The sequence below is a fragment of the Salvelinus alpinus genome, chromosome 26 (genome assembly GCF_045679555.1).
Source record: "Salvelinus alpinus chromosome 26, SLU_Salpinus.1, whole genome shotgun sequence".
In the NCBI taxonomy this organism is placed as follows: Eukaryota; Metazoa; Chordata; class Actinopteri; order Salmoniformes; family Salmonidae; genus Salvelinus; species Salvelinus alpinus.
The window spans coordinates 2,169,775-2,241,863 of NC_092111.1; the positions used below are offsets into that span (position 1 = coordinate 2,169,775).

At 43.8% G+C, this 72,089-nt stretch overlaps 2 protein-coding genes and 1 non-coding gene across 5 annotated transcripts; 2 read left to right on the forward strand and 1 right to left on the reverse strand.

Moving 5' to 3' along the window:
• Positions 1-516: 516 nt before the first annotated feature.
• hcn3 (hyperpolarization activated cyclic nucleotide-gated potassium channel 3) lies at positions 517-19,898 on the forward strand. Its single transcript, XM_071367242.1, has 8 exons — positions 517-1,043; positions 12,766-12,970; positions 13,978-14,202; positions 14,809-14,970; positions 15,210-15,428; positions 15,781-15,927; positions 17,625-17,865; positions 18,227-19,898. The coding sequence occupies exons 1-8, from the start codon at positions 517-519 to the stop codon at positions 18,427-18,429; spliced, it is 1,929 nt and encodes a 642-aa protein (XP_071223343.1). The 3' UTR covers positions 18,430-19,898.
• A 5,362-nt stretch (positions 19,899-25,260) lies between these two features.
• Positions 25,261-25,337, reverse strand: trnaa-ugc (transfer RNA alanine (anticodon UGC)). Its single transcript has one exon. It is a non-coding gene; the product is annotated as a tRNA-Ala (tRNA).
• A 3,309-nt stretch (positions 25,338-28,646) lies between these two features.
• ndufv1 (NADH:ubiquinone oxidoreductase core subunit V1) lies at positions 28,647-40,124 on the forward strand. Of its 3 annotated transcripts, XM_071367245.1 has the most exons (12): positions 28,723-28,776; positions 29,198-29,234; positions 29,491-29,609; positions 29,722-29,804; positions 30,018-30,188; positions 30,418-30,601; positions 31,054-31,243; positions 31,455-31,667; positions 32,008-32,174; positions 32,429-32,510; positions 32,647-32,792; positions 39,867-40,124. In XM_071367245.1, the coding sequence occupies exons 3-12, from the start codon at positions 29,499-29,501 to the stop codon at positions 39,942-39,944; spliced, it is 1,425 nt and encodes a 474-aa protein (XP_071223346.1). In that variant the 5' UTR covers positions 28,723-28,776; positions 29,198-29,234; positions 29,491-29,498; the 3' UTR covers positions 39,945-40,124. The 3 variants fall into 3 exon arrangements, with proteins under 3 accessions (XP_071223345.1, XP_071223346.1, XP_071223344.1); XM_071367244.1 differs by lacking the exon at positions 29,198-29,234 and having other exon boundaries at positions 28,647-28,776; XM_071367243.1 differs by lacking the exon at positions 29,198-29,234 and having other exon boundaries at positions 28,753-28,808.
• Positions 40,125-72,089: the final 31,965 nt, after the last annotated feature.

A 72,089-nucleotide genomic window follows, 5' to 3' on the forward strand; every position in this document is an offset into this window, starting at 1 on the left:
GAAGAACCGTCGCATGCACTGAACAAGGGCTATTTATTTTAATTGTTATACTAGTTGTAATAGAAGAACTAAAGAGAAAGTACTTATTAAGCAAAGTTGCAACTTTTCTTTGATGAACTAGCCTACCTATTTTATCAATGTCGGGATAATTGGAGGAATTATCTGTGGACATTTAGGCTACCAACTGGAGGACACTACGCGCAAGAAAAGGTTGCCATATTATAAGGTTGTTAATCAAATGCATATTGTTGATTCGAAGTTTTCTTTTGAACAGTAATCAGGTCAAATGTATGCATCAGGCTATATTTATGTTGGTTTTAGCGTGCATTCGCGCATTTCGACGGGCTGCAGAATAGGCTGACCAGAATAAGCATAGGCCGATTTTTACTGTCGTTGTTTTGTTCCTTGAAGCAAGTTCTGAAAAACTAATTTCAGTTTTTTATATTGGAAGAAAAAGAGACTGTGCTCATCCTCTGTCATTCAGGGGCTGATGAAGGTAACCTACATGGTGTAAAGATGGATACTAGTCCTACAAGAAGTATTGATGGACAGACAGGTGTGGGGGAGAGCCCTGCCCGCAATGGGGAGTCAAGACACCGAGGCAGCACCAGGGGCAGCTTCCGCGCCTTTGCCACATGGAGCTCATCCTCCCAGTCATTCCAAAAGGAAGATCTAGGGAGCAATGTTAGTAAGAGACTTAATTCCATTGTCAACTCCCAATACAATGACCATCACAGCACCACAGCAGATCCCAAGGGCCAACTGTGGGTGTCAGCAGAACCTGACACAACCACCACCAATACCGCCACTACCACATTCTCCAAAGGAGCCGAAGTCATCACTTCTACTCAGGCCTCAGAGACGGAGGAGAATGACCATGTGGACCAGTCCACCTACTTTCAGAGGCAGTTTGGGGCGCTGCTCCAGCCAGGGGTCAACAAGTTCTCCCTGCGCATGTTTGGTAGTCACAAGGGCGTGGCAGCGGAGCAGGCCAGGGTCAAATCCTTTGGAGTGTGGATCATCCACCCCTACAGTGACTTCAGGTAACTCAGAGAAGTGGGAGTGGAACAGGGATACATAGAGAGCACAGAGGATTGGAAAAATAAAAAGAAGCCTAGACTGAGTGGCAAGACCAATGGGGGAGGCCAAACAGATTTTTCAATGACTCAGATTAATAATCCAGTTCAGATTACAACCATCCATGATGCAATTTTGGTTCAGAGTAGATAGAACCATCCATGATAACATGCTATTTCTTGTCCATAACTTCTAAACATATCATAGCAACTAACAAATGCTTTATTAATGCCTATCACAAACTAGTTACATCAAGGGCAGTGTCCTGGACAGAGATTACACCTAGTCCTGGAGTCAAAAGCAAGAAAATGCTTTTTAGTCTAGAAAAAGCAAGATCAATGGAGAATCTCCATTGAAAAAGCTTTTTAGTCCAGGAGTAGGCTTGACTTCTGTACTGGAAACCGTCCCCAAGTGTACAGTAAGTAGACGGATGTTAGAGGGTAAAAACCTGCTATGATTTATTTTTCAAGGGCAGCCTGCACTGTCGATAAGAAGATAAAGGGATTTGATTAGTGATACAGTATATTGAATGAGATCATCTGGATTAGAGCAGAACCCTGCGTACCTTTGCGTCTCGCCCTGTCTGTAAACCTAACCCTAAAGGAAATGTTAAAATCCCATGCATGTACTAATCCAAACTCCCACAAAAGTTGCAATCAATTCAAGAATCGTATCGTTTTCAATTGGAGCGTGTTCAGCTTTTAAGATTTTTACCCAAATACTTTTCATGGAACATATAGTAAAGCCAGTCAATGGCTGTGGCAGTGGCTTTAATGCCTATATATACACATCAGACATTTTCCACACATACTCAACACTATATAGGTCAATGCCAGACAGTGAGTTTAAATCCATGCTAAGGGATTATTGCCAACAAGAAGAAACCCCATAATTCCAATCTTGCCCTGTATTATGTCATAAATACTGAGACAGATGAGAGGAAGATTACTGTAGGTCTGCCCTCAGCCCTCTTCAACCTCATGTTCAACCTTCACTTTAACGGGGGTGGGTTTTGAAAATATACATCTATACATCCAATTGATTGCTTTACCAATGTTATCAATCTAAAAAGGAAATACTGTTCTGAAACTTGAATGCACACATGTGCTCACATACATTTATAGAGTAAGTAATAAGTAATAAGGGCAAGTGAGAATATACTCTCTTGTTGTGGATTTACAGTACAATTATACTGCCATTACTCGAGTACAGGTTAAAAACTCAGAGGAAGGGAGGCCGGGGGAAAGTAAGCCGGTAAGGTCTGGTATGGTACGGTGTGGAGTTACGGCAAAATAAAAAATAAATTGTGTCCGTACAGGGTAACGTACCGGTAAGACATGAGCCTATTACAATAATTAAAACAAAGATGTCAAGAAAACTATTAGGCTATTACACTATAATTTATCATTACCGCCTGTCAGCCGCATGAACACTTTTTCCAAAGTAACTTCAGTTAAGAAAACTATATTTTATTTAAGGGTAGCTTTAGTGTAGATCAACTTCTTCCAGTGTGAAGTAATTGGTAGCTTGTTAAACTATATTTTCAGAGCAGCTTCCCCAACACTGCTATTAAGCCAATAAAAAAACGTTGTACACAAACAAGCGTGTGCACACATATGAGGTCCCATACCAGTAAGAAATTAAATCCACTTTCACCACTGCTTACATCCCAAATAGCACTCTATTCTGGCACTCTATTACCTTTATAGTGCACTTCTTTTGACCCGAGCTCAAAGGGCCCTTGTCAGAAGTAGTGCACTATAGGGTGCCATTGGACGCAGGCATTCAGTGACAAAGAGATCCACTGAGTGACTGAGACCACTTTGGACATAGCAATTACACCCAAACCAAGTACACATTGGAAACCTAGACATGAGACAATGAGAGCTTATGTGACGACATGCGGTCATCTCCGTACGTACTGTACAAGTCTTGGAGTGTTCCTAGCTTTAGTGTACTAACTAGTGCATTATTAAACCAATTTATATTGTACTGTAGCAGACCCTCCTCTGTTTCTCTTCATAGAAGTTTGCTGAGGATGCTGTAGGCCTACTTGGTGTGATGTACATTTTTAATGAATGGCTTTCCTTTTACAGCAGGGACTGTCTGTGTAAGGGCTCAATAGCACTCAGAAACCACTCATTGGACATCTATCACTGTTCTGAGTGGATGGGCTTGCTTGGCCTTTATCTTTGTGACACTATTATGTCAAGGGGTACTCCTGTCACTTGAGTTCAAATTTCACTCAATATACATTTAAATTTAGTGGTAACAAGTGTCTGACAGTTAAGAGAGCATTTAGAACAGGGAAAATGCTGATGTCATACAATAGATATGGGTCTTTCTATAAATAATGGGTCCAATGGGTGAAATTATTATTACATTCTAAAATATGTGAGAATAATGTGGACTTGCCTGACTAAATCAATTGGATTCATTTTTCTGTAGCCTATGTATATATTTTTTATTTTATTTAACCTTGATCTTACTAGGCAAGTCGGTTAAGAACAAATTCTTATTTACATTAACAGTTTACCGGGTAACGGGCAGAACGCCAGATTTTTACCTTGTCAGCTCGGGGATTTCATTCAGCAACCTTTCGGTTACTGGCCCAATGCTCTAACCGCAAGCTACCAAAAAAACAGGTTCCTTTTGTAATGGAAGGATTTTTTATGGAAAGCCAAGTTGAAGCCAGCATTGGATGTTGTTGTCCTCGTAATAACCGCACATGGTTTTACCGCAACAGAGTAGCGCAACACCACTCAATTGAAGTGGCGGGAAAAAAACGAAAATGGCCAGGCACATGGCTACACTAATTACAAGGCCTTTTCAAATACCACATTGAGGAAATGTATGATTTTCAGGCAGGCCTCTGCCGGTACTTGGATTTCTGAAGTCAAAAAAATATAGTTCAAGTAACGTTAGACTACTTCAAGCCCCTTGTTTAAACAAGCCTATTGTTTAAAATGGCAGGTTAACTTACTCTGTAGGGGTAAAACCATTTCATTACTATATCATATTTTGAAGAAGCCCACTAGGCTTGGTAATTTGTTGTCAATATAATTAATAGGGATAGTGTAGGATTTTGCGCAATACACAATTGCGCACACACTGCACAGTATGACTCGGTGTCCAATCCGAGGCACAAAAACATTACTTTGATGCTTTTGCTGTTAAATCTAATTAATCATACTGTAAATCTAGCAGACAACAACAGATGATCAGCATCAATTCGCTAGGGATATTAGATCCAACCTGGATCCAGGCACAACTGTCTTCACCGGTGTAACGAATGAGACACCAAAATATTCTGGACATTCCTCCTGAACAACTTTTTTTTCCTGCACTTGGGCTTTTGTTGCATCGTATGCGCTATGACTATGACAACAGCCAGGGCCGGCGTTATGGGCGGGCCTTACACGGAACCTAAACCGGCTGCGCTCGTGCGCCATCGTGCATACATTTATTTTGTCCCCCCACACCAAATGCGATCACGACATGCAGGTTAAAATATCATAACAAACTCTGAACCAATTATATTAATTTGGGGACAGGTCGAAAAGCATTAAACATTTATGGCAATTTAGCTAGTTAGCTTGCACTTGCTAGCTAATTAGCAAATTTAGCTAGCTTGCTGATGCTAGCTAATTTGTCCTGGGATATAAACATTAAGTTGTTATTTTACCTGAAATGCACAAGGTCCTCTACTCCACCAATTAATCCACACATAAAACAGTCAACTGAATCGTTTCTAGTCATCTCTCTTCCTTCCAGGCTTTTTCTTCTCTTGACTTTATATTGCAATTGGCAACTTTCATAAATTAGGTGCATTACCGAGGAGATGGCACGTGGGTACCTGCTTCTATAAACCAATGAGGAGATGGGAAAGGCAGGACTTGCAGAAATAAATCTGATTTCTATTTTAGCCCTTGGCAACGCAGACGCTCCTTGGCTCACGCGAGTAGTGTGGGTGCAATAATTGAATAACAGATTTCTAAATTTATTTTGCGACGCCAGCGGTGTGGTTAGCCTGTTAGGGGGCCTGGCCGCTCTACCGTACCACCTTGCCCATCCAGAAAACATTGAAATAATAATAATTTAGTTGACCTAGACGCGCGCCTTTCAGAATAGAGAAAGACGCATCAATTTCAGTTAAAGCATCGGAGCGATCGAAACAGCGCCCCTCTGTATCAGTATGTGTATGTATCTGATGCTGTTTGGACCAAAAGAGTATGCCATGTCATACTATTTCTGTCCAGACAGTATCAGTTACATGGGCTACATATTAGAGGGGCGCTGTTTCGCTCGCTCGGATGCTTTCTCCGGTGATATAGTTTTAGCAGAGTGGAAGAGGCGAAGCGAGAGGGCTCACTCTCGCCTAAATCTGTCCAGTATAAACCCAATGCGTTTCTATGGGAATAATATTCAGAACCAAGCTTGTCGCTTGCAGTCCCCCGCTTTTGGGACAAATATCCCATTGTTAGGGCGGAGACATGAGCATCTCGTCATTATATATTGATCTCTGGTTGCAACCTCTTGCGAATTGGAAAGGAAAGTTGGCGGGTGCACAGTGCACTGTTAGGATGCTGGATTGCCCTAAAGTAAATAGATGTTTTGCCAAAATTATATAATTACTTCTGTCTAAATAAAATCATTCAAAATACTTCCCCAGGGAGCATGACTTAGCCTCAGAGGATCATTCGCCTCACATTTTTTTTGCTGTAGATTGTTTCAAATCACAAGTGTGTTTGGGAAGCCCGAAATGTGGGCAGTGCACGTGACAATAGGCCTAGCTGATTGAGTAGCGGCTGTCAGTGAAACGCATCTAAAATATGTCTTGAGTATAATCAAAAATGTTGCTTCAAGAAGCGGAGGGGACTGTGGCGAAGATGGTGCGCCTCCAGAATGCAAGCATACAGTACTGTATGTAGGAAAGTGCCCAGTTGGCAATGTATTATACCTCATTGTTTTAGTTCACCACTCATTTTTTCTTCCCCTCAAACAAGTCAACAAAGTCTTTTTTTTTTTAACATCCATTGGGAATGATAGTTCCTCAGTATTTGAAAAATCACTCCCTGCCTCGATAATAACCTGTCAGGACCCGGTGTGAGAAACAGTCACTGATAGTCGGCAGAACCCAGAAGATGAGGCAGACACAGCACTACTAGAGACGGTGGTTTAATCAAGGTAAAAGATCTTCAGGCAAAAAATATAAATCCACAACGTCAAAAGTAAAGCCAAGAGAAAAAAATGAATATCCTCCAAAATACAATGAAAATCCACAAAGTGGTAAGAACAGCGGGGAAAAAACAAACCTCAAATGACTAATCAAAAATAAACAAGAACAAAACCAGAGTACCTCAGGAAAATCAAACTAGAGAAATATATGTTCACAGCATGGCTGGGGCTGGGTGCTAACATACAAACACAGAGCAAAGAACTGAGGAACACTAAGGGTTTAAATACCTACAAGGAAATAAGGCACAGGTGCAAACAATAGAACAAGGGAAAAAACAAAAGGTTCAAAAAGGCGCAATGGGGGCATCTAGTGACCAAAACCTGAATAGTCCTGGCCAAAACCTGACAGAATCCCCCTCCTAGGAACGGCTCCTGACGTTCCTACCAGCCTTCTCAGGGTGGAGGGCCCTGAACTGACGAATGAGGTCAGGGTCCAGTATGTCTTTGGCAGGAACCCAGGAGCGCTCCTCGGGACCGTAGCCTTCCCAAACCACCAGATACTGCCAGGACCGCTGCACCCGGCGGGAATCCAGTATCCGATGGACGGTATAAGCCGACTGGCCTCCGATGACACGTGGCGGAGGGGGAGGTCTGCCTGCAGGGATAAGGGGAGAAAAAACAGGTTTTAATAAAGAAATGTGAAACGTGGGATTAATCTTAAGGGATCTGGGTAAGTGCAGGCGAAAAGTAACGGGGTTCACACTCCTGGCAACCTTAAAGGGACCGATGAATTTCTGGGACAGCTTGCGAGACTCCACCCGTAGCGGTAAATTCTTAGTTGAGAGCAATACTCTCTGGCCGAGGCGCAGGGTAGGCCCGGGACGGCGACGTCTGTTGGCTTGTCGTTGGTACCGCTGTGAGGAACGCAGAAGATTAAGACGGGCCTTCTTCCACGTAAGCCGACAGCGTCTGATGAACCTCAAGGCTGAAGGCACTCTGACTTCTGCCTCCTGGTCCGGGAACAATAGAGGAGCATAGCCAAACTGACACTCGTGCGGGGACATACCAGTGGAGGAGGAGCACAAGGTGTTGTGCGCGTACTCGGCCCAAACCATGAAGGACGACCATGGGGACGGGTTGTTAGAGACCATACATCTGAGGGTGGTTTCCAGCTCTTGATTCATCCTCTCGGTTTGGCCGTTGGACTCCGGATGGTACCCTGAAGATAGACTGGCAGTGGCCCCTATGAGTTGGCAGAAGGCCTTCCAAAACCTTGAGGCGAACTGGGGACCTCTGTCAGAAACCATATCTTGCGGAATGCCGAAGACTCGGAACACATGGTTAATCACCAACTCAGCCGTTTCCTTGGCAGAAGGTAATTTAGTCAAGGGGACGAACCTGGCCGCCTTAGAAAACCTGTCGATGATGACTAGGATAGTAGTATTACCATGGGACGGAGGAAGGCCAGTAATAAAGTCCAATGAGATATGGGACCAGGGTCGGTGGGGAATAGATATAGGGTGAAGGAGTCCTTGAGGGCGGAGGTGAGAAGATTTTCCCTGGCAGCACACGGGACAGGCCTTGACGAAAGTGGCAACGTCTTCCTTTATGGTGGGCCACCAGAACTTTCGCTGGATGAACTCCAAGGTGCGACCTACGCCCGGGTGACAGGTGAGGCGAGAGGAGTGCCCCCACAGAAGGACCTGGGTCCTCGCTGCCTTGGGAACAAACAACCGATTGGCAGGACCTCCTTTAGGACCCGGTTCGATGGCTTGAGCTCGTTTCACGGTATCCTCAACTTGCCACGTGATCGGAGCCACGATCTTAGCGGCAGGAAGGACAGGCATGTCAGTATCTTCTCGAATGGCAGGAGCGTAGACTCGTGACAAGGCGTCCGGTTTGAGATTCTTCGACCCGGGTCTATAGGTGAGAATAAACTGGAATCGATTGAAGAAAAGAGACCATCGAGCTTGTCTGGAGTTCAACCGCTTCGCCTGTTGGATATACTCCAGATTTTTGTGGTCCGTAAGCACTTGAAACGGTTGAGAAGCCCCCTCGAGCCAGTGTCTCCATTCCTTCAATGACATCTTAACCGCTAGGAGTTCACGATCCCCCACAACGTAGTTCCTCTCGGCCGGGGTAAGCCGGTGAGAGAAGAAGGCGCAAGGGTGAAGCCTCTTGTCTTCACCCCTCTGAGACAGGACAGCTCCAACACCAACCTCTGATGCGTCTACCTCCACCACAAAAGGTTCATCCGCCGTCAGTAGTGTCAGGATGGGAGCAGAGAGGATGCGCTGCTTGAGTCCTTGTAAGGCCGTCTCAGCTTCTTCTCCCCACAGAAACGTTGCGTTGCCACCCTTGGTTAAAGCTGAGAGAGGGGCTGCCACCAAGCTGAAGTTCTTGATGAACTTGCGGTAAAAGTTAGTGAAGCCCAGGAAACGCTGAACTTCCTTAACGGACTTGGGGGTGGGCCAATCCGCTACCGCCCCTACCTTCCTGGGGTCCATCTGGACTCGACCGGGTTCCACTACAAATCCCAGGAATTGTACTCGGGAGGAATGGAATTCAAATTTTTCCTTAACGTACAAATGGCTGTCTAGGAGGCGTTTGAGTACTTGTCTGACATGCTTAGTGTGTTCTTGAAGGGAGCTCGAAAAGATGAGGATGTCATCCAAGTAAACAAACACGAAGATGTTAAGCATATCCCTAAGCACATCGTTTATGAGCGCTTGGAACACAGCCGGGGCGTTGGTCAGGCCGAAGGGCATCACCAAGTATTCGTAGTGACCAGTAGGCGTGTTGAAAGCGGTCTTCCACTCGTCACCGGGTCTGATCCGCACAAGATGGTATGCGTTCCGCAGGTCAAGCTTAGTGAAGACAACTGCTTCCTGGAGCAGCTCAAAGGCTGTGGCCATAAGGGGTAGCGGTTACGGACGGTTATGGCATTGAGTCCCCGGTAGTCGATGCAAGGACGTAATCCACCGTCTTTTTTGGCCACAAAGAAAAACCCTGCTCCCGCCGGCGAGGTGGATGGACGCATGAGGCCTGCTGCCAGAGCGTCCTTGATGTAGGTATCCATAGCAGCTCGTTCGGGAGGAGATAGGGAAAAGATCCGACCCCTGGGGGGGCAGGTGCCCGGAAACAGGTTGATGGGGCAATCGTAAGGTCTATGGGGTGGTAGTCTGGTGGCCCTCTGTTTGCTAAATACCGGTTTGAGGTCATGGTAACACTCGGGAACTCGGGACAGGTCGATGGATTCTAGAGACTCGGGAGGGGAACTCGGGGAACTCGGGAAGATACAAGTGGCTTGGCACGTAGGACCCCACTGCTTGATAGTGCCCACAGACCAGTCGATGTGAGGGTTATGGCTGTGAAGCCAGGGGTATCCAAGGACGAGAGGGAACTCGGAACAGGAGATCAGATGAAAGTTCATCACTTCCTGGTGTTGGGAAACTGAAAGTCGCAAGGGGGTAGTGACACGAGTGACAAGTCCAGATCCCAAAGGGCTTCCATCCAACGTAGTAACCCTTATGGTGTCACTTAGAGGTTCAGAGGGAACGCCATTCTCCTTCGCCCAGACACCATCCATGAAGTTACCTGCGGCTCCAGAGTCTACCAAGGCTTGAAGGGGAAGCTCGTGGTTGTCCCAGGAAAGGGTAACTGGAATGAGCAGGCGGGAGTTGGATGGATGGGAGGAGGTTATGTTTCCCGTTACAGTCCTCCCAGGCCTGCACGGGAGAGTGCGTTTCCCTGGAGCCCGGGACACGTGGAGCGGAAATGGCCCGGTTTGCCGCAATATAGACAGCATCGCTCCCTCATCCGGCGGTCTCTCTCAGCCTGGGAGATGCGTCCAACCTGCATGGGTTCCGGTGGAGCCAGCGAGGATAAAGGTGGAGACTCGGAGCTGGGACCGATAGGAGCTAGGGTGAGAGGTCTACGGTTGAGTTCTCTCTCTCTCAGACGCTGGTCTATGCGCGAGGCCAACTTGATCAGGGACTCGAGGTTGTCCGGTGGTTCCCGAGTGGCCAGTTCATCTTGGATGGTGTCGGAAAGACCCTTCAAAAAGCACACTGTGAGCGCCTCGTCGTTCCAGCCACTCGCTGCTGCCACCGTGCGGAACTGGATGGCATAGTCCGTCACGCTGCGCCGGCCTTGGCGGAGAGTCAGGAGCTGTTTGGCTGAGTCAGGGCCTCTGGTAGGACCTTGAAACACTCGCTTGAATTCTTCAGCAAAGGTAGAGTAGCTGGCACAGCAAGGACTTTGGGCATCCCACACAGCAGTAGCCCAGGCTAGGGCTTTTTCCGACAGCAGGGTGATGATATATGCTATCTTGGACCGGTCGGTGGGAAACGACGAGGGTTGCAGCTCGAAGGAGAGCCCCTTACAAACACTCGGATCACCTGAGAACCGTTGGGGAGGTGGCAGACGAGGTTCAGCCAGGGGGTTAACTGCCACGGGCACTTGAATCTGATGTACTGGGGCAGAAGCGGTTGCCGGGGAAAGTCGATCAGAAATCTGCTTTATGGAAGTCAGCATCTCCGACAGAAGTTGAGAATGTCTAGCCATTAAGGCCTCTTGCTGAACCAGAGCAGCTTCGTGACGTTGGACAGTCCCCTCGTGGTGAGACAGCATGGAAAAAGAATCCTGGGTACTGGCTGCCTCTGGGTTCATTTTAATGGCTCTGTGTTTCTGTCAGGACCCGGTGTGAGAAACAGTCACTGATAGTCGGCAGAACCCAGAAGATGAGGCAGACACAGCAGTACTAGAGACGGTGGTTTAATCAAGGTAAAAGATCTTCAGGCAAAAAATATAAATCCACAACTTCAAAAGTAAAGCCAAGAGAAAAAAATGAATATCCTCCAAAATACAATGAAAACCACAAAGTGGTAAGAACAGCAGGGAAAAAACAAACCTCAAATGACTAATCAAAAATAAACAAGAACAAAACCAGAGTACCTCAGGAAAATCAAACTAGAGAAATATATGTTCACAGCATGGCTGGGGCTGGGGCTGGGTGCTAACATACAAACACAGAGCAAAGAACTGAGGAACACTAAGGGTTTAAATACCTACAAGGAAATAAGGCACAGGTGCAAACAATAGAACAAGGGAAAAAACAAAAGGTTCAAAAAGGCGCAATGGGGGCATCTAGTGACCAAAACCTGAATAGTCCTGGCCAAAACCTGACATAACCAAGCCTCGATGTGAACAGTACAGGCCTAATGGTAAGGGGCGCATAATTGAGACATGAGCCAACTGAAGGTGAGGCTTCTACCCCACCAAGCTCTCCAGCTCGTGGCCCTAATCCTACCCCTCTCAGAGCCAATACTGTGCAAGCCACGGGACAGGCTTACTCTGTAAGCAAGAGACTGTGTTAACGTGTCCTCTATTTATATATATATTTTTTAAAGGAAGATGACAACTGAAGTAAAAAGAAAATGTCATGCTTTTTCAATTGCTATGACTTGACTGTTAAGAACTTAATATTATGCCGTTATGTTTGCACTTTCTATTGAAAAGGATTATGTTACGGAGTCTGGTTGATAGGTAATCGACTAGCAGATCACACTGTATCAATTTGTCCATATGGCAGAGGCTAGTGCTATAACCATAGTTGGAATTTTAACTTTTGGATTTTTATCATTTTACTTCAGATGTGTATGAGTAACCACGTGACAATGATTTTGAGAAACGAAAAGATTATTATTGAAATTAAACTGTTAAACATATATAAATATTCAGAACTGGCACGCAGAGCGGTAGAAATGGTAGGATAAATTGTAAGCTTCCGCAAACTTGAAACTCATGAGTTGCCTATGGTCTTTACTATTACACCCATTTAAAAAATGCGTGCAAGCGCACACATAGGAGGTCCCGTGAAAAAATGGGCCCGTCTATGGAAATCAAATGAATGCCTGTCCAACTGATTTTTGGGGGATTTGTGTGCCAATGAAAACTGTTTAACCCCATAACTGGCCGTCATTGTAAATAACAATTTGTTCTTACCTGACTTGCCTAGTTAAGGTTAAAGGTTAAGTAAAAAACAAACAAAAAAACAAAACAACGTATGGAGTTATGAAATGTTATGTAGTTACACTGCATTTCTGAGACCTCTATGCAAAAATACTGTCCAACAACTAGATCCAGGATTCTTATAGGGTTCAAGTTAGATGTGTGATTTCACTGATTAATGCTTAATATATGATACAACAACAATTTACATTGCCATAAATGCATTGACAGAACAGTAATGTTTTATGACACAGCTGTAACAAGTTGCTCGGTGTAGTAAAGCCTCTCTGGTACCCACGTTTATAGAAAGAGCCATAGTCTATTTCACTATTCTGGATCCTGAAGTTTGACAGTAACTTTACATACTGTGGAAACACAATACTTTTATTTGATGTGGAAATACAAGATTTCTGTAACAATGGACTTCTCTCTCAGCCTGTTCCCAGATCTGTTTGTGCTCTTGCCAACTCCCTGACCTCAACCCCCCGTCCTATCCAGGTTCTATTGGGACATTGTGATGCTACTCCTGATGATGTGCAACCTGGTAATCCTCCCCTGGGGCATCACCTTCTTTGAAGACCAGAAAACTTTGCCCTGGATCTCTTTCAACGTCATCTCTGACACCTGCTTCCTGGTCGACCTGGTCCTCAACTTCCGCACGGGCGTCCTAGAGGGAGACGACCAGATCATCCTGGACCCCAAGGTTACATTTCACTCATTTTGAAGACAGCTGGAAACAAAGGGGGATATTGGCAAATGGAAGAATAGTAAGAAGGGTGGACACAGCTATTTCAAATCAAATTTTATTGGTCACATGCTGAGAATACAACAGGTGTAGATTTTACTTTGAAATGCTTACTTATGAGCCCATTCCCAACAATGCAGAGTTAAAAAGTAAGACAAATAATTGCTAAATAAAAAATGAAATAGTAACACAATAAAAACAAGAAAGAGGCTTTATACAAGGAGTACCAGTGCCGAGTCAATGTGCAGGCTTAAAAGGTAGTTGATATAATACAGTATGTACATGTGAGTAAGGATAAAAGTGGCTAGGCAATCAGGATATATCATGTAAATTGTCCAGGTAGCCATGTTACTAACTGTTCATTAGTCTTAAGGCTTGAGGGTGGGTAGAAGCTGTTCAGGTGCCTTTTGGTCCCAGACTTGGCACTCCGGTACCACTTGCTGTGCGGTAGCAGAGAGAACAGTCTATGACTTGGGTGGCTGGAGTCTTTGACAATTGTTAGGGCCTTCCTCTGACACTGCCTGGTATATAGGTCTGGATGGTAAGGAGTTCGGCCCCAGTGATGTACTGGGCCATATGCACTACCCTCTTTAGCTCCTTACAGTCAGATGCCGAGCAGTTGCCATAACAAGCGGTGATGCAGCCAGTCAAGATGCTCTCAATGGTGCAGCTGAATCCCAGTCTCCGGTGGGGAGTATATGTGACTGGGCGGGAGTGTTATTGCTAGTGACAGGCTTTGCTTCATTAGCCTCTCAAGTCCACTGTTATTTTACTACTAATATCTATTTACACCTTGTCTAGAAATTATTATTATATATGTTTTATTTTTTATTATTCATTTTGTAGCTAGGTGAAACCCTTTGCACTGATGCATTATATTGTATGAAATGTGCTTAACAAATACAGTTTGAGTCAGTGATTTAATGAAGGTCAAATCAATCAGTCAATCAATAATTTAATCATAGGTGATCCGTATGCGTTACCTGAAGACTTGGTTCGTAGTGGACTTCATCTCCTCCATCCCAATGGACTACATCTTCCTGATAGTGGACCTGGAGGCCCAGATGGAGGCTTCGGATGTGTACCGCACGGCCCGTGCTCTCCGTATCGTCCGCTTCACCAAGATCCTCAGCCTGCTGCGTCTCCTGAGACTGTCCCGCTTCATCCGCTACATCCATCAGTGGGAGGAGGTGAGGGAGAGGGGGAAGGACAGAGTTTTATTGTGGACTGTGAGCATATTTCATGTAGGATAAGGCTATATACTTAAACGTTGTGTACTTACACACTCACATTGTATCACTCTGTCAAAGATTCACTCATACTCATACTGTCTAGAAATTGATCCAATAGCCATACCTCTCTATTAGCATGAATACAGTGAGCTCCAAAAGTATTGGGACAGTGACACCTATTTGTTCATTACGCTCTGTACTCCAGCACCTGGAGTTGAAATTATTTAACTTAAGGGTATTTTCATTCATATCAGGTGAAATTACAGCACTTGTTGTACATAGTCCCTCCATTTTAGGGGAGAAAAGGTATTGTATAAAATACACCAAAAAATGTCACTGTCCCAATACTTTTGGAGCTCACTGTATACCACATAATTATTTCTGTGTCCCAAATGGCACCCTGTTCCCTGTAAAATGCACTACCTTTGACCAGAGCCCTATGGGACCTGATCAAAAGTATTGCACTATTAAGGGAGTAGGGTGCCATTTTGGAGACAACCATTGTAAGTCCTTGCCAGTGTTGACATTCCTCTCTATAACTCGATAACAAATTCTCCCTCTCAGATATTCCACATGACCTATGACCTGGCTAGTGCTGTTGTGCGTATAGTAAACCTGATTGGTATGATGCTACTGCTGTGCCATTGGGACGGCTGCATGCAATTCATGGTGCCCATGTTGCAGGATTTCCCACCAGATTGCTGGGTTACCAAGAACAACATGGTGGTGAGTGAGGACTGGAAGGTGGCGAATTCCCATTGTGGTTTATAACAATAAATAATCATAATACATTTTATTTTAATCACTTTTCAAAACACACAAAGTTACTTTACATAGTCAGAAAGATAATCAGCCAGGTAAGAAAGCAATCAAATTATCCTGCACAATGAATACATCCTATTCAATATGACACCCCTTTGCTACCTCAGCCTAGCCTCCTCACCCCTTGTTTCTCTCTTTCATAGAATTCCACATGGCATTTACAGTACTCATATGCCCTGTTCATGGCGATGAGTCACATGTTGTGTATAGGATATGGTGCCCAGGCTCCCGAGGGCATGACGGACGTATGGCTGACTATCATGAGTATGATTGTGGGCGCCACCTGCTATGCCATGTTTCTGGGCCATGCCGCCAACCTGGTTCAGTCCATAGACGCCTCCCGACGACAGTATCAGGATAAGGTACCCAAGCTCTTTGTCACACATGAGCAGAGTCCTTTTACAAATAGATGAGAGAAATATACTCTAGTACATTGATGTTCTTTCTTCAACACAGTACAGTGCTACATAAATCTACATTTTACATCAAATATGTACAGTCTGCTGCCCTCTTTTTTTAATATATGTCTTTATTTAACCTTTATTTAACTAGGCAAGTCAGTTAAGAACAAATTCTTATTTACAATGACGGCCTCTTAGCCAGATCTCCCTTGTAAAAGAGGTCTTCTGACCCCAACAGGACTTACTGGATAAGGTTAAAACAAATTAAACAGACCCACTCACAATGTTCTCTGTCTGGAACCCATGTTTTCAGTATAAGCAGGTGGAGCAGTACATGTCATTCCATAAGCTGCCGGCGGACGTGAGGCAGAGGATCCATGAGTACTATGAGATTCGCTTCCAGGGCAAGATGTTTGACGAAGACAGTATTCTGGGAGAACTCAGCGACCCGCTCAAGGAGGTCTCTTCCATTACACCTCAATCTCTTCTCTGTCTCTCTGTCTCTTTCACTCTCTCTCTGTCTATACCCTTACATACTTGCCATTTCCCCTTTCAAAACAGTTGGAGCAAACATACACTAACGGACAAAAGTTTTAAAACACTTACTCATTCAAGGGTTTTTCTTTATTTTTACTATTTTCTACATTGTAGAAAAATAGGAAAGACATCAAAACTATTAAATAACACATATGGAATCATGAAATTACCAAAAAAGTGTTAAACAAATCAAAATATTTTTTTGATTTTAGATTCTTCAAAATAGCCACCCTTTGCCTTGATGACAGCTTTGCACACACTGGGCATTCTCTCAACCAGCTTCACCTGGAATGCTTTTACAACAGTCTTGAAGGAGTTCCCACATATGCTGAGCACTTGTTAGCTGCTTTTCCTTCACTCTGCGGTCCAACTCATCCCAAACCATGTCAATTTGTTTGAGGTCGGGGGATTGTAGAGGCTAGGTCATCTGATGCAGCACTCCATCACTCTCCTTCTTGGTCAAATAGCCCTTACACAGCCTGGAGGTGTGTTGGGTCATTGTCCTGTTGAATAACAAATGATAGTCCCACTAAGCCTCAACCAGATGGGATGGCATATCGCTGCAGAATGCTGTGGTAGCCATGCTGGTTAAGTGTGCCTTGAATTCTAAATAATTCACAGACAGTGTCACCAGCAAAGCACCCCCACACCGTAGCACCTCCTCCTCCATGCTTTTACGGTGGGAATTACACATGCCAAGATCATCCGTTCACCCACATCGCATCTCTTAAAGACATGGCGGTTGGAACCAAAAATCTCAAATTTGGACTCCAGACCAAAGGACAGATTTCCACCGGTCTAATGTCCATTGCTCGTGTTTCTTGGCCCAAGCAAGTCTCTTCTTATTATTGGTGTCCTTTAGTGGTGGTTTCTCTGCAACAATTCAACCATGAAGGCCTGATTCATGCAGTCTCCTCTGAACAGTTGATGTTGAGATATGTCTGTTACTTGGGCTGCAATTCCTGACGTTGATAACTCTAATGAACTTATCCTCTACAGCAGAGGTAACTCTGGGTCTTCCATTCCTGTGGCGGTCCTCATGAGAGCCAGTTTCATCATAGCGCTTGATGGTTTTTGCGACAGCACTTGAAGAAACTTTCAAGTTCTTGACATTTTCCGTATTGACTGATGACTAATGTCTTAAAGTAATGATGGTCTGTCGTTTCTCTTTGCTTATTTGAGCTGTTCTTGACAAATTAACTTTTAAGAAGGCTAATTGAAATCCATTCCAGGGACTACCTTATGAATGTGGTTGAGAGAATGCAAAGAGTGTGCAAAGCTGTCATCAAGGCAAAGGGTGGCTATTTGAAATATAAAATATATTTTGATTTGTTTAACACTTTTTTGGTTACTACATGATTCCATATGTGTTATTTCATAGTTTGATGTCTTCACTATTATTCTACAATGTAGAAAATAGTAAAAATAAAGAAAAACCTTTGAATGAGTAGGTGTTCTAAAACTTTTGACCGGTAGTGTAGAAAGACAAAGAAAACTATTTATATTTGCCCAAGATGTGGTCTATCACTGTTTCACTGTCACAGACCATCTACAGTACTCCTGTACTGTACAGACATTCTGTTCTTAATGATTCCTATCTTCTCTTCTTTTCTCCATTAGGAAATTGTGAGCTTCAACTGCCGTGGGTTGGTAGCCAACATGCCGCTGTTTGCCAATACAGACCCTCATTTTGTAACAGTGATTCTGACCAAGCTGCGCTTTGAGGTCTTTCAGCCTAATGACTTCATCATACGGGAGGGGACACTGGGGCGGAAGATGTACTTTGTCCAACACGGCTGCGTTACCGTGCTCCCCCGCGGAAAAAAAGAGATACAGCTTAGTGATGGAGCCTACTTTGGGGGTGAGCTGTTTGCGAGTTTGGTTTAAAAGCGCTCTTCACCAATGTTTTACACCCTTTTTTCTCATTCACCCCTTTGATTTACTCTTCTCTCAACTCTCTTCCTTTGTCCTCAACTCATGTTTCTACTCTCCCCTTTCTCTTTTTTCTATCCTTGCCTTTTTGATCTTCCTCTATATCGCTACTCTTCTTCCCTACTCTTTACTCAATTCTGTTTAATATCCTAGCATCCCAACACTGCGAAACAATCAATGTAACTGTTTTATACAGACACCTTTATTGGGAAATATTATTCACCTTAAACATCACATGTATTTTTGAGTACATGGGGATAAACTGAAGAGAATCTCCTCTCCTCCCTTAGAGATCTGCCTGCTGACCCGTGGACGTCGGACGGCAAGCGTGAGGGCTGATACGTACTGCCGCCTCTACTCCCTGAGCGTGGACAGCTTCAACGAGGTCCTGGAGGAGCACCCGCTGATGAGGAGGGCCTTTGAGAGTGTGGCTGTGGACCGTCTGGACCGGGTACAGGGGCGAGAACCGTTCATGAGCTTCTCCACAGACTGACTGAGACTTATGGGCTCATAGAGGAGAGCTGACACAGGCAGCACAGTGGAAACCTATGTGACAAGATGGAGGGCATTCAACTGATAAAGATCAGACAGTCAATGGACATGTTGCTCTTGTTTTTAGTTTGGGAACCTACTTATAGAAAGTTATGCTTCAAATATGTTTATCAAGAAGCATATTACAATGGAAACAAGTGTATAAACATATCAATGAGCTTCCCTTTTCAACAGATAAAATAACAGCAATATACATCAAAACAAAATGGACACATCAAAACCAACACATTTTCTTTTTTTTTAATGAATAGTACCCCCCTCCCCTCTTCACACCCAGTCCCCCACATACAGTGCATTTGGAAAGTATTTAGACCCCTTGACTTTTTCCACATTTTGTTACGTTACAGCCTTATTCTAAAATTGATTAAATAGTTTTTTTCCTCATCAATCTACACACAGTACCGCATAATGACAAAGCAAAAACAGGGTATTCAGTCCCTTTACTCAGTAATTTGTTGAAGCACCTTTGGCAGCGATTACAGCCTCAAGTCTTCTTGGGTATGACGCTACAAGCTTGGCACACTGGAATTTGGGGAATTTCTACCATTCTTCTCTGCAGATCCTCTCAAGCTCTGTCAGGTTGGATGGGGAGCATCTCTGCATAGCTATTTTCAGGTCTCTCAAAATATCTTCAATCGGTTTCAAGTCCTGGCTCTGGCTGTGCCACTCAACGACATTCAGAGACTTTTCCCAAAGCCACTCCTGCATTGTCTTGGCTGTGTGCTTAGGGTCGTTGTCCTGTTGGAAGGTGAAGCTTTGCCCCAGTCTGAAGTCCTCAGCGTTCTGGAGCAGGTTTTCACCAAGGATCTCTCTGTACTTTGCTCCATTCATCTTCCCCTCGATCCTAAATAGTCAAGGTTCTCCCATCTCCACAGCTGAACTCTGGAGCTCTGTCAGAGTGACCATCGGGTTCTTGGTTACCTCCCTGACCAAGGCCCTTCTCCCCCTCTTCAAGCTCTGTCAAGCTGGTTGTTGCTAGACAAGTCTTGCCATAGATTTTCAAGCCGATTTAAGTCAAAACTGTAACGAGGCCACTCAAGAACATTCAATGTCATCTTGGTAAGCAATTCCAGTGTATATTTGGCCTTGTGTTTTAGGTAATTGTCCTTGTGAAAGATGAATTTGTCTCCCAGTGTCTCTTGAAAAGCAGACTGAACTCGGTGTTCCTCTAGGATTTTGCCTGTGCTTAGGTCTATTCCGTAAATGTTTATCCTAAAAAACTCCCTAGTCCTTGCCGATGACAAGCATACCCATAGCATGATTCAGCCACCACCATGCTTGAAAATATGAAGAGTGATACTCAGTGATGTGTTGTGTTCGATTTGCCCCAAACATAACACTTTGTATTCAGGACATAAAGTTAATTTCTTTGCCACATTTTTTGCAGTTTTACTTTATTGCCTTATTGCAACGGGATGCGTGTTTTGGAATATGTGTATTCTATACGGGCTTCCTTCTTTTCACTCTGTCATTTAGGTTAGTATTGTGGAGTAACTACAATGTTCTTGATCCATCCCCAGTTTTCACCCTAATCATAGCCATTAAACTCTGTAAATGTTTTAAAGTCACCATTGGCCTCATGTTGAAATCCCTGAGCGGTTTCCTTCCTCTCCAGCAACTGAGTTAGGAAGGATGCCTGTATCTTTGTAGTGACTCTGTGTATTGATACACCATCTAAAGTGTAATTAATAACTTCTGTCTGCCTTTTTATTTTTACCCATCTACCAATAGGTGCCCTTCTTTGTGAGACATTAGAAAACCTCAATGGTCTTTCTGGTTGAATCTGTGTTTGAAATTCATTGCTTGACTCAGGGACCTTACAGATAATTGTATGTGTGGGGTACAGAGATGTGGTAGTCATTCAAAAATCATGTTAAACACTGTTATTGCACACAGAGTGAGTCCATGCAACTTATTATGTGACTTGTTAAGAAAATTGTTACTACTGAACTTATTTAGGCTTGCCATAACAAAGTGGTTGAATACTTATTGACACAAGACATTTAAGCTTTTCTTTTTTAATGAATTTGAAGAAAAAAAATCATAAAACATAATTCAGCTTTTACATTATGGGGTATTGTGTGTAGGCCAGTGACACAAAATTGCAATTGAATCCATTTAAAATTCAGTCTGTAACACAACAAAATGTGGAAAAAGTCAAGTAGTGTGAATACTTTCTGAAGGCACTGTACATGTGATGTTACTTCATCTCACGATGCCAGAGATAGTTTGCACTGGCTTCACTGGCTAGTAGTTTTCTGCATTAGGTTAGTGAGGACATTTGCGATAATGCTGTTTAATATTTTACCTTTTGTTACCCCTTAAATTAGGCTTTACCAATGATCAACATAAATATAAATGCTACATGTAAAGTGTTGGTCCCATGTTTCATGAACTGAAATAAAAAACCAAAAGCTTATTTCTCAAAAATGTTGTGCACAAACTTGTTTATATCCCTGTTAGTGAGTATTTCTTCTTTGACAAAATAATCCATCCACCTGACAGGTATTACATATCAAGATGCTAATTAAACAGTATGATCATTACACAGGTGCACCTTGTGCTGTGGACAATAAAAGGACACTCTAAACTGTGCAGTTTTATAACACAACACAATGCCACAGATGTCTCAAGTTTTGAGTGTGTATTGGCATGCTGACAGCAGGAATGTCCACCAAAGCTGTTGCCAGAGAATTTAATGTTAATTTCTCTACCATAAACTGCCTCCAATGTCGTTTTAGAGAATTTGGCAGTACGTCCAACCGGCCTCACAACCACAGAACATGTGTATGGCATCATATGGGCGAGCGGTTTTCTGATGTCAACGTTGTGAACAGAGTGCCCCATGGTGGCGGTGGGGTTATTGCACTGTATGTGCAGGCATAACAAACGGACAACGTACACAACTGCATTTTATCGATGGCAATTTGAGCTATCTGTGACCAACAGATGCATATCTGTATTCCCAGTCATTTGAAATCCATAGATTAGGGCATCATTTATTTATTTCAATTGACTGATTTCCTCATATGAACTGTAACTCAGTAAAATCTTTGAAATTGTTGCATGTTGCGTTTATATTTTTGTTCAGTATAGTTTATTTCTATTTACTTCTGTTGCCCAAAATGTAACTTACCTCTTTATCTATCCTCTATGTTACGTTTAGTTTCTATTGACATAGTCTGTCTTATCAATTTATTTCTCATTAGCTGAAGGAAATGATGCTTTATTTGATTGTATATTATGTGTATTATGGCACATGTAAATACAATTTATTTATCTCCTATGTAAAAAAAAAATTGCACTTATGAATTGAAAAAGAAGGACATTGCTAATGACCGATATGTTGACAGACAGACAGAGACAGATAGACACAAAATGAAGGTTCCTCGTTGAATAAAACATGAGGGGGTGGTATACACTCAGAGGCCAGTTTATTAGGTTTGCCGTTCACGAAAATGGTTCGCTCCTACAGACAGTGAGTCACGTGGTCATGGCTTGCTATATAAAGCAGGCAGACAGGCATTGAGGCATTCAGTTACTGTTTGATTGAACAAAAATAGTGACCTAAGCAACTTTGAGCATGATTTGATCGTTGGTGCCAGGCGCGCCAGTTTCAGTATCTCAGAAACTGGCTTTTCACGCACAACAGTGTCTAGGGTTTATCGAGAATGTTGCGACAAACAAAAAACATCCAGTCAGCAACAGTCCTGTGGGCGAAAACAGCTTTTTGATGAGAGAGGTCAAAGGAGAATGGCAAGAATCTTGCAAGCTAACAGGCAGAGCATAAACAGGCAAATAATGGCGCAGTATAACAGTGGTGTGTGTTCAATCTTATACTTACAACTCGCACTTAGTTAAGATACTATACTGAATGAAATCAACCAGACTCAGAGGTAAACTTCAACATGTCTTTACTCCATCACTATCCGTGTAATCCCCAAATTCCTTTACTGACGTGGTGACGTCCTATCTCAGTATGTCACGTCAATACACGACATCCCTCCTTTACATGGATATGAACGTCAATGTCAACCTGACATACACAACAGCACTCATTCTTTATCTGTATAGCAAACTTTATCTTATCAATAAACAACTGAAATATGTTCAATGTCTTATTATTTCTGTTCTCCTAATGGACTTCGCTTTTTTTGTGACAAAATATTTTTAACTTTTTTTCCCCCACAACATAACTCAAATATTCAGAATCTTCACATCAGGATAATTATTTAATGACAAAGTCTGTTAACTTCTGTGGTAGTTAATTTGTCTGTGAGGCCTGACTGGCATGTGGTCTTTGTAGTGATCCCTCACAGATGGTCTCTGGTTTGGATTCTATGTACTGTCTCAGATTAGTTGTCCTTTGATTGTGGATCCGGCTCCTCAATTATATACCTCTTCACGAATGTTGTATTCCTTAAATACCTGGCTCCAGTTGGAGATTGAACAACCACATTGTTTCCCTCTTTATTGATCACCGTGTGTGGTATCTTGTTGAACGTTGTTGTGAACTTGTCTGTTTTGTCCTGTTGTAGGAGAACCTGATCTCTGACGTCCACATCAGAGTGTTTGGCTCTGCGACGGTTGTCTGCATAGTTTTTGGAATTCCCTTTCTGCTCGGCATCATAGTCTCGTGTCTCCAGGTCACTCTGTGGTGTAGCTATATCTGGAAGCTTTACTCTCATTTTCCTTTTGAAAAGGAGCTCAGCTGGGCTCCTGCCCGTGGTAGAGTGATCAATGGATCTATATACTGTCACGGTCCCGTGTGGCTCAGTTGGTAGAGCATGGCGCTTGCAACGCCAGGGTTGTGGGTTCATTTACAATTTGTAAGTCGCTCTGGATAAGAGCGTCAGCTAAATGACTTAAATGTAAATGTAAATGTCACATACTTGCCTAGGTCCCGCTTTCAGTCCAGCCCCTCAGCTTGTGCAATGCGAATCCATTTCATGTGGGAGGCATTTTCCTGCTCCACTTCTCTGTGCCCATTTTGGCATTGTTTTTACTTGCTGTATCCCATTTTCCTGGCAGAAGTTCTGGAACTGCGATTATATGTACTGTGGGCCACAATCAGATCAGATTGTTAATGGTAGACCATGACGACTGAAAATAGTCTCCAATCACCTTTTCTGTGGTAGTAGATAGCATGATATAATATTCATAATATCTGCTGTAGTAGTCTACAACTACTAGTATTGCGTGTACTGTAGGTCAGTGGCAACGTCCTGCCACGGCCCATCAGGTAGCGCTGTGGTTCTCAGCGGTTCTGGCACATCTGGTCGTGGTACAATCTGACAACCATGGCATGACTTGACGTGTCTCTTTGCAGCCTTGTCCATGCATGGCCACCATACCTTACTCCTGTGGTGTTGTTTCAATGAGGTTCAATGCTCGCTGATTTTGCTTTCCGATGCACAACAGAACAATACAATTCCACCTCTGGTCACCCTCACAGACTCCACAGCACACAATGCATTCTTCACCATTTCGTAAAGATAGAACGGATTCCCAACGTACATCTCCTTATCCCTAAACCCTACTCCCACTACAAACTGAGAAGTTGGAGCATGAGCCTTCTGCTTACTAAACTGCGTTTCAACTGACACTTTGGCTATCTTACTCCGACTTTTAGCAACAGTCGTCCATCCAGAATTCTCATTCTCTTCACTCCTCTCACTGGTAGCTGCATCAGACTCAATCTTGACATCTGCCATTTCCCATGCGTTCCTACAACCAACAATAGTGCTAGTCTGTCAGTGCTGATCACCCAGTCCCATAGGCCCAACATGTCATCTTCCTATCACACATTTTGTGTGGGTGGGGTTTAAGGATCACAAGTGCTGGTCCGCTACTACCGCTAAAGTGAATTTTCTGCATACATCCCAAAACCCTGTTCTTTCCCCATTCATTTTCCCAATAGGAACGGCTGAATGAACCTGAGGTAACTAATTTTCGGTTGTTAGAAAAGTTTCAAATACCTTGCAACAGCGGCACCCGGACCATTTCCGAGGCGGACTGTGTCCGGGCGAGAGGTATTAGCTTCCACTCATGAGGCGAAATGCTGCAATTGTGGTGGCGAGCATGCGCCAGAATTAATGAAGTGCTCTGTTGGGGTGATGGAGACCGAGGTGGCAAGAATAAGGGCTGTCCAGCATGTTGCCTATCTGGAGGCGGTGAGAGGAGTGGAAGAAGGGAGTAACATTGAAGAAACCATGGTAGTTGGATTAGAGACATCACTAAATATTACTCGCCAACAGGATCCTACCATAAAAGGGTGGACTTTGTATTATTTATTGCATTGGTTATAAAGTGCACAGCGCAAACAAAGATGAAATCGGAGAAAATAGGCATCGTTGTGAGTGCAGCTGAAGGTTATTTGGGACTCAGGAATCCCGTCGATGAATGTTGCGTCCACACAGGCACTTGGCCCTGTGTAGGGATGTGATTTGGATTATCACTGAAGGGGTGGGGTGGGGATGTTTTGCATTTATTTGATTTTTGTATTGTATAAGATGTTTATTTTTATATTTTGTTCACTACCCATAGAGTAGGTGGTAGCAGTACACCAATAGGTGTAGACTGCCATGAAACCTTAAAGAAGAATAAGAAGCTAAAGAATGGGAAATGTAGCTGTTCAATGTAAAGGAAGGAAAATATGTGCCAAGTGTTGGAGGCGAACATGATTACATTTAAGTCATTTACATTTAAGTCATTTAGCAGACGCTCTTATCCAGAGCGACTTACAAATTGGAAAGTTCATACATATTCATCCTGGTCCCCCCGTGGGAATTGAACCCACAACCCTGGCGTTGCAAGCGCCATGCTCTACCAACTGAGCCACACGGGACCAAAGTGATAAAATGTACAGACCACAAATTAAAATAGGCTATTCTTAAACTCTTCAGCATTATCCTCAGGTCTGGCATCTTCCTTAATATGTGACACAATTCAGGAAACTAGGCATATGTCGCAAGTTACGACTTACATTTACATTTACATTTTAGTCATTTAGCAGACGCTCTTATCCAGAGCGACTTACAGTAGAGTGCATACATTTTTTTATTACATTTTTACATACTGAGACAAGGATATCCCTACCGGCCAAACCCTCCCTACCGGCCAAACCCTCCCTAACCCGGACGACGCTATGCCAATTGTGCGTCGCCCCACGGATCTCCCGGTTGCGGCCGGCTGCGACAGAGCCTGGGCGCGAACCCAGCCCAGCCTGGGCGCGAACCCAGAGACTCTGGTGGCGCAGCTAGCACTGCGATGCAGTGCCCTAGACCACTGCGCCACCCGGGAGACTACACAGGAGAGCTGTTTGAACGTAATTATTATATATTTTTTAATCAAAATGCATTTCTTGGCAGAAATGCCTTCTTGAACATGTGAACTTTCATGTGCCTTAACAAACTTGTATGCCTTCTGTAAATATGAATACAATTGTTAAGTTACAAGCCTTGTTAAGCCACAGAAAAAGTTAGCAACCTTCACACTAGCCATGATTGGCTGAGATAATAAGTGGGCTGGACATGCTGAGGGAGGAGTTCGGATTGGTCGGCCATAGAAGCTTGTCAGTCGGTGTTGGTAATCCTGTTGAACGCAGCTTTAAAAATAATGTATTGTGTAGTGGAGCTGCATAAGTGTGTCTCTCCACTTTCTGAAGGATCAAGTTGTGAAATCAGTGGAGTCTGATAGATAAAGAGATGGAGGAAACACCGGTCTCTGGATTACATCTTCAAACTAAGGGCAACCGTGGCATGGCCTCTGTGACAGGGAGACGCGTCCATCACGCACGGTGATGTATACAGGTGAGATAGCTAGCTAACGCTAGACTAACATTGTATTTTCAGATATTACACGTTTTCTAATTTTGACAGAAAGTGGTTTCATTTCAAACTAAATTGCTTTGGCAATTTAAACACACAGTGCATTCGGAAAGTATTCAGACCCGCTTGACTTTTTCCACATTCTGTTACGTTACAGTCTTATTCTAAAATTGATTAAATCGTTTTTTTCCCTCATCAATCTACACACAATACCGCATAATGACAAAGCAAAAACAGGTTTTTAGAAATGTTTTCTAATTTATTAAAAACAAAAAACAGATATCACATTTACATAAGTATTCAGACCCTTTACACAGTACTTTGTTGAAGCACTTTTGGCAGCAATTACAGCCTCGAGTCTTCTTGGGTATGACGCTACAAGCTTGGCACATCTGTATTTGTAATAATAGTTTGGTGGGTGCTTATATCTGTCCTGTCTCACACGCGTGCACCGGAAATGTGCCCCCGCACATCCCACTCTCCCCGGGACACTCTCCCTGGGGGGGGGGGCGAAGAGAGACAGAGAGAGAGAGACAGAGACAGAGAGAGACAGAGAGAAATAGAGACAGAGAAAGAGAGAGATAGCGACAGAGACAGAGACAGAGACAGAGACAGAGACAGAGACAGAGACAGAGAGAAAGAGAGAGACAGAGACACTGGCTCCCCTATTCCCTCAGCTAATAAATGCTGAGGGTGGGCCGTTTATGACACACAGCCTGCTGATAGATTCTGGAGCATGGCGGTTTGGAGCCCAAAGGATCCATTTATTCTCACCAGCTAAACCCACCTGGACTCTCACATTTATCTATTTTTCTGTCACCACACACACACACACACACACACACACACACACACACACACACACACACACACACACACACACACACACACACACACACACACACACACACACACACACACACACACACACACAGAAGGAGTGCTAGGACTGCTAACGCAGGTTTTTTTCTGAATTATTCAGAAAATTATTTATTATTTATTTATTACGATGAATGTGGGAGCAATGTGAAGGTTAAGTGTTGTAAATGTGGGGTGACATATGGTGTGGTAGAAGTTAGTAGTGATTTATTATTTTTTTTAAATCATGGTAGTACAGAATTGGGCAGATCATGAGTGATCGTACATTCCAGCACAGTATGTGGCGGCATGCACTTAAACGATTGTTTGCGGACCGCCAAGATATTACAGAAGAAGAAGAAGCGGCTACTGCTGCTTCTGCTTCTGCTCATTATTTTGTAGGGAGATAAAGAAGAACATCAAGACGAAGCTGCTTTATGAGTGGGATGCACTGTTGAGCGCTACATCCCAAGGGGTTTGTGCTGATTGTATGGTGATTGTGACAGCCGGTTAAATGGCGCACCTTGAGAAGGCAAGAACAAGATGTATGTCAGGAGAAGTGCAGTATTATCATGTATGAGCTTTTGTACCAAATACATTACGTTGTTACAGGTGTCAAGCTTATGGGCATGTGGCAGCAGTGTGTAGGAGGGAGGTTCCTAGGTGTGAGAAGTGTGCAGAAGGGCATGAGACAATGGAATGTGTAGCATTGGGGAAAGTAGTGGAATGTGTTAATTGTAGGGGTGCCCATGGGGCTGGGGATCAGAAATGTCCCGTGCGAGAGAGGCAGGTTGAGGTTTCCAGGGTTAGAGTAGTGCAGAAGTTGTCATATGCTGAGGCAGTGAAGAAAGTAGAGGAAGATGGGTCAAGGGGGAGGGATTCTGAGAGGAGTGGTGTGAGCAGTAGATCTGTCCCAGTACAGAGGGATAGGCCATCAAGTGATATGTGTTTCAGTAAGATTGGATTTTTAGCATTTATAGTTATGGTTATCAATTGTATTGCAGGGATGGAATGTAAGTCGCAGAACATTTAAGTTGTGGTGGCAGTTGCAGAGAGGTATTTGGGTGTACGAGATTTGACATCAAGAGTTACAGGGTGTGTTAAGTGGTGATGTCCCATCCTTGCCTTGGGGCGGCAGGTAGCCTAGTGGTTAGAGTGTTGGGCCAGTAACTGAAAAGTTGCTAGATCGAATCCCAGAGCCGACAAGGTAAAAATCTGGTGTTCTACACCTGAACAAGGCAGTTAACCCACTGTTCCTAGGCTGTATTTGTAAAAAATAATTTGTTCTTAACCGACTTGCCTGGTTAAATTTAAAACAAATTCAATTCAAATTCAGGATGATGAGGTAGGAATAAATGCATTTAATTAGTGGAGTAGGGTGGTGTTAATTTTATTTTATATATAATTTTGAAATTAGTGAGCGTAGTGTTAGAGGGTAGGGTATTTATTTGTTACATTTTATCTATCAAGCGAAGTGTACGGGAGTTGTACTCCAGTCTAGTAGGTGGCGGTAATGCAATAAATTGGATGCCTCATAGAAACCTCATAGAAGACGAAGAAGAACGTCATTTTGTAACACAGGTTCGGGACACAACACCAAGGTACGAAGACCACGTTAGCAGGAAAAACATTTGTAATTTTGTTATTTTCATAGCTACATTAATATATCATGCAAGACGTAACAAAAATAATACGATTATTATGAGACTTGGAGCAGTTTTATGCATCAGAAGTTGATTGTCGTAGCCTGTTTAGCATGCTAGCTAGCTACTGTAACGTTAGCTATCACAAAGTGGAGGTCACGGTGGGACGTTTGCAGGTCCTGCTAGTTCTGTGCCAGGGGAAATGTGTTTGGCTTTTAGCTAGATATTTGACGATTTCTCCTTATACACCTTTGAACATTAGGCCCGTGAAATGTTACAATTTCAGTGCTATGCGTCCTTATCTAACTAACACCTCTGATTAGCTAGATAAGTTGGTTAAAGTATTGAGTTGACAATGACAACAGTATTCTTTGTTCAGTGGCGACGGAAAAAGTCGCCTGACACATAAGAAATAGGTACGCTTCCTTGGCATGGATTTTATGATGGACGTTGATGCCATTCATGTAACGGCGCCTAATGTTTTTGTGTTGTATTTGGGTCGTGTCACATTGCCATTGGGTTTTGTAATGTTGTTGCTTGAGGTTTTGTAATGGGGATGGAACTGAAGCCTGCCCTGGATGTTGACCAATGTATTTAATTGTATTGTGGCTACATTTGAAATGATTTGAACTATCAACTTGTGCACTTGGCTGCATCCTGTCCCGCAACCAGTTATCAGGATGCTGTCCTTGTCCCGGTTGGCTTTGGTCTGTGCTGCGGCTCGGGGCCCAGTTGCTGTCTGTCAAGGCAGAGTGACTTCCATCACACGATTCAACAGCACAACTGCTGAGGTATCCTTCCACAAGCTGTGTAAAGTGCAAACTTGACAGTTCCAGACTATTGGTAGCAAATATTCTGTATTGTATTTAGACTATTAGGCCTAACGTTTTGCAATCTCTTTAGGCACCACCAAAGAAGACAACATTTGGACCCCTGGCTGACCAGGATAGAATTTTCACCAACCTGTATGGCCGACATGACTGGAGGTGCCGTTACAAACTGTTCTCTATACACAATAACACTCTACACAATGTCAGAATTGCTGGCCTTTGGGGTATGAGAGCTTGGACCAGCATTCTTCATCGGTACAATTATATAAAATTCCATGCATATAACTTAATCATACAGTAATATGCTAATGTAATAGTATTCTTAGGAATTAGGTGTCATATTATTACTCTCTCCCTATGTCGTTCCAGGCTAAAGGGAGCTCAAAGTCGTGGTGACTGGTACAAGACCAAGGAGATCCTGCTGAAGGGAGTGGACTGGATCCTCAACGAGATCAAAGTTTCAGGGCTGCGGGGGAGAGGTGGAGCAGGGTTCCCCACCGGCATGAAGTGGGGCTTCATGAACAAGCCCAGTGATGGCAGGTCAGTGGTACTGCCTGTGATGCTCCGTTGTGACGTTTCCCCTAGGTACTGATCTAGGATCAGCTTTCCCTCCCCAATACTAACCTTAACCATTAGTGGGGTGAATGCTAAGCTTACCCAAAATCAGAATCCAGGGGCAACTTTACCCTAAACCCCCATTTGACACTGTGCCAACTTTGACCTGAGAAAGGAATCTAAAACTCCTATCCCCCCTTCATCTGATCCTTAGACCAAAGTACCTGGTGGTGAATGCTGATGAAGGAGAGCCTGGCACCTGTAAGGACAGGGAGATCATGCGTAACGACCCCCACAAGCTGGTGGAGGGCTGCCTGGTGGCCGGGAGGGCCATGGGAGCCCGCGCTGCCTATATTTACATCAGGGGAGAGTTCTACAATGAGTCCTCCAACCTGCAGGTGAGAGCGTGGACTGCATGAAAAGGGAAAACAAGTTCATAACTACAATGGTTTAGAGGTTGATCTCTAGACAGTTAAGAGTCCTACTCATTGTAGGACTCTTCTTAGATGTGGCACACTTTTTCACCTTTTCCAATGTTCCTAGTACGTTCAACACATATATGGTTCCTTTTATAAGGTAATTGATTTTGAATGACTTTCGTTGACGTCTTCTTTGATCTTGGCCATCTTGACCCGGCACAGCCAGAAGAGGACTGGCCACCCCTCATAGCCTGGTTCCTCTCTAGGTTTCTTCCTAGGTTCTGGACTTTCTAGGGAGTTTTTCCTAGCCACCGTGCTTCTACACCTGCATTGCTTGCGGTTTGGAGTTTTAGGCTGGGTTTCTGTACAGCACTTTGAGATATCAGCTGATGTAAGAATACATTTTGATTTGATGCCGGTTTTGACCTCAGGTGGCCATCAACGAGGCCTATGCAGCTGGTCTGATTGGGAAGAACTCCTGCGGCTCTGGCTACGACTTTGACGTGTTTGTGATGCGTGGGGCTGGTGCCTACATCTGTGGAGAGGAGACGGCACTCATCGAGTCCCTTGAGGGCAAGCAGGGGAAGCCCCGCCTGAAGCCCCCATTCCCTGCTGACGTTGGTGAGTTTCTGAGGTGGAGAGGAAGATGGAGTCCACCAGAATATGGAACTAATCATAGCATGGCAATGATATGTTTTTGATGATGATAATAGGTCAATTTACAGGTTCAACAGAACACCTTCTACATCAATACCAGTAACATCCAAATATCCTTTAACTTTTCTTCTAAAAGTTTAGTTCTAAACTGGTTGACCATTTTGTTCCCTCCAAGGTGTGTTTGGTTGCCCAACAACTGTCGCCAACGTGGAAACGGTAGCTGTGGCGCCCACTATTTGTCGCCGTGGCGGCACGTGGTTCCTAGGCTTTGGCAGAGAGAGGAATTCAGGCACAAAGCTCTTCAACATCTCAGGTCATGTCAACACCCCCTGCACAGTGGAGGAGGAGATGTCTGTTCCTCTCAAGGACCTCATCGAGAGACACGCAGGTACGTCCTTACCGTACACCACGTGAGCATTTAAAACTGAGCTGCATCTCTCTTCCCAATGTATAATAACCACCTCACTCACCATTGTTGCTACAGTTAGCAAACATGCCAGTTCAAAGATATCCAATATATGTACTGTATGTTGTCTTAAATTAGTAATAAAGCAATCCAGAAGATTTTAAGATTATCAGGCCCTGAATCAGGTTTCCTAGGAAACACTAATGCCACAACAAACCTTTCTCAGTATTAAGGTACAGTATATATATATATTGTACTTGCTCATTAACACACACATGTGCAGCCTCAATTCAACTGACCAAAGTCAATTCATCTCTCCCAGGTGGTGTGCGCGGTGGCTGGGACAATCTGTTGTGTGTGATCCCTGGAGGCTCTTCCACACCCCTCATCCCCCGTTCAGTGTGTGACACCGTGCTGATGGACTTTGACGGCCTGGTCCAGGCTCAGACTGGCCTCGGCACTGCCGCTCTCATCGTCATGGACAAATCTGTAAACTCTCATCCACACTGGTTTCCCAGACAGTGTTCAAGCCTAGTCCTGGAATAAGAAACACTTTCAATAGAAAATCTCCATTGAAAATGATATTTTGGACAGGTCTAGGGTTAATCTGTGTCTGGGAAACCGGCCCTGTATGTATAAGTAACAGTATAACACTGATGAGAAAGTGGTTCTTACATCTAGGATAATTGAAATTTGATCGGACACATTGAGATATGTTGTTGAGAGATGTACTCTCATTGCAGACTGACGTCATCAGAGCCATCGCCCGCTTGATTGAGTTCTACAAACACGAGAGCTGTGGCCAGTGCACCCCCTGCAGGGAGGGTAAGGAAGGCTACTTATCTATTTTGATCCAAACGTTGTGCCTTTTTAAAGACTGCTACAAGTCTGTTTGTCTCTCTCTGCCCTATTCCCATATTTATCTTACTTATTCTCTCCATCTCTCTTGTCCTCTGTGAAGGAGTGGACTGGATGAACAAGATGATGTGGCGCTTTGTGAAGGGTGATGCGCGGGCGGCTGAGATCGACATGATCTGGGAAATCAGCAAGCAGATTGAGGGGCACACCATCTGTGCCCTGGGTGATGGAGCCGCGTGGCCCGTACAGGTAAATACAGGAGATACTGTATACAAAGTGCATTCATAAAATATTCAGACGCCTTATTCTAAAATAAATTAAATGGTTTTCCCCCCCTCAATCTACACACAATACCCCATAATGAAAGCAATAACAGGTTTTGAAATTTTTGCGAATGTATAATAAAAAATAAAAAAATGAAATTACATTTACATAAGTATTCAGACCCTTTACTCAGTACTTTGTTGAAGCACCTTTGGCAGCGATTACAGACTCAAGTCTTCTTGGGTATGACACTACAAGCTTGGCACACCTGTATTTGGGGAGTTTCTCCTAATCTCTGCAGATCCTCTCAAGCTCTGTCAGGTTGGATGGGGAGCATTGCTGCACAGCTATTTTCAGGTCTCTCCAGAGATGTTTGATCGGGTTCAAGTCCGGGCTCTGGCTGTGCCACTCAAGGACATTCAGAGACTTGTCCCGAAGCCACTCCTGCGTTGTCTGGGTTAGAGGTTGACCGATTATGATTTTTCAACACCGATACCGATTGTTGGAGGACCAAAAAAGCCGATACCGATTAATCGGCCTTTAAAAAAAAAAAAAAAGTTATAATTTCAATTTATTTATTTGTAATAATGACAATTACAACAATACTGAATGAACACTTATTTTAACTTAATATAATACATCAATAATATCAATTTAGCCTCAAATAAATAATGAAACATGTTCAATTTGGTTTAAATAATGCAAAAACAAAGTGTTGGAGAAGAAAGTAAAAGTGCAATATGTGCCATGTAAAAAAGCACTTAAACGTTAGTTTAAGTTCCTTGCTCAGAACATGAGAACATATGAAAGCTGGTGGTTCCGTTTAACATGAGTCTTTAATATTCCCAGGTAAGAAGTTTTAGGTTGTAGTTATTATAGGACTATTTCTCTATATACGATTTGTATTTCATATACCTTTGACTATTGGATGTTCTTATAGGCACTTTAGTATTGCCAGTGTAACAGTATAGCTTCCGTCCCTCTCCTCGCTCCTACCTGGGCTCGAACCAGGAATACATCGCAACAGCCACCCTCGAAGCAGCGTTACCCATGCAGCGCAAGGGGAACAACCACTCCAAGTCTCAGAGCGAGTGATGTTTGAAACGCTATTAGCGCGCACCCCGCTAACTAGTTAGCCATTTCACATCGGTTACACCAGCCTAATCTCGGGAGTTGATAGGCTTAAAGTCATAAACAGCGCAATGCTTGAAGAATTGCGAAGAGCTGCTGGCAAACGCACGAAAGTGCTGTTTGAATGAATGCTTACGAGCATGCTGCTGCCTACCATCGTTCAGTCAGACTGCACTATCAAATATCAACTCATAGACTTAATTATAACATAATAACACACAGAAATACGAGCCTTTGGTCATTAATATGGTAGAATCCGGAAACTATCATTTCGAAAACAAAACGTTTATTCTTTCAGTGAAATACGGAACCGTTCCGTATTTTATCTAACGGGTGGCATCCCTAAGTCTAAATATTGCTGTTACATTGCACAACCTTCAATGTTATGTCATAATTATGTACAATTCTGGCAAATTAATTACGGCCTTTGTTAGGAATAAATGGACTTCACACAGTTCGCAATGAGCCAGGCGGCCCAAACTGCTGCATATACCCTGACTGCTTGCACGGAACGCAAGAGAAGTGACACAATTTCACTAGTTATAAGAAATTCATGTTAGCAGGCAATATTTCAAAAAATATATATACACTGCTCAAAAAAATAAAAGGAACACTAAAATAACACATCCTAGATCTGAATGAAATATTCTTATTAAATACTTTTTTCTTTACATAGTTGAATGTGCTGACTACAAAATCACACACAAATTATCAATGGAAATCAAATTTATCAACCCATGGAGGTCTGGATTTGGAGTCACACTCAAAATTAAAGTGGAAAACCACACTACAGGCTGATCCAACTTTGATGTAATGTCCTTAAAACAAGTCAAAATGAGGCTCAGTAGTGTGTGTGGCCTCCACGTGCCTGTATGACCTCCCTACAATGCCTGGGCATGCTCCTGATGAGGTGGCGGATGGTCTCCTGAGGGATCTCCTCCCAGACCTGGACTAAAGCATCCGCCAACTCCTGGACAGTCTGTGGTGCAACGTGGCGTTGGTGGATGGAGCGAGACATGTTGTCCCAGATGTGCTCAATTGGATTCAGGTCTGGGGAACGGGCGGGCCAGTCCATAGCATCAATGCCTTCCTCTTGCAGGAACTGCTGACACACTCCAGCCACATGAGGTCTAGCATTGTCTTGCATTAGAAAGAACCCAGGGCCAACCGCACCAGCATATGGTCTCACAAGGGGTCTGAGGATCTCATCTCGGTATCTAATGGCAGTCAGGCTACCTCTGGCGAGCACATGGAGGGCTGTGCGGTCCCCCAAAGAAATGCCACCCCACACCATGACTGACCCACCGCCAAACCGGTCATGCTGGAGGATGTTGCAGGCAGCAGAACGTTCTCCACGGCGTCGTCTGTCACGTGCGTGTGAACCTGCTTTCATCTGTGAAGAGCACAGGGCGCCAGTGGCGAATTTGTAAGCACAACCCCCACCTGTGGACATCGGGCCCTCATACCACCCTCATGGAGTCTGTTTCTGACCGTTTGAGCAGACACATGCACATTTGTGGCCTGCTGGAGGTCATTTTGCAGGGCTCTGACAGTGCTCCTCCTCATCCTCCTTGCACAAAGGCGGAGGTAGCGGTCCTGCTGCTGGGTTGTTGGCCTCCTCCACGTCTCCTGATGTACTTGCCTGTCTCCTGGTAGCGCCTCCATGCTCTGGACACTACGCTGACAGACACAGCAAACCTTCTTGCCACAGCTCGCATTGATGTGCCATCCTGGAAGAGCTGCACTACCTGAGCCACTTGTGTGGGTTGTAGACTCCGTCTCATGCTACCACTAGAGTGAGAGCACCGCCAGCATTCAAAAGTGACCAAAACATCAGCCTAGGAAGCATAGGAACTGAGTGGTCTGTGGTCACCACCTGCAGAACCACTCCTTTATTGGGGGTGTCTTGCTAATTGCCTATAATTTCCACCTTTTGTCTATTCCATTTGCACAACAGCGTGTGAAATTTATTGTCAATCAGTGTTGCTTCCTAAGTGGACAGTTTGATTTCACAGAAGTGTGATTGACTTGGAGTTACATTGTGTTGTTTAAGTGTTCCCTTTATTTTTTTGAGCAGTGTATATATCTATATATAACTAAATATGCAGGTTTCAAAATATATACTTGTGTATTGATTTTAAAGAAAGGCATTGATGTTTATGGTTGGGTACATTGGTGCAACGACAGTGCTTTTTTCGCAAATGCGCTTGTTAATTCATCACCCGTTTATCGAAGTAGGCTGTGATTCGATGAGAAATGAACAGGCACCACATCGATTATATGCAACGCAGGACACGCTAGATAAACTAGTAATATCATCAACCATGTGTAGTTAACTAGTGATTATGTTAAGATTGATTGTTTTTTATAAGATAAGTTTAATGCTAGTTAGCAACTTACCTTGGCTTCTTGCTGCCCTCGCGTAACAGGTAGTCAGCCTGCCATGCAGGCTCCTCGTTGAGTGCAATGTAAGGCAAGTGGTTAGAGCGTTGGACTAGTAACCGGAAGGTTGCAAAAATGAATCCCCGAGCTGACAAGGTAAAGATCTGTCGTTCTGCCCCTGAACAAGGCAGTTAACCCACCGTTTTCTAGGCCGTCATTGAAAATAAGAATGTGTTCTTAACTGACTTGCCTAGTTAAATAAAGATTAAATAAAGGTGTATTTATAAAAAAATAATAAAAAAACGGCAAATCGGCGCCCAAAAATACAGATTTCCGATTGTTATGAAAACTTGAAATCGGCCACGATTAATCGGAATGGCCGATTTTAATCGGGGCCGATTTCAAGTTTTCATAACAATCCCTACAGTGAAGTATGGTGGTGGCAGCATCATGCTATGGGGATGTTTTTCAACGGCAGGGACTGGGAGACTAGTCAGGTTGGACGGAAAGATGAACGGAGTAAAGTACAGAGACATACTTGACGAAAACAGGACCTCAGACTGGGGCAAAGGTTCACCTTCCAACAGGACAACGACCCTAAGCACATAGCCCAGACTGGAGGTCGACCGATTAATCGGAATGGCAGATTAACCTCTCTAGGGTACATGAGACGGTAGCGTTCCACCTCTTCAACAGCCAGTGAAACTGCAGGGTGCCAAATTCAAAACAACAGAAATCCCATAATTAAAATTCCTCAAACATTCATGTATTTTACACCATTTTAAAGATACACTTGTTGTAAATCCAGCCACAGTGTCCGATTTCAAAAAGGCTTTACGACGAAAGCATACCAAACGATTATGTTAGGTGAGTGCCTATTCACAGAATAACACAGCCATTTTTCCAGCCAAAGAGAGGAGTCAAAAAGCAGAAATAGAGAAAATTAATCACTAACCTGTGCTGATCTTCATCAGATGACAATCCTAGGACTTCATGTTACACAATACATGTATGTTTTGTTCGGTAAAGTTCATATTTAAATGCAAAAATCTGAGTTTACATTGGCGCCTTACGTTCAGAAGTTCCAAAACATCCTTTGATTTTGCAGAGAGCCACATCAATTTACAGGAATACTCATAATAAACATTGCTAAAAGATACAACTGTTATGCATGGCATTTTAGATGCACTTCTCCTTAATGCAACCGCTGTGTCAAATTTCAAAAAAGCTTAACGGATAAAGCAAACCATGCAATAATCTGAGTCGGCGCTCAGGTCCCAATCAAGACACAAATATATCCGCCATATTGTGCAGTCAACATGTCAGAAATAACATTATAAACATTCACTTACCTTTGATGATCTTCATCAGAATGCACTCCCAGGAATCCCAGTTCAACAATAAATGTTTGTTTTGTTTGATAATGTCCATCATTTATGTCCAAATTCTTCCTTGTTGTTCTAGCGTTCAGTACACTTTCCAGCGTTCAGTACACTTTCCAAACTCACGACGCGCGGGCAAGTCCAGCGGAAAGTACGGACGGAAAGTAAAAAAAGTTATATTACAGTCCGTAAAAACATGACAAACGAAGTATTGAATCAATCTTTAGGATGTTTTTAACATTATTGAAGAATTATGTTCCAACCGGAGAATTCCTTTGTCTTCAGAAAAGCAAATGGAACGGGAGCGAACTCTCATGTGAACGCGCATGGTCAGCTCATGGCTGCTGGCAGACCTCTGACTCATTCCCCTCTCATTCGCCCCCACTTCACAGTAGAAGCATCAGACAAGGTTCTAAAGACTGTTGACATCTAGTGGAAGCCTTAGGAAGTGCAACATTACCAATATCCCAATGTATCTTCAATAGGAGCTGAGTTGAAAATCGATCAACCTCAGATTTCCCATATGAGTTCTATTATACTAACAGACATCATTCAAACAGTTTTAGAAACTTCAGAGTGTTTTCTATCCAGATCTACTAATAATATATTTTCATAAATCCACTCTACAATTTTTTTTTATCTTCGCTTATACTTAGCCAATATTGATCAGAGTTACCTTGTCCTATGGATATCTACACAGTTATAAAATTGGCAAGGTGGTGTAAGCCTACACGAAACACAGACCTTATTTTAAGTAAATCTAAAAAATATCCTATAGAATAAATGAAGGAACCGCTTTTCAGATTTTGCTAGAAGGTGTCATGGGAATTATGACTCGCACTCTGGTCGTCAATTCTTACCATGCCCATTATTAAAATAGGATTTCCTGCATATAGAAATGACAGTTTTTGTTTTCAACATTCATCACAGGTAACTTAAACTCTATTTTTATTCAAACAGTTGAGAGTATTTGTCTCCTAAGCAGACTCTTCAGTATCATTGTCACTTCAGAGCTGTGTGTGTGTGTATTTATGTATTATATTAAGTTAAAATAAGTGTTCATTGTTCATTCAGTATTGTTGCAATTGTCATTATTACAAAAATGTGTGTGTATGATATATATATATATAAAACATTTTTTTTTAAATATATATATAAATCGGCATCGGCTTTTTTTGTCCTCCAATTATCGGTATCGGCGTTGAAAAATCATAATCGGTCGACCTCTAGTAGGGATGGTGCCAGGTTTCCTCCAGATGTGACGCTTGGCATTCAGACCAAAGAGTTCAATCTTGGTTTCATCAGACCATAGAATCTTGTTACTCATGGTCTGAGAGGCCTTTAGGTGCCTTTTGGCAAACTCCAAGCGGGATGTCATGTGCTTTTTACTGACGAGTGGCTTCTGTGTGGCCACTTTACCATTAGGCCTGATTTAGTGGAGTGCTGCAGAGATGGTTGTACTTCTGAAAGTTTCTCCCATCTCCACAGAGGAACACTGGAGCTCTGTCAGCGTGACCATCGGTTTCTTGGTCACCACCCTGACCAAGGCCCTTCTCCACCTTTTGCTCTGTTTGGCACGGTGGCCAGCACTAGGAAGAGTTTGGTTGTTCCAAACGTCTTCCATTTAAGAATGATGGAGATCACTCTACTTTTGGGGACCTTCAATGCTGCAGAAATGTTTTGGTACCCTTCCCCAGATATGTGCCTCTACACAATCGTGTCTCGGAGCTCTACGTACAATTTCTTCGACCTCATGGCTTGGTTTTTTAATTTAATCATTTTTCGAATAAGGCTGTAACGTAACAATGTGTAAAAAGTCAAGGGGTCTGAATCATTTCCGAATGCACTGTGCATACACTCACTGAGGCTCAACTTGTTATGCCTGATTCACATTAAAGTGACAAGCTAAGCTATACTGGGCTGGCCTGGTTACACAATAATCCCTCATAGTGAAAATATCCAAGCCAGCATGGTTCGGGTCAGTCCTATAGAGTGAGCCATTAGTGTGTATTGGTGGTAAGTAATACAGGTTTCTATGGACTGTGCCTGCATCTGTCCATAGAGACTGCTATTTAAACAGACTGTATTTGATTTGGAAATAGTGTAGTCAGCTGACTTTCCCTTTTCTTAACTCACTCTCTCCTACTCTTCTTTCTCTCTATAGGGATTAATCAGACACTTCAGGCCTATCATGGAGACTCGAATTGCAGAGTTCCAGCAGAAGGACCAAGCCAGAGCTTAAATCACTCCTTCGTCCCCTTCCTCTACCCTTCATTCACAAATTATTTAAATAAGAATGCATTTTTTTTTTGCCTTTGTCTGAAGTCACCAATAAAGCTGTATGTAACTAAATAGTTAAACAATTTAACAGTTGTGCTGTATACAGTATATGTATTGTTCATTTAAGACTTACAAAATTCAATCATGGAATTGCTATTTGTTTCTTCATTTTGATGAATCAGTGTTTGTCTCTCCTGTCGTTTAACAGAAGGAACATTGTTGTGGAGCATGGTACATGCAATTGCAGCTGTTCATAATACAAATGAACTACTGTATGAATATCAGTATCCTGCAATGGCTTTATGAGGTCATTTTAAATTTCTCACAGCAGAAATAGATGAATCCAGTCCACCATGTCAGAGTGAAATAGACCAAGAACAGTCTGGCATGTGATCTGACTGAATTAGGACAACCCCCCCCCCCCCCCCCCACACAAAAAAAACTTTTTATTTATATAATTTTTGATTGGGCTCTTCAGATAGTATATACATGTTTCATAAGCCTATATATAATTCTTTTTTTTTTTTTACAGAAAATGTGTTTTAAAAATGCAACATGTTCTCTCAGCCTCATGGCAAATGTGTAAAATAGCATGAGTTTAGCTATAAAACTGCAAATGTTTCTTTGCCCCATTAACTTTGCTGGCCCCGCGAAATGGAGCTACGCCACTGTTAGGACCGCATGGTCTATTAAGCACATACAATGCCACAGTATGATTCATAATACCCATAAAACATAGCAGTCAAACAGGGAAATGGTTCCAATAGTTTGTTTCCACCATAATTTTTTTTAGAAACGCTTAAAATAAGGGTTGTATTTTCTGTAGGCTTACCCTGACGTGACATTTTGATAATCGTGTAAATCGGTTGGGCAAGGTGAAATAAATATATTCGGCTTTGCTCTGATTCGAAAATGCTATTTAGCAGTAGAAGTAGACTTCGTACAAGACTACAAATCCCTGCATACTCCGGTAGTCGTTTTCTAGCTACCTTGATCCAAAACAAAAGATATATTGAATATTTTAATTTACTGTTCCATATTAACTAATGTCTTATTTATCTATTTAGTCTTGTACAGAATACTTTCCTAGTAGCAGTCAGATATTTATAGTGTTCCATGAATACTAGGCTAGGTTTTGTTGCAAAGAAACTATATTGCTAGCTACCTACAGTACCAATCAAAAGTTTGGACAGACCTACTCAGTCCAGGGTTTTTCTTTATGTTTACTATTTTCTACAGTGTGGAATAACAGTGAAGACATCAAAACTATGAAATTACACATATGACATGTTGTAACCACAAAAGTCTTGAATCAAAATATATTTGAGATTCTTCAAAGTAGCCACCCTTGATGACAGCTTTGCACACTCTTTGGCATTCTCTTAACCAGCTTCATGAGGTAGTCACCTGGAATGCATTTCAATTAACAGGTTTGCCTTGTTAAAAGTTAATTTGTGGAATTTCTTTCCTTAATGCTGTGAAACCAATCAGTTGTTTTGTGACAAGGTAGGGGTGGTATACAGAAGATGGCCCTATTTGGTAAAAGAACAAGTCCATATTATGGCAAGAACAGCTCAAATAAGCAAAGAGAATTGACAGTCCATCATTACTTTAAGACTTGAAGGTCAGTCAATGTGTAAAATTTCAAGAACTTTTAAAGTTTCTTCAAGTGCAGTTGCAAAAACCAAGCGCTATGATGAAACTGGGTCTTATGAGGACCGCCACAGGAAAGGAAGACCCAGAGTTACCTCTGCTGCAAAGGATAATATTTTTGCAGGAATCTCCTTGCGAATGATTTTGCCGAAGATTGTATCTCCGCTGGGCTGGGCAACCTGCTTTTGCTATCTCGGATTGCAGCCCAAATAAATGCTTCAAAGAGATCAAGTAACAGACATCTCAACATCAACTGTTTAGAGGAGACAGTGAATCAGTCCTTTGTGGTTGAATTGCTGTGAAGAAACCACTACTAAAGGACACCAATAAGAAGAAAATACTTGCTTGGGCAAAGAAACATGAGCAATGCACATTGGACCGGTGGAAATCAAATCACATTTTATTGGTCACATACACATGGTTAGCAGATGTTATTGCGAGTGTAGAGAAATGCTTATGCTTCTAGAGCTGACAGTGCAGCAGTATCTAACAGATAATATCTAACAATTCCACAACAAAACCAAATATCTAACAAATTCCATAACAAAACTAAATACACACAATCTAGTAAAGAAATGGGATAAGAATATATATATTATATTTATATTTAAGTCATTTAGCAGACGCTCTTATCCAGAGCGACTTACAAATTGGAAAGTTCATACATATTCATCCTGGTCCCCCCGTGGGGAATGAACCCACCACCCTGGCGTTGCAAGCGCCATGCTCTACCAACTGAGCCACACGGGACCTATAAAATATATGGATGAGCAGTGACAGAACGGCAAGATGCAATAGATAGTAAGGAATAGATAGTGAAGGATACAGTATATGAGTAATGCGAGATATGTAAACATTCTTAAAGTGTCATTATTAAAGTGACTAATATTCCATTTATTAAAGTGGCCAATGATATCAAGTCTGTGTAGGTAGGTAGTCGCCTCTCTGTGCTAGTGGTGGCTGTTTAACAATCTGATGGCCTTGAGATAGAAGCTGTTTTTCAATCTCTCTGTCCCAGTCTTGATGCACCTGTACTGACCTCGCCTTCTGGATGGAAACTGGGTGAACAGGTAGTGGCTCAGGTGGTTATTGTCCTTGATGATCTTTTTTGCCTTCCTGTGACATCGGGTGTTGTAGGTATGGAGGGCGGGTAGTTTGCCCCCGGTGATGCATTGTGGAGACCACACCACCCTCTGGAGAGCCCTGCGGTTGTGGGCGGTGCAGTTGCCGTATCAGGCGGTGATGCAGCTCGACAGGATGCTCTCAATTGTGTAAAAGGTAGTGAAGGTTTTTGGTGGCAAGCCACATTTTTTCAGCCTCCTGAGGTTGAAGAGGTGCTGTTGTGCCTTCTTCACCACACTGTCTGTGTGTGTGGACCATTTCAGTTTGTCAGTGATATGTACACGAGGAACTTAAAACTTTCCACTTTCTCCATTGCTGTCCCGTCGATGTGGATAGGGGGGTGCTGCCTCTGCTGTTTCCTGAAGTCCACGATCATCTCTTTTGTTTTGCTGTCATTGAGTGAGAGTTTTTTTTCCTGACACCACACTTCGAGGGCCCTCACCTCCTCCCTGTAGGCTGTCTCGTCATTGTTGGTAATCAAGCCTACCACTGTAGTGTCGTTTGCAACCTTGAGGATTGAGTTGGAGGCGTGGCCACGCAGTCGTGGGTGAACAGGGAGTACAGGAGAGGGCTGAGAATGCACCCTTGTGTTGAGGATCAGGGTAGTGGAGATGTTGTTTCCTACATTCACCACCTGGGGGCAGCCCATCAGGAAGTCCAGGACCCAGTTGCACAGAGCAGGGTTGAGACCCACGGCCTCGAGCTTAGTGATGAGCTTGGAGGGTACTATGGTGTTGAATGCTGAGCTATAGTCCATGAACAGCATTCTAATGTAGGTATTCCTCTTGTCCAGATGGGATAGGGCAGTGTGCAGTGTGATGGCGATTGCATCGTCTGTGGACCTGTAAGTAAGCAAATTGAAGTGGGTCTAGGGTGACAGGTAGGGTGTAGGTGATATGGTCCTTGACTAGTCTCTCAAAGCACTTCATGATGACAGAAGTGAGTGTCATTTAGTTCAGTTACCTTAGCTTTCTTGGGAGCAGGAACAATGGTGGCCAGCTTTTTTAATATATTTTTTTAACCTTTATTTAACCAGGTAGGCTAGTTGAGAACAAGTTCTCATTAGCAACTGCGACCTGGCCAAGATAAAGCATAGCAATTTGACACATACAACAACACAGAGTTACACATGGAATAAACAAAACATACAGTCAATAATACAGTAGAAAAAAAGAAGGAAAAAAAGTCTATATACAGTGCAAATTAGGTAAGATAAGGGAGTTAAGGAAATAAATAGGCCATGGTGGCCAAGTAATTACAATATAGCAATTAAACACTGGAATGGTAGATGTGCAGAAGATGAATGTGCAAGTAGAGATACTGGGGTGCAAAGGAGCAAGATAAATAAATAAATAATTACATTATGGGAATGAGGTAGATAGATTGGCTGTTTACAGATGGGCTATGTACAGGTGCAGTGATCTGTGAGCTGCTCTGAAAGCTGGTGCTTAAAGCTAGTGAAGGAGATATGAGTCTCCAGCTTCAGTGATTTTTGCAGTTCGTTCCAGTCATTGGCAGCAGAGAACTGGAAGGAAAGGCGACCAAAGGAGGAATTGGCTTTGGGGGTGACCAGTGAGATATACCTGTTGGAGCGCGTGCTACGAGTTGGTGCTGCTATGGTGACCAATGAGCTGAGACAAGGCGGGGCTTTACCTAGCAGAGACTTGTAGATAACCTGTAGCCAGTGGGTTTGGTGACGAGTATGAAGCGAGGGCCATCCAACGAGAGCGTACAGGTCGAAGTTGTGGGTAGTGTATGGGGCTTTGGTGACAAAACGGATGGCATTGTGATAGACTGCATCCAATTTGTTGAGTAGAGTGTTGGAGGCTATTTTATAAATCGGCGAAGTCGAGGATCGGTAGGGTGGTCAGTTTTACGAGGGTATGTTTGGCAGCATGAGTGAAGGATGCGTTGTTGCGATATAGGAAGTTGATTCTAAATTTATGTTTGGATTGGAGATGCTTAATGTGAGTCTGGAAGGAGAGTTTACAGTCTAACCAGACACCTAGAAATTTGTAGTTGTCCACGTATTCTAAGTCAGAGCCGTCCAGAGTAGTGATGCTGGACGGGCGGGCAGGTGCGTGCAGTGATCGATTGAATAGCATGCATTTAGTTTTACTTGCATTTAAGAGCAGTTGGAGGCCACGGAAGGAGAGTTGTATGGCATTGAAGCTCGTCTGGAGGTTAGTTAACACAGTGTCCAACGAGGGGCCAGAAGTATACAGAATGGTGTCTTCTGCGTAGAGGTGGATCAGAGAATCACCAGCATCAAGAGCGACATCATTGATGTATACAGAGAAGAGAGTCGGCCCGAGAATTGAACCCTGTGGCACCCCCATAGAGACTGCCAGAGGTCCGGACAACAGACCCTCCGATTTGACACACAACTCTATCAGAGAACTAGTTGGTGAACTAGGCGAGGCAATCATTTGGGAAACCAAGGCTGTCGAGTCTGCCAATAAGAATGTGGTGACTGACAGAGTCGAAAGCCTTGGCCAGGTCGATGAATACGGCTGCACAGTATTGTCTCTTATCGATGGCGGTTATGATGTCGTTTAGGACCTTGAGTGTGGCTGAGGTGCACCCATGACCAGCTCTGAAACCCGGATTGCATAGAGGAGAAGTTACGGTGGGATTCGAAATGGTCGGTAATCTGTTTGTTAACTTGGCTTTCGAAGACCTTAGAAAGACAGGGTAGCATAGATAGGTCTGTAGCAGTTTGGGTCTAGAGTGTCACCCCCTTTGAAGAGGGGGATGACCGCGGCAGCTTTCCAATCTTTGGGAATCTCAGACGATACGAAAGAGAGGTTGAACAGGCTAGTAATAGGGGTTGCAACAATTTCGGCAGATAATTTTATGAAGAGAGGGTTTAGATTGTCTAGCCCGGCTGATTTGTAGGGGTCCAGATTTTGCAGCTCTTTCAGAACATCAGCTATCTGGATTTGGGTGAAGGAGAAATGGTGGGGGCTTTGGCGGGTTGCTGTGGAGGGTGCCGGGCAGTTGACCGGGGTAGGGGTAGCCAGGTGGAAAGCAGGGCCAGCCGTAGAGAAATGCTTATTGAAATTCTCAATTATAGTGGATTTATCGGTGGTAACAGTGTTTCCTAGCCTCAGAGCCATGCGCAGGTGGGAGGATGTGCTCTTATTCTCCATGGACTTTACAGTGTCCCATAACCTTTTTGAGTTTGTACTACAGGATGCAAATTTATGTTTGAAAAAGCTAGCCTTAGCTTTCCTAACTGCCTGTGTATATTTTTTCCTAACTTCCCTGAAAAGTTGCATATCACGGGGGCTATTCGATGCTAATGCAGAACGCCACAGGATGTTTTTGTGCTGGTCAAGGGCAGACAGGTCTGGAGTGAACCAGGGACTATATCTATTCCTAGTTCTACATTTTTTGAATGGGGCATGCTTATTTAAGATGGTGAGGAAGGCACTTTTAAAGAATAACCAGGCATCCTCTACTGACGGGATGAGGTCAATGTCCTTGTAGGATGCCCGGGGCGTTAAGCATGTCCCAGTTTAGGTCACCTAGCAGCATGAGCTCAGAAGATAGATGGGGGGCAATCAATTCACATATGGTGTTGAGGGCACAGCTGGGGGCAGAGGGTGGTCTATAGCAAGCGGCAACAGTGAGAGACTTGTTTCTGGAAAGGTGCATTTTTAGAAGTAGAAGCTCGAATTGTTTGGGTACAGACTTGGATAGTAGTACAGAACTCTGCAGGCTATCTTTGCAGTAGATTGCAACACCGCCCCCTTTGGCAGTTCTATCTTGGTGGAAAATGTTATAGTTAGGGATGGAGATGTCAGGGTTTTTGGTGGTTTTCCTAAGCCAGGATTCATACACGGCTAAGACATCCGGGTTGGCAGAGTGTGCTAAAGCAGTGAGTAAAACAAACTGAGGGAGTAGGCTTCTAATGTTAACATGCATGAAACCAAGGCTTATACGGTTACAGAAGTCAACAAATGAGAGCACCTGGGGAGTGGGAGTGGAACTAGGCACTGCAGGACCTGGATTAACCTCTACATCACCAGAAAAACAGAGGAGAAGTAGGATAAGGGTACGGCTAAAGGATATACGAACTGTCCGTCTAGCACGTTCGGAACAGAGAGTTAAAGGAGCAGGTTTCTGGGCATGATAGCATAGATTCTAGGCATAGTGTACAGACAAAGGTAATGATGTGAGTACATTGGAGGTAAACCTAGGCATTGAGCAATGATGAGAGAGATATAGTCTCTAGAGACGTTTGAACCAGGTGATGTCATCGCATATGTAGGAGGTGGAACAACATGGTTAAGGCATATTGAGCAGGGCTAGAGGCTCTACAGTGAAATAAGACAGTAATCACTAACCAGAACAGTAATGGACGAGGCATATTGATATTAGAAAAAGGCATGCGTAGCCCAGTGGACATATGGGTCCAGTTAGTGGTTGGGCTGGCTGGGGACACGGCGATTCAGACAGTTAGTAGGCCGGGGCCAACAAGCTAGCAGTTAGCAGACAGGGGTTGGCAAGCTAGCAGTTAGCAGACCGGGTTAGCAAGCAAGCAGTTAGCAAACCGGGGCAAACAAGCTAGCAGTTAGCAGACCGGGGCAAGCAAGCTAGCAGTTAGCAGACCGGGGCTAGCAAGCTAGTAGTTAGCAGACCGGGGCTAGCAAGCTAGTAGTTAGCAGACCGGGGCTAGCAAGTTATTAGAAGGGCCTTTGGGGGACGTCGCGATGGAGGTCAGTCTATTTTTGCCTCTTCGTGCGGTGACGTCGATAGACCAGTCGTGGATTAGTAGGGTTCCAAGTAGCTCTAGGTAGCTAGCAGGCCGCGGTTAGCAGAATGGGCCTTCAGCGGACGTCGCGCCTGAGGGGCCTGTTGGAATCCTCGGGCAGATTATGTCGGTATTCCAGTTGTAGAGGATCAGCGGGGTTCCGTTCCCCGTACCGGCAGTAGAAGGGGTCCGGATATTGTAGCCCAGGAGTGGGCTTCGGTTGTAGCCCAGGAGCCCTAGCCAGGCTAGCTTCAGGCTAATTGGTGCTTGCTCCAGGATGGAAGCGCTAGCCAGGAGTAGTCACCCGGGATTGCGGTTAGCTAGTTGCGAAGATCCAGATGAAAATGTTCAGAGTTTGCGGTATGGAGAATCCGGGGATATGAAGAGAAAAAAAAATTGGTCCGTTATGCTCTGGTTTGAGTCACGTTGTACGAACTGGCGAGAGCTTTCCGAGCTAAAGTTTAGCTGACCGCTAGCAGTGGTTTGCTGACTGATACAGTGGGGCAAAAAAGTATTTAGTCAGCCACCAATTGTGCAAGTTCTCCCACTTAAAAAGATGAGAGAGGCCTGTAATGTTCATCATAGGTACACTTCAACTATGACAGACAAAATGAGAAAAAAAATCCAGAAAATAACATTGTAATAACAATTTATTTGCAAATTATGGTGGAAAATAAGTATTTGGTCACCTACAAACAAGCAAGATTTCTGGCTCTCACAGACCTGTAACTTCTTCTTTAAGAGGCTCCTCTGTCCTCCACTCGTTACCTGTATTAATGGCACCTGTTTGAACTTGTTATCAGTATAAAAGACACCTGTCCACAACCTCAAACAGTCACACGGCCAAGACCAAAGAGCTGTCAAAGGACACCAGAAACAAAATTGTAGACCTGCACCAGGCTGGAAAGACTGAATCTGCAATAGGTAAGCAGCTTGGTTTGAAGAAATCAACTGTGGGAGCAATTATTAGGAAATGGAAGACATACAAGACCACTGATAATCTCCCTCGATCTGGGGCTCCACGCAAGATCTCATCCCGTGGGGTCAAAATGATCACAAGAACGGTGAGCAAAAATCCCAGAACCACACGGGGGGACCTAGTGAATGACCTGCAGAGAGCTGGGACCAAGGTAACAAAGCCTACCATCAGTAACACACTACGCCACGAGGGACTCAAATCCTGCAGTGCCAGACGTGTCCCCCTGCTTAAGCCAGTACATGTCCAGGCCCGTCTGAAGTTTGCTAGAGAGCATTTGGATGATCCAGAAGAAGATTGGGAGAATGTCATATGGTCAGATGAAACCAAAATATAACTTTTTGGTAAAAACTCAACTCGTCGTGTTTGGAGGACAAAGAATGCTGAGTTGCATCCAAAGAACACCATACCTACTGTGAAGCATGGGGGTGGAAACATCATGCTTTGGGGCTGTTTTTCTGCAAAGGGACCAGGACGACTGATCCGTGTAAAGGAAAGAATGAATGGGGCCATGTATCGTGAGATACATGAGTGAAAACCTCCTTCCATCAGCAAGGGAAGATGAAACGTGGCTGGGTCTTTAAGCATGACAATGATCCCAAACACACCGCCCGGGCAACAAAGGAGTGGCTTCGTAAGAAGCATTTCAAGGTCCTGGAGTGGCCTAGCCAGTCTCCAGATCTCAACCCCATAGAAAATCTTTGGAGGGAGTTGAAAGTCCGTGTTGCCCAGCAACAGCCCCAAAACATCACTGCTCTAGAGGAGATCTGCATGGAGGAATGGGCCAAAATACCAGCAACAGTGTGTGAAAACCTTGTGAAGACTTACAGAAAACGTTTGACCTCTGTCATTGCCAACAAAGGGTATATAACAAAGTATTGAGATAAACTTTTGTTATTGACCAAATACTTATTTTCCACCATAATTTGCAAATAAATTCATTAAAGATCCTACTATGTGATTTTCTGGATTTTTTCCCCTCATTCTGTCTGTCATAGTTGAAGTGTACCTATGATGAAAATTACAGGCCTCTCTCATCTTTTTAAGTGGGAGAACTTGCACAATTGGTGGCTGACTAAATACTTTTTTGCCCCACTGTAGCTGGTAGGTAGTTAGCTGGCTAGCTTCAGTTGAGGGATTCCAGATCCGAAGTAAATAGAAATACTTTAGAAAAAAACAGATCCACGCCACATTGGGTGAGGCTGGTTACAGGAGAGTATTTAGAAGTTGAGGTTTAGGAAAATATTTTTAAAAGATATGCGAAGAAAAAGTTATAAAAAGATATATACAATGGACACGACAGGACAAAGACAAATACGTCTGACTGCTACGCCATCTTGGATGATGAAGCATGTGGGGACAGCAGACTTGGATACTGATTGTTTCAATATGTCCATAAACACACCAGCCGGCTGGTCTGCACATGCTCTAAGGACGCGGCTACGTTACCCAGCAGGCTATGCGGGAGGGGGATGGTTAAAGAATGCCTTGCATGGCTAAACATGGAGTTTTCTAGCTGAAGTATATGTTCATTAAAAGTAGTTAAACCTACGCCCCGGTTTGTCATTATATAGGGAACAAACATAACAGTTTGGGCCGGCAGCCTTACGAGTGTTAACATGTTTAAATGCTTTACTCACGTCGGCCACGTAGGAGAGCCCACAGTTTTTGGTAGAGGGCCGTGTCGGTGGCACTGTATTGTACTCAAGTCGCACAAAGAAGTTGTTTAATTTGTCTGGGAGCAAGACCTCGATGATCGTGATGGGGCTGGTTTTGAGACGCAGACCAGGTGAACGGATGATCTCTGCATGTGTGGTTCCCCCCATGAAGCATGGAGAAGGAGGTGTGATGGTGTGGGGGTGCTTTGCTTGTGACACTTTCTGTGATTTATTTAGAATTCACAGCACACTTAACCAGCATGGCTACCACAGCATTCGGCAGCAATACGCCATCCCATTTGGTTTGTTCTTAGTGGGACTATCATTTGTTTTTCAACAAGACAATTACCCAAAACACATCTCCAGGATGGAGTGCTGCATCAGATGACCTGGCCTCCACAGTCATCCGACCTCAACCGAATTGAGATGGTTTGGGATGAGTTGGACCGCGGTGAAGGAAAAGCAGCCAACAAGTGTTCAGCATATGTGGGAACTCCTTCAAGTCTGTTGGAAAATAATTCCAGGTGAAGCCGGTTGAGAGAATGCCAAGAGTGTGCAAAGCTGTTATCAAGGCAAAGGGTGGCTACTTTGAAGAATATAAAATATTGTCACAACTTCCGCCGAAGTCGGCTCCTCTCCTTGTTCGGGGCGGCATTCGGCTTTCTAGCCATCGCCGCTCCATTTCTCATATGTCCATTTGTTTTGTCTTGTTCCATACACACCTGGTTTTCATTCCCCAATCAATCAACATGTATTTAGTCCTCTGTTCCCCATCATGTCTTTGTGTGTAATTGTTTATTGTTACGTGGGATATTTGTCAGGCACTGCACTTTTGTTATTAGACCGTGATTTTGGCACTAGTATGTTTTATGTGCTGTCGTTGTTGACCGGTATTAAAGTGCACCTGTTTATTGTACTCCGCTCTCCTGCACTTGACTTCACCTCCCATATACATGCCTAACAAATATAAAATATATTTTGATTTGTTTAACTCTTTTTTGGTTACTACATTATTCCATATGTGTTATGTCATAGTTGTGATGTCTTCACTATTATTCTACAATATAGAAAATAAAATAAAGAAAAACCCTACTGTACCTAATACCTAGATGATATTAACAACATACTCTTCATTTACCATCTCCTCTTCTCCTTCAGCCGGTGGAGGTCTTTATTTAGTCCCTTATAATTTCTACCAACTATATGAACAAGGTGAAATCTGTTTCAAGTAATGGTGTCAGAATGCACTGCTATATTAGAACAATTCAGAAGTCACTTCAAATCCAGATGAACTCATTGCAGAATGTATCCATCATCATGCATGTTAATTTGACAAGAATGCACCTAGTCACCCATAAAACACCTGAACTCCGACATGTAAATGTTTTTAAATCAATTAAAATAGTAAAAGAATGCATACATATGCCCTTTATACATAACATACAGTGCTATCGGCAAGTATTCAGATCCCTTGAGTTTTTCCACATTTTCTTACATTACAGCCTTATTCTAAAATTTATTAAATTGTATTTTTTATTCATCAATCTACACACAATACCCCATAATTACAAAGCAAAAATAGGTTTATAGAAATATTTGGAACTGTTTTAAAAAATAAATACACCTTTACATAAGTATTCAGACCCTTTACTCAGTACTTTGTTGAAGGACCTTTGGCAGCGACTATAACCTCGAGTCAGATTGGGTATGACGCTACAAGATTGGCACACCTGTATTTGGTGAGTTTCTCCCATTCTTCTCTGCAGATCCTCTCAAGCTCTGTCAGGTTGGATGGGGAATGTCGCTGCACAGCTATTTTCCGGTCTCTCCAGAGATGTTCGATCGGGTTTAAGTCCGGGCTCTGGCTGTGCCACTCAAGGACATTCAGAGACTTGTCCCAAAGCCACTCCTGTGTTGCCTTGGCTGTGTGCTTAAGAGGCCGTATACAGCTCATTGAGTGTGGTCTTAGTACCAGCATGGGTTTGTGGCGGTAAATAGACAGCTACAAAAAATACAGATGAAAAGTCTCTTGGTAAATAGTGTGGTCTACAGCTTATCATGAGTTGGCACCGTTTTCTGATTTTTATTTATTTACGCAGAGGCATGGGTACACTACAATACAGAAATATTTACAAACAAAGCATTTGTGTTTAGTGACTCCACCAGATCAGAAGCAGTAGGGATGACCAGGGATGTTCTCTTGATATGTGTGTGAATTTGACCATTTTAATATCCTGCTAAGCATTCAAAATGTTACGAGTACTTTTGGGTGTCAGGGAAAATGTATGGAGTAAAAAGTACATTATTTTCTTTAGGAATATAGTAAAGTAAAAGTTGGTAAAAATATAAGTAATAAGTAAAGTGCAGATACCCCAAAACACTACTTAAGTAGTACTTTAAAGTATTTTTATTTAAGTACTTTACACTACTGATGTGTAAAGTGTTTTATTTTATTTGTTTTATTTAGAATTCTAGGCACACTCAACCAGCATGGCTACCACAGCATTCTGCAGCGATATGCCATCCCATCTGGTTTGCACTTAGTGGGACTATCATTTGTTTTTCAACAGGACAATGACCCAACACACCTCCAGGCTGTGTAAGGGCTATTTGACCAAGAAGGAGAATGATGGAGTGCTGCATCAGATAACCTGGCCTCCACAATCACCCGACCTCAACCCAATTGAGATGGTTTGGGATGAGTTGGACCGCAAAGTGAAGGAAAAGCAGCCAACAAGTGCTCTGCATATATGGGAACTCCTTCAAGAATATTGGAAAAGCATTTCTCATGAAGCTGGATGAGAGAATGCCAAGAGTGTGCAAAGCGGTCATCAAGGCAAAGGGTGGCTACTTTGAAGAATCTCAAATATATAATATATTTTGATTCGTTTAACACTTTTTTGGTTACGACATGATTCCATATGTGTTATTTCATCGTTTTGATGTCTTCACTATTGTTGTATAATTGTGAAAGGCTTTACCTATTCCCTGACAAAATCCTGGGCGGGACAGCATGAAATGAAACACAGAGACGTGACTTGGACAAAAATAAGGAAACTGTATTGGGAGTTCTTCTTTCAACTCTTCCGGGACCGTACAAACAAAGGCCATGGTACTGGATATCCAAACAAAACCAACAAAAAAAACGAACAGTTGGACACACTGGACAGACCAGTCCAACAGCTTGAGCCGAACCTATAACAGGGAATCCTACTGTCCTGGAATTCGCCATAGTCTCCGGCTCATAATCACTCTCTCCCCTCTGCCCCTTCAGTCAGGTCCTTAAGAGAGCACAAACAATCATCAGTCAATTGGCCTCAGGTGAGCTCATCAGTAGTGGCTGTACTGCGGCCCACCTCCAGGACCACTTGATCTCTCACAATAGATATATATATATAAAAATACAGTAAAATAAAAGTTGACATTTCGTATTGTTGCCTCATACTCATAAGATGTCTGATCACTCACTATCAACTGACTGACTTGGATGTCTCAGCGGCTGCAGAAATCAACTTCAGCACTCTGCTTAGATACATAAAATATTCAAATGAAAATGATTGGAAAAAATAAATAAAAATAACATCCACTATTTTACCTAAAGTTAGCTTCAGCCCTCATCGCCAGTGTTGTTGGGAGGAACTAGCTGGACAGATATTTGAAAATCTGGACCACAGCAGCCTGGTGTTTCCATGGAGCTCCTGTGTGCCCTACAGGACGAGTGCAAATGTCCATCTCCTTTCCTTTGACCCAGAAACAGTGTCTCCAATCATGCTGAACTAGAGGCATGCCGGATAGGGACAACAAAACTACTGGCATAACGGTTAGTCCGTAAAACAAGATTTTCGTGTTTTTTATTTAAAAATTGCTGAAAAATATGTTTCAAATTCGTGACCCAGAAACAGTTTCTCCCGTCATTCTGAACACGAGGCATGCCGGATAGGGACAACAAAATTCAGGCATGCCGGATAGGGACAAGAACACCAGTGGAATGCCAGTTTGGGCCTAAAAAAATTATTTTCGGCTATGTTCATGAAAGTGTGCTGAAAAATATGATTCAAATTCGTGAACCAGAAACAATTTCTTCCGTCATGCCGAACCAGAGGAATGCCGGATAGTGACAACAAAACTAGTGGCATAAAGGTCAGATTCTAAAATATGTTTTTCGTTATTTTACTTTAAAAAGTGATGAGAAATATGTTTCAAATTCGTGTCCCAGAAACAGTGTCTCCCGTCATGCTGAACTGGCGGCATGCCAGACAAGGACAACAAAAATGATTTCGGCTATGTTCATGAAAGTGTGTCCAAGAAACGGTGTGTCCCGTATTGCCGAACTACAGGCATGCCGGATAGGGACAACAAAACTAGAGGAATAATTGGTTAGGGCCTAAAACAAGATTTTCGTACTATTAATTTAAAAAGTAGTCGAGATGATGAGAGAACACTATGAGACAATTTTCAGCATGTTGAAACCGTGAAATATAGTTATAAACAGTTTACCATAAACAAGGTTTAAAACATGTTTCCACAATCCCCAACACAAAACAAGCCACCGATTCTCAATCAGGGACAACGATTGACAGCTGCCTCTGATTGAGAACCATATTAGGCTGGACACAGAAACAGACGAACTAGACACACAACATAGAATTCCCACCCAGCTCACGTCCTGACCAACACTAAACAAGCAAAACACATAAGAACTCTGGTCAGGACGTTACAGTACCCCCCTCCTGAGGTGCGGACTCCGAACGCACCCCTAAAACTCAAGAGGATGGTCTGGGTGGGCATCTGTCCGCGGTGGCGGCTCCGGCGCAGGACGAGGACACCACTCCACCATTGTCTTTGTCCCCCTCCTTAGCGTCCTTTGAGTGGCGACCCTCGACCCCGACCCTGGTCTATGAACCTTCACAAAGGTCCCCCCTAGATAGAGGAGACAGCTCAGGACAGAGAGGTAGCTCAGGACAGAGAGGTAGCTCAGGACAGAGAGGTAGCTCAGGACAGAGAGGTAGCTCAGGACAGAGAGGTAGATCAGGACAGAGGGGCAACTCCGGACTGAAGGGCAGCTCCGGACAGAGAGGCAGCTCTGGACTGAAGGGCAGCTCCGGACTAATGGCAGCTCCGGAATGAGGGGCAGCTCATGACTGGAGGGCAGCTCCTGACTGGAGGGCAGCTCATGACTGAAGGGCAGCTCATGACTGAAGGGCAGCTCATGACTGAAGGGCAGCTCATGACTGAAGGGCAGCTCATGACTGGAGGGCAGCTCCTGACTGGCTGGCGGCTCTGGCAGCTCCTGACTGGCTGGCGGCTCTGGCAGCTCCTGACTGGCTGGCGGCTCTGGCAGCTCCTGACTGGCTGGCAGGTCTGGCGGCTCCTGACTGACGGACGGCTCTAGCGGCTCCTGACTGATGAACGGCTCTGACGGCTCCTGACTGACGAACGGCTCTGACGGCTCGGGACAGACGGGCGGCTCTAATGGCTCGGGACAGACGGATGGCTCAGATGGCGCTGGGCAGACGGATGGCTCAGATGGCGCTGGGCAGACGGATGGTTCAGATGGCGCTGGGCAGACGGATGGCTCAGATGGCGCTGGGCAGACGGATGGGTCAGACGGCGCTGGCCAGACGGATGGCTCAGACGGCGCTGGCCAGACGGATGGCTCAGACGGCGCTGGCCAGACGGATGGCTCAGACGGCGCTGGCCAGACGGATGGCTCAGACGGCGCTGGGCAGACGGATGGCGCTGGGCAGACGGATGGCTCAGATGGCGCTGGACAGACGACCGACTCTGACCTGCTGAGGCGCACAGTAGGCCTGGTGCGTGGTGCCGGAACTGGTGGTACCGGACTGGAGACACGCACCTCAAGGCTAGTGCGGGGAGCAGGAATAGGGCACACTGGAATCTCGAGGCAAACTATTGGCCTGGTGCGTGGTACCGGAACTGGTGGTACCGGGCTGAGGGCACGCACCTCAGGGCAAGTGCGGGGAGAAGGAACAGTGCGTACAGGACTCTGGAGACGCACAGGAGGCTTGGTGCGTGGTGCCGGAACTGGAGGTACTGGGCTGGAGACACGCACCGCAGGGAGAGTGCGTGGAGGAGGAACTGGGCTCTGGAGACGCACTGGAAACCTGGTGCGTGGTGTAGGCACTGGTGGTACTGGACAGACCGGACCGTGAAGGCGCACTGGAGGTCTTGAGAGCAGGGCTGGCACCATCCGCCCTGGCTGGAACTTCACCCTAGCCCGGCAGATGTGGGGAGCTGAGATGTTGCGCACCGGGCTAAGCACACGCACCGGGGACACCGTGCGCTCCACCGCATAACACGGTGCCTGCCCGGTACGACGCCCTCTCTCTCCACTGGAAGCACGGCTGGGAGAGCTGTAGCGCCGAGCTGGCAGAGGACGTGCAGGGCTAGGGAGGCGCACAGGAGGCCTGGTGCGTGAGGCTGGCACAGTCTTAACCAGACGGCTAGCACGCACCTCAGGACGAGTATGGAGAGCTGTTCCCGGTGACATCAACTCCCCGACACGTTCAGTCGGGCGGATGTCGTGCCTCATGCACCAAACCAGCACCTCCCTCATAACTCTCTCCTCCAATTTCCCCATTAACTCCTTCACTGTCTCTGCGTCGCTCACCTCCAATTCCGCCCTGACCGGCTCCTTACGGTAAGCAGGGGGAGTTAGCTCAGGTCTGACTCCTGACTCTGCCACACTCCCCGTGTGCCCCCCCCAATAAATTTTTGGGGCTGCCTCTCGGGTCTCCAGCCGCTCTGCCGTGCTAGCGCCTCATAATAGCGCCTCTCCGCCTTCGCTGCCTCCAGCTCTTCTTTGGGGCGGCGATATTCCCCTGGCTCTGCCCAGGGTCCTTTGCCGTCTAATTCGTCCTCCCATGTCCATTCCTCCAAATAGTGCAGCCTCTCCTGCTGCTGCTGCTGCTGCTGCTGCAGCCTCTCCTGCTGCTGCTGCTTGGTCCGGGTTAGGTGGGTGGTTCTGTAACAACTTTCTTCCTGGGATGAAGGAGAGGACCAAAATGCAGCGCGGTTAGTGTTCAACATGTTTAATTAGACGATACACTGTGAAACATTAACAAAATAACAAAATAACAAACGTGAAAACCGAGACAGTCCTATCTGGTGCAGAACACAAAAGACAAGAAACAACCACCCACAATCCCCAACACAAAACAAGCCACCTATATATGATTCTCAATCAGGGACAACGATTGACAGCTGCCTCTGATTGAGAACCATATTAGGCTGGACACAGAAACAGACGAACAAGACACACAACATAGAATTCCCACCCAGCTCACGTCCTGACCAACACTAAACAAGCAAAACACATAAGAACTCTGGTCAGGACGTTACAGTTATAAACAGTTTTCCATAAACAAGGTCATGTTTGATGCAATTTGTAAGTAAAAATGTGTGCAGTACTGGGTAGTTGAGATGATAGGAACACTATGAGACAATTTTCAGCATTTTACAACCGTGAAATATAGTTATAAACAGGTGTCCATAAACAAGGTCTAAAACAAGTTTGATGCAATTAGAAAGTAAAAACTAATGCAGTACTGGGTAGTCGAGATGATAGGAACACTATGAGACAATTTCAGCATGTTGAAACTGTGAAATACAGTTATAAACACTTTACCACAAACAAGGTCTAAAACATATTTGATGCAATTTGACTGAACAACTAGTGCAGTACTGGGTAGTTGAGATGATAGGGACACTATGAGACAATTTTCAGAATGTTGCAACCGTGAAATAGAGTTATAAACAGTTTTCCATAAACAAGGTCTAAAACATGTTTGATGCAATTTGTAAGTAGAAATTAGTGCAGTACTGGGTAGTCGAGATGGTAGGAACACTATGAGACAATTTCAGCATGTTGTGCGACCGTGAAATAGAGTTATAAACAGTTTTCCATAAACAAGGTCATGTTTGATGCAATTTGTAAGTAGAAATTGGTGCAGTACTGGGTAGTCGAGATGATAGGGACACTATGAGACAATTTTCAGAATGTTGCAACCGTGAAATAGAGTTATAAACAGTTTTCCATAAACAAGGTCTAAAACATGTTTGATGCAATTTGTAAGTAGAAATTAGTGCAGTACTGGGTAGTCGAGATGGTAGCAACACTATGAGACAATTTCAGCATGTTGCGACCTTGAAATAGAGTTATAAACAGTTTTCCATAAACAAGGTCTAAAACATGTTTGATGCAATTTGTAAGTAGAAATTAGTGCAGTACTGGGTAGTCGAGATGGTAGCAACACTATGAGACAATTTCAGTATGTTGCGACCTTGAAATAGAGTTATAAAATGTTTCCTAATAAACAAGGTCTAAAAAATGTTTGATGCAATTTGTAAGTTGAAACTAATGCAGTACTGGGTAGTCGAGATGGTAGGAACACTATGAGACAATTTCAGCATGTTGAAACAGTGAAATACAGTTATAAACAGTTTACCACAAACAAGGTCTAAAACAAGTTTGATGCAATTTGTAAGTAGAAATTAGTGCAGTACTGGGTAGTCGAGATGGTAGCAACACTATGAGACAATTTCAGAATGTTGCGACCGTGAAATAGAGTTATAAACAGTTTTCCATAAACAAGGTCATGTTTGATGCAATTTGTAAGTAGAAATTGGTGCAGTACTGGGTAGTCGAGATGATAGGAACACTATGAGACAATTTTCAGCATTTTACAACCGTGAAATATAGTTATAAACAGTTGTCCATAAACAAGGTCTAAAACAAGTTTGATGCAATTAGAAAGTAAAAACTAATGCAGTACTGGGTAGTCGAGATGGTAGGAACACTATGAGACAATTTCAGCATGTTGAAACTGTGAAATACAGTTATAAACAGTTTACCACAAACAAGGTCTAAAACATATTTGATGCAATTTGACTGAACAACTAGTGCAGTACTGGGTAGTTGAGATGATAGGGACACTATGAGACAATTTTCAGAATGTTGCAACCGAGAAATAGAGTTATAAACAGTTTTCCATAAACAAGGTCTAAAACATGTTTGATGCAATTTGTAAGTAGAAATTAGTGCAGTACTGGGTAGTCGAGATGGTAGGAACACTATGAGACAATTTCAGCATGTTGAAACAGTGAAATATAGTTATAAACAGGTGTCCATAAACAAGGTCTAAAACAAGTTTGATGCAATTAGAAAGTAAAAACTAATGCAGTACTGGGTAGTCGAGATGATAGGAACACTATGAGACAATTTCAGCATGTTGCAACCGTGAAATACAGTTATAAACAGTTTACCACAAACAAGGTCTAAAACATATTTGATGCAATTTGACTGAACAACTAGTGCAGTACTGGGTAGTTGAGATGATAGGGACACTATGAGACAATTTTCAGAATGTTGCAACCGAGAAATAGAGTTATAAACAGTTTTCCATAAACAAGGTCTAAAACATGTTTGATGCAATTTGTAAGTAGAAATGAGTGCAGTACTGGGTAGTCGAGATGGTAGGAACACTATGAGACAATTTCAGCATGTTGCAACCGTGAAATACAGTTATAAACAGTTTACCACAAACAAGGTCTAAAACATATTTGATGCAATTTGACTGAACAACTAGTGCAGTACTGGGTAGTTGAGATGATAGGGACACTATGAGACAATTTTCAGAATGTTGCAACCGAGAAATAGAGTTATAAACAGTTTACCACAAACAAGGTCTAAAACATATTTGATGCAATTTGACTGAACAACTAGTGCAGTACTGGGTAGTCGAGATGGTAGCAACACTATGAGACAATTTCAGCATGTTGCAACCGTGAAATACAGTTATAAACAGTTTACCACAAACAAGGTCTAAAACATATTTGATGCAATTTGACTGAACAACTAGTGCAGTACTGGGTAGTTGAGATGATAGGGACACTATGAGACAATTTTCAGAATGTTGCAACCGAGAAATAGAGTTATAAACAGTTTACCACAAACAAGGTCTAAAACATATTTGATGCAATTTGACTGAACAACTAGTGCAGTACTGGGTAGTCGAGATGGTAGCAACACTATGAGACAATTTCAGTATGTTGCGACCTTGAAATAGAGTTATAAAATGTTTCCTAATAAACAAGGTCTAAAAAATGTTTGATGCAATTTGTAAGTTGAAACTAATGCAGTACTGGGTAGTTGAGATGATAGGAACACTATGAGACAATTTCAGCATGTTGAAACAGTGAAATACAGTTATAAACAGGTGTCCATAAACAAGGTCTATAAAATGTTTGATGCAATTAGAAAGTAAAAACTAATGCAGTACTGGGTAGTCGAGATGGTAGGAACACTATGAGACAATTTCAGCATGTTGAAACTGTGAAATACAGTTATAAACAGTTTACCACAAACAAGGTCTAAAACATATTTGATGCAATTTGACTGAACAACTAGTGCAGTACTGGGTAGTTAGGGACACTATGAGACAATTTTCAGAATGTTGCAACCGAGAAATAGAGTTATAAACAGTTTTCCATAAACAAGGTCTAAAACATGTTTGATGCAATTTGTAAGTAGAAATTAGTGCAGTACTGGGTAGTCGAGATGGTAGGAACACTATGAGACAATTTCAGCATATTGCAACCTTGAAATAGAGTTATAAACAGTTTTCCATAAACAAGGTCATGTTTGATGCAATTTGTAAGTACAAATTGGTGCAGTACTGGGTAGTCTAAATAATAGGAACACTATGAGACAATTTTCAGCATTTTACAACTGTGAAATACAGTTATAAACAGTTTACCACAAACAAGGTCTAAAACATATTTGATGCAATTTGACTGAACAACTAGTGCAGTACTGGGTAGTTGAGATGATAGGGACACTATGAGACAATTTTCAGAATGTTGCAACCGTGAAATAGAGTTATAAACAGTTTTCCATAAACAAGGTCTAAAACATGTTTGATGCAATTTGTAAGTAGAAATTAGTGCAGTACTGGGTAGTCGAGATGGTAGCAACACTATGAGACAATTTCAGCATGTTGAAACAGTGAAATACAGTTATAAACACTTTACCACAAACAAGGTCTAAAACATATACTCATCATTGGGAAAGGTAGGCCAAACGGCCTTTACTCATCATTGGGAAAGGTAGGCCAAACGGTCTTTACTTATCATTGGGAAAGGTAGGCCAAACGACCTTTACTTATCATTGGGAAAGGTAGGCCAAACGGCCTTTACTTATCATTGGGAAAGGTAGGCCAAACGGTCTTTACTTATCATTGGGAAAGGTAGGCCAAACGGCCTTTACTTATCATTCGGAAAGGTAGGCCAAACGACCTTTACTCATCATTGGGAAAGGTAGGCCAAACGGCCTAAAGTAGAAATTGGTGCAGTACTGGGTAGTCTAAATAATAGGAACACTATGAGACAATTTTCAGCATTTTACAACTGTGAAATATAGTTATAAACAGTTGTCCATAAACAAGGTCTAAAACAAGTTTGATGCAATTAGAAAGTAAAAACTAATGCAGTACTGGGTAGTCGAGATGATAGGAACACTATGAGACAATTTCAGCATGTTGAAACTGTGAAATACAGTTATAAACACTTTACCACAAACAAGGTCTAAAACATATACTCATCATTGGGAAAGGTAGGCCAAACGGCCTTTACTCATCATTGGGAAAGGTAGGCCAAACGGTCTTTACTTATCATTGGGAAAGGTAGGCCAAACGACCTTTACTTATCATTGGGAAAGGTAGGCCAAACGGCCTTTACTTATCATTGGGAAAGGTAGGCCAAACGGTCTTTACTTATCATTGGGAAAGGTAGGCCAAACGGCCTTTACTCATCATTGGGAAAGGTAGGCCAAACGGCCTTTACTCATCATTGGGAAAGGTAGGCCAAACGGCCATTACTCATCATTGGGAAAGGTAGGCCAAACTGCCTTTACTCATCATTGGGAAAGGTAGGCCAAACTGCCTTTACTTATCATTGGGAAAGGTAGGCCAAACAGCCTTTACTTATCATTGGGAAAGGTAGGCCAAACGACCTTTACTCATCATTGGGAAAGGTAGATCAAACGGCCTTTAATCATCATTGGGAAAGGTAGTTCAAACGACCTTTACTCATCATTGGGAAAGGTAGGCAAAACGACCTTTACTCATCATTGGGAAAGGTAGGCCAAACGGCCTTTACTCATCATTGGGAAAGGTAGGCCAAACGGTCTTTACTTATCATTGGGAAAGGTAAGCCAAACGGTCTTTACTCATCATTGGGAAAGGTAGGCCAAACGACCTTTACTTATCATTGGGAAAGGTAGGCCAAACGACCTTTACTCATCATTGGGAAAGGTAGGCCAAACGGCCTTTATTCATCATTGGGAAAGGTAGGCCAAACGGCCTTTACTCATCATTGGGAAAGGTAGGCCAAACGGCCTTTACTCATTATTGGGAAAGGTAGGCCAAACGGTCTTTACTCATCATTGGGAAAGGTAGGCCAAACGACCTTTACTTATCATTGGGAAAGGTAGGCCAAACGACCTTTACTCATCATTGGGAAAGGTAGGCCAAACGGCCTTTATTCATCATTGGGAAAGGTAGGCCAAACGGCCTTTACTCATCATTGGGAAAGGTAGGCCAAACGGCCTTTACTCATCATTGGGAAAGGTAGGCCAAACGGTCTTTACTCATCATTGGGAAAGTTAGGCCAAACGGCCTTTACTCATCATTGGGAAAGGTAGGCCAAACGGCCTTTACTCATCATTGGGAAAGGTAGGCCAAACGGCCTTTACTCATCATTGGGAAAGGTAGGCCAAACGGCCTTTACTCATCATTGGGAAAGGTAGGCCAAACGACCTTTACTCATCATTGGGAAAGGTAGGCCAAACGGCCTTTACTCATCATTGGGAAAGGTAGGCCAAACGGCCTTTACTCATCATTGGGAAAGGTAGGCCAAACGGCCTTTATTCATCATTGGGAAAGGTAGGCCAAACGGTCTTTACTTATCATTGGGAAAGGTAGGCCAAACGGTCTTTACTTATCATTGGGAAAGGTAGGCCAAACGGCCTTTACTCATCATTGGGAAAGGTAGGCCAAACGGTCTTTACTCATCATTGGGAAAGGTAGGCCAAACGACCTTTACTTATCATTGGGAAAGGTAGGCCAAACGACCTTTACTCATCATTGGGAAAGGTAGGCCAAACGGCCTTTACTCATCATTGGGAAAGGTAGGCCAAACGGCCTTTACTCATCATTGGGAAAGGTAGGCCAAACGGTCTTTACTCATCATTGGGAAAGGTAGGCCAAACGGCCTTTACTCATCATTGGGAAAGGTAGGCCAAACGGCCTTTACTCATCATTGGGAAAGGTAGGCCAAACGGCCTTTACTCATCATTGGGAAAGGTAGGCCAAACGACCTTTACTCATCATTGGGAAAGGTAGGCCAAACGGCCTTTACTCATCATTGGGAAAGGTAGGCCAAACGGTCTTTACTTATCATTGGGAAAGGTAGGCCAAACGGTCTTTACTTATCATTGGGAAAGGTAGGCCAAACGGCCTTTACTTATCATTGGGAAAGGTAGGCCAAACGGTCTTTACTTATCATTGGGAAAGGTAGGCCAAACGGCCTTTACTCATCATTGGGAAAGGTAGGCCAAACGGCCTTTACTCATCATTGGGAAAGGTAGGCCAAACGGCCTTTACTCATCATTGGGAAAGGTAGGCCAAACGGCCTTTACTCATCATTGGGAAAGGTAGGCCCAACGGCCTTTACTCATCATTGGGAAAGGTAGGCCAAACGACCTTTACTCATCATTGGGAAAGGTAGGCCAAACGACCTTTACTCATCATTGGGAAAGGTAGGCCAAACGACCTTTAATCATCATTGGGAAAGGTAGGCCAAACGACCTTTACTCATCATTGGGAAAGGTAGGCCAAACGGCCTTTAATCATCATTGGGAAAGGTAGGCCAAACGGTCTTTACTTTTCATTGGGAAAGGTAGGCAAAACGGCCTTTACTCATCATTGGGAAAGGTAGGCCAAACGGCCTTTACTCATCATTGGGAAAGGTAGGCCAAACGGCCTTTACTCATCATTGGGAAATGTAGGCCAAACGGCCTTTACTCATCATTGGGAAAGGTAGGCCAAACGGCCTTTACTCATCATTGGGAAAGGTAGGCCAAACGGCCTTTACTCATCATTGGGAAAGGTAGGCCAAACGACCTTTACTTATCATTGGGAAAGGTAGGCCAAACGGCCTTTACTTATCATTGGGAAAGGTAGGCCAAACGGTCTTTACTTATCATTGGGAAAGGTAGGCCAAACGGCCTTTACTCATCATTGGGAAAGGTAGGCCAAACGGCCTTTACTCATCATTGGGAAAGGTAGGCCAAACGGCCATTACTCATCATTGGGAAAGGTAGGCCAAACTGCCTTTACTCATCATTGGGAAAGGTAGGCCAAACTGCCTTTACTTATCATTGGGAAAGGTAGGCCAAACGGCCTTTACTTATCATTGGGAAAGGTAGGCCAAACGACCTTTACTCATCATTGGGAAAGGTAGATCAAACGGCCTTTAATCATCATTGGGAAAGGTAGTTCAAACGACCTTTACTCATCATTGGGAAAGGTAGGCAAAACGACCTTTACTCATCATTGGGAAAGGTAGGCCAAACGGCCTTTACTCATCATTGGGAAAGGTAGGCCAAACGGTCTTTACTTATCATTGGGAAAGGTAGGCCAAACGGTCTTTACTCATCATTGGGAAAGGTAGGCCAAACGACCTTTACTTATCATTGGGAAAGGTAGGCCAAACGACCTTTACTCATCATTGGGAAAGGTAGGCCAAACGGCCTTTATTCATCATTGGGAAAGGTAGGCCAAACGGCCTTTACTCATCATTGGGAAAGGTAGGCCAAACGGCCTTTACTCATCATTGGGAAAGGTAGGCCAAACGGTCTTTACTCATCATTGGGAAAGGTAGGCCAAACGGCCTTTACTCATCATTGGGAAAGGTAGGCCAAACGGCCTTTACTCATCATTGGGAAAGGTAGGCCAAACGGCCTTTACTCATCATTGGGAAAGGTAGGCCAAACGGTCTTTACTTATCATTGGGAAAGGTAGGCCAAACGGTCTTTACTCATCATTGGGAAAGGTAGGCCAAACGACCTTTACTCATCATTGGGAAAGGTAGGCCAAACGGCCTTTACTCATCATTGGGAAAGGTAGGCCAAACGGTCTTTACTTATCATTGGGAAAGGTAGGCCAAACGGTCTTTACTTATCATTGGGAAAGGTAGGCCAAACGGCCTTTACTTATCATTGGGAAAGGTAGGCCAAACGGTCTTTACTTATCATTGGGAAAGGTAGGCCAAACGGCCTTTACTCATCATTGGGAAAGGTAGGCCAAACGGCCTTTACTCATCATTGGGAAAGGTAGGCCAAACGGCCTTTACTCATCATTGGGAAAGGTAGGCCAAACGGCCTTTACTCATCATTGGGAAAGGTAGGCCCAACGGCCTTTACTCATCATTGGGAAAGGTAGGCCAAACGACCTTTACTCATCATTGGGAAAGGTAGGCCAAACGACCTTTACTCATCATTGGGAAAGGTAGGCCAAACGACCTTTAATCATCATTGGGAAAGGTAGGCCAAACGGCCTTTACTCATCATTGGGAAAGGTAGGCCAAACGGCCTTTACTCATCATTGGGAAAGGTAGGCCAAACGGCCTTTATTCATCATTGGGAAAGGTAGGCCAAACGGCCTTTACTCATCATTGGGAAAGGTAGGCCAAACGGTCTTTACTTATCATTGGGAAAGGTAGGCCAAACGGTCTTTACTCATCATTGGGAAAGGTAGGCCAAACGGCCTTTACTCATCATTGGGAAAGGTAGGCCAAACGACCTTTACTCATCATTGGGAAAGGTAGGCCAAACGGCCTTTACTCATCATTGGGAAAGGTAGGCCAAACGGTCTTTACTTATCATTGGGAAAGGTAGGCCAAACGGTCTTTACTTATCATTGGGAAAGGTAGGCCAAACGGCCTTTACTCATCATTGGGAAAGGTAGGCCAAACGGTCTTTACTTATCATTGGGAAAGGTAGGCCAAACGGCCTTTACTCATCATTGGGAAAGGTAGGCCAAACGGCCTTTACTCATCATTGGGAAAGGTAGGCCAAACGGCCTTTACTCATCATTGGGAAAGGTAGGCCAAACGGCCTTTACTCATCATTGGGAAAGGTAGGCCAAACGACCTTTACTCATCATTGGGAAAGGTAGGCCAAACGACCTTTACTCATCATTGGGAAAGGTAGGCCAAACGACCTTTAATCATCATTGGGAAAGGTAGGCCAAACGACCTTTACTCATCATTGCGAAAGGTAGGCCAAACGGCCTTTAATCATCATTGGGAAAGGTAGGCCAAACGGTCTTTACTTTTCATTGGGAAAGGTAGGCAAAACGGCCTTTACTCATCATTGGGAAAGGTAGGCCAAACGGCCTTTACTCATCATTGGGAAAGGTAGGCCAAACGGCCTTTACTCATCATTGGGAAATGTAGGCCAAACGGCCTTTACTCATCATTGGGAAAGGTAGGCCAAACGGCCTTTACTCATCATTGGGAAAGGTAGGCCAAACGGCCTTTACTCATCATTGGGAAAGGTAGGCCAAACGACCTTTACTCATCATTGGGAAAGGTAGGCCAAACGGCCTTTACTTATCATTGGGAAAGGTAGGCCAAACGGTCTTTACTTATCATTGGGAAAGGTAGGCCAAACGGCCTTTACTCATCATTGGGAAAGGTAGGCCAAACGGCCTTTACTCATCATTGGGAAAGGTAGGCCAAACGGCCTTTACTCATCATTGGGAAAGGTAGGCCAAACTGCCTTTACTCATCATTGGGAAAGGTAGGCCAAACTGCCTTTACTTATCATTGGGAAAGGTAGGCCAAACGGCCTTTACTTATCATTGGGAAAGGTAGGCCAAACGGCCTTTACTCATCATTGGGAAAGGTAGGCCAAACGGTCTTTACTTATCATTGGGAAAGGTAGGCCAAACGGCCTTTACTCATCATTGGGAAAGGTAGGCCAAACGGCCTTTACTCATCATTGGGAAAGGTAGGCCAAACGGCCTTTACTCATCATTGGGAAAGGTAGGCCAAACGGCCTTTACTCATCATTGGGAAAGGTAGGCCAAACGACCTTTACTCATCATTGGGAAAGGTAGGCCAAACGACCTTTACTCATCATTGGGAAAGGTAGGCCAAACGACCTTTAATCATCATTGGGAAAGGTAGGCCAAACGACCTTTACTCATCATTGGGAAAGGTAGGCCAAACGGCCTTTAATCATCATTGGGAAAGGTAGGCCAAACGGTCTTTACTTTTCATTGGGAAAGGTAGGCAAAACGGCCTTTACTCATCATTGGGAAAGGTAGGCCAAACGGCCTTTACTCATCATTGGGAAAGGTAGGCCAAACGGCCTTTACTCATCATTGGGAAATGTAGGCCAAACGGCCTTTACTCATCATTGGGAAAGGTAGGCCAAACGGCCTTTACTCATCATTGGGAAAGGTAGGCCAAACGGCCTTTACTCATCATTGGGAAAGGTAGGCCAAACGACCTTTACTTATCATTGGGAAAGGTAGGCCAAACGGCCTTTACTTATCATTGGGAAAGGTAGGCCAAACGGTCTTTACTTATCATTGGGAAAGGTAGGCCAAACGGCCTTTACTCATCATTGGGAAAGGTAGGCCAAACGGCCTTTACTCATCATTGGGAAAGGTAGGCCAAACGGCCATTACTCATCATTGGGAAAGGTAGGCCAAACTGCCTTTACTCATCATTGGGAAAGGTAGGCCAAACTGCCTTTACTTATCATTGGGAAAGGTAGGCCAAACGGCCTTTACTTATCATTGGGAAAGGTAGGCCAAACGACCTTTACTCATCATTGGGAAAGGTAGATCAAACGGCCTTTAATCATCATTGGGAAAGGTAGTTCAAACGACCTTTACTCATCATTGGGAAAGGTAGGCAAAACGACCTTTACTCATCATTGGGAAAGGTAGGCCAAACGGCCTTTACTCATCATTGGGAAAGGTAGGCCAAACGGTCTTTACTTATCATTGGGAAAGGTAGGCCAAACGGTCTTTACTCATCATTGGGAAAGGTAGGCCAAACGACCTTTACTTATCATTGGGAAAGGTAGGCCAAACGACCTTTACTCATCATTGGGAAAGGTAGGCCAAACGGCCTTTATTCATCATTGGGAAAGGTAGGCCAAACGGCCTTTACTCATCATTGGGAAAGGTAGGCCAAACGACCTTTACTCATCATTGGGAAAGGTAGGCCAAACGGTCTTTACTCATCATTGGGAAAGGTAGGCCAAACGGCCTTTACTCATCATTGGGAAAGGTAGGCCAAACGACCTTTACTCATCATTGGGAAAGGTAGGCCAAACGGCCTTTACTCATCATTGGGAAAGGTAGGCCAAACGGTCTTTACTTATCATTGGGAAAGGTAGGCCAAACGGTCTTTACTTATCATTGGGAAAGGTAGGCCAAACGGCCTTTACTTATCATTGGGAAAGGTAGGCCAAACGGTCTTTACTTATCATTGGGAAAGGTAGGCCAAACGGCCTTTACTCATCATTGGGAAAGGTAGGCCAAACGGCCTTTACTCATCATTGGGAAAGGTAGGCCAAACGGCCTTTACTCATCATTGGGAAAGGTAGGCCAAACGGCCTTTACTCATCATTGGGAAAGGTAGGCCCAACGGCCTTTACTCATCATTGGGAAAGGTAGGCCAAACGACCTTTACTCATCATTGGGAAAGGTAGGCCAAACGACCTTTACTCATCATTGGGAAAGGTAGGCCAAACGACCTTTAATCATCATTGGGAAAGGTAGGCCAAACGACCTTTACTCATCATTGGGAAAGGTAGGCCAAACGGCCTTTAATCATCATTGGGAAAGGTAGGCCAAACGGTCTTTACTTTTCATTGGGAAAGGTAGGCAAAACGGCCTTTACTCATCATTGGGAAAGGTAGGCCAAACGGCCTTTACTCATCATTGGGAAAGGTAGGCCAAACGGCCTTTACTCATCATTGGGAAATGTAGGCCAAACGGCCTTTACTCATCATTGGGAAAGGTAGGCCAAACGGCCTTTACTCATCATTGGGAAAGGTAGGCCAAACGGCCTTTACTCATCATTGGGAAAGGTAGGCCAAACGACCTTTACTTATCATTGGGAAAGGTAGGCCAAACGGCCTTTACTTATCATTGGGAAAGGTAGGCCAAACGGTCTTTACTTATCATTGGGAAAGGTAGGCCAAACGGCCTTTACTCATCATTGGGAAAGGTAGGCCAAACGGCCTTTACTCATCATTGGGAAAGGTAGGCCAAACGGCCATTACTCATCATTGGGAAAGGTAGGCCAAACTGCCTTTACTCATCATTGGGAAAGGTAGGCCAAACTGCCTTTACTTATCATTGGGAAAGGTAGGCCAAACGGCCTTTACTTATCATTGGGAAAGGTAGGCCAAACGACCTTTACTCATCATTGGGAAAGGTAGATCAAACGGCCTTTAATCATCATTGGGAAAGGTAGTTCAAACGACCTTTACTCATCATTGGGAAAGGTAGGCAAAACGACCTTTACTCATCATTGGGAAAGGTAGGCCAAACGGCCTTTACTCATCATTGGGAAAGGTAGGCCAAACGGTCTTTACTTATCATTGGGAAAGGTAGGCCAAACGGTCTTTACTCATCATTGGGAAAGGTAGGCCAAACGACCTTTACTTATCATTGGGAAAGGTAGGCCAAACGACCTTTACTCATCATTGGGAAAGGTAGGCCAAACGGCCTTTATTCATCATTGGGAAAGGTAGGCCAAACGGCCTTTACTCATCATTGGGAAAGGTAGGCCAAACGGCCTTTACTCATCATTGGGAAAGGTAGGCCAAACGGTCTTTACTCATCATTGGGAAAGGTAGGCCAAACGGCCTTTACTCATCATTGGGAAAGGTAGGCCAAACGGCCTTTACTTATCATTGGGAAAGGTAGGCCAAACGGTCTTTACTTATCATTGGGAAAGGTAGGCCAAACGGCCTTTACTCATCATTGGGAAAGGTAGGCCAAACGGCCTTTACTCATCATTGGGAAAGGTAGGCCAAACGGCCTTTACTCATCATTGGGAAAGGTAGGCCAAACGGCCTTTACTCATCATTGGGAAAGGTAGGCCCAACGGCCTTTACTCATCATTGGGAAAGGTAGGCCAAACGACCTTTACTCATCATTGGGAAAGGTAGGCCAAACGACCTTTACTCATCATTGGGAAAGGTAGGCCAAACGACCTTTAATCATCATTGGGAAAGGTAGGCCAAACGACCTTTACTCATCATTGGGAAAGGTAGGCCAAACGGCCTTTAATCATCATTGGGAAAGGTAGGCCAAACGGTCTTTACTTTTCATTGGGAAAGGTAGGCAAAACGGCCTTTACTCATCATTGGGAAAGGTAGGCCAAACGGCCTTTACTCATCATTGGGAAAGGTAGGCCAAACGGCCTTTACTCATCATTGGGAAATGTAGGCCAAACGGCCTTTACTTATCATTGGGAAAGGTAGGCCAAACAGTCTTTACTTATCATTGGGAAAGGTAGGCCAAACGGCCTTTACTCATCATTGGGAAAGGTAGGCCAAACGGCCTTTACTCATCATTGGGAAAGGTAGGCCAAACGGCCATTACTCATCATTGGGAAAGGTAGGCCAAACTGCCTTTACTCATCATTGGGAAAGGTAGGCCAAACTGCCTTTACTTATCATTGGGAAAGGTAGGCCAAACGGCCTTTACTTATCATTGGGAAAGGTAGGCCAAACGACCTTTACTCATCATTGGGAAAGGTAGATCAAACGGCCTTTAATCATCATTGGGAAAGGTAGTTCAAACGACCTTTACTCATCATTGGGAAAGGTAGGCAAAACGACCTTTACTCATCATTGGGAAAGGTAGGCCAAACGGCCTTTACTCATCATTGGGAAAGGTAGGCCAAACGGTCTTTACTTATCATTGGGAAAGGTAGGCCAAACGGTCTTTACTCATCATTGGGAAAGGTAGGCCAAACGACCTTTACTTATCATTGGGAAAGGTAGGCCAAACGACCTTTACTCATCATTGGGAAAGGTAGGCCAAACGGCCTTTATTCATCATTGGGAAAGGTAGGCCAAACGGCCTTTACTCATCATTGGGAAAGGTAGGCCAAACGGCCTTTACTCATCATTGGGAAAGGTAGGCCAAACGGTCTTTACTCATCATTGGGAAAGGTAGGCCAAACGGCCTTTACTCATCATTGGGAAAGGTAGGCCAAACGGCCTTTACTCATCATTGGGAAAGGTAGGCCAAACGGCCTTTACTCATCATTGGGAAAGGTAGGCCAAACGGTCTTTACTTATCATTGGGAAAGGTAGGCCAAACGGTCTTTACTCATCATTGGGAAAGGTAGGCCAAACGACCTTTACTCATCATTGGGAAAGGTAGGCCAAACGGCCTTTACTCATCATTGGGAAAGGTAGGCCAAACGGTCTTTACTTATCATTGGGAAAGGTAGGCCAAACGGTCTTTACTTATCATTGGGAAAGGTAGGCCAAACGGCCTTTACTTATCATTGGGAAAGGTAGGCCAAACGGTCTTTACTTATCATTGGGAAATAGGCCAAACGGCCTTTACTCATCATTGGGAAAGGTAGGCCAAACGGCCTTTACTCATCATTGGGAAAGGTAGGCCAAACGGCCTTTACTCATCATTGGGAAAGGTAGGCCAAACGGCGTTTACTCATCATTGGGAAAGGTAGGCCCAACGGCCTTTACTCATCATTGGGAAAGGTAGGCCAAACGACCTTTACTCATCATTGGGAAAGGTAGGCCAAACGACCTTTACTCATCATTGGGAAAGGTAGGCCAAACGACCTTTA

What these genes read in the sequence shown, in the direction of transcription:
- hcn3 (XM_071367242.1), top strand. Translation starts at nt 517, where the DNA reads ATGGATACTAGTCCTACAAGAAGTATTGATGGACAGACAGGTGTGGGG. An exon ending in AGATCATCCTGGACCCCAAG is followed by an intron (nt 12,971 to 13,977) that starts GTTACATTTCAC and finishes ATTTAATCATAG; the next exon opens with GTGATCCGTATGCGTTACCT. An exon ending in ACATCCATCAGTGGGAGGAG is followed by an intron (nt 14,203 to 14,808) that starts GTGAGGGAGAGG and finishes TCTCCCTCTCAG; the next exon opens with ATATTCCACATGACCTATGA.
- ndufv1 (XM_071367244.1), top strand. Translation starts at nt 29,499, where the DNA reads ATGCTGTCCTTGTCCCGGTTGGCTTTGGTCTGTGCTGCGGCTCGGGGC. An exon ending in ATGAGTCCTCCAACCTGCAG is followed by an intron (nt 30,602 to 31,053) that starts GTGAGAGCGTGG and finishes TTTTGACCTCAG; the next exon opens with GTGGCCATCAACGAGGCCTA. An exon ending in GAGCCGCGTGGCCCGTACAG is followed by an intron (nt 32,793 to 39,866) that starts GTAAATACAGGA and finishes TTCTCTCTATAG; the next exon opens with GGATTAATCAGACACTTCAG.